Source organism: Grammomys surdaster, unplaced genomic scaffold (genome assembly GCF_004785775.1).
Source record: "Grammomys surdaster isolate TR1022 unplaced genomic scaffold, NIH_TR_1.0 919, whole genome shotgun sequence".
NCBI lineage: Eukaryota > Metazoa > Chordata > Mammalia > Rodentia > Muridae > Grammomys > Grammomys surdaster.
The window spans coordinates 537,463-608,437 of record NW_021605338.1 but is presented as its reverse complement, the minus strand read 5'-3'; the positions used below and the strand labels follow the sequence as shown (position 1 = coordinate 608,437).

Below are 70,975 nucleotides of genomic sequence, written 5' to 3'. Positions count from 1 at the left end.
CTACTCCAAGACTCTCCCTACCTCCTCTTCCATCCATATCTACACCCTTTCTGTCTCTCCTTAGAAAATTAACAGGCATCTAAGGAATAATAATGAAATACGATACTCAGACACAAATAAACCAGAACAGAACAAGCAAACAAACAGAAGAAAAAGAGCCAAAGAAAAAGTATGAAAAGCTGGTGCACACCTTTAATCCCAGCACTTGGGAAGCAGAGGCAGGCGGATTTCTGAGTTCAAGGCCAACCTGGTCTACAGAGTGAGTTCCAGGACAGCCAGGGCTATACAGAGAAACAATGTCTCGAAAATAACCAAAAAAATAAAAATAAATAATAAATAAAAAGCAAATACGTAAATAAATGTCCTGATACAACATTATATGATAAATAACCTCCAAAGATGCCATTCAAATCTTTTGTGTTGGCCATCTGCTACTGGCTGGCTTTAAGAGTGGTTTGTATACCCAGTAAGAGTCCACTGGAGAACATGTAATTTTTCATTTGCAAGTGGTTATCAATAGGAGATAGCTTCTGGGTTAAGGATGTGGGTTTATATCCACTTTTCCTCTCAGTGGGGACCTCATCTGGTACAGAACCATGCAGGCCCCATGCATGCTGCCAGAGTCTCTGTGAGTGCACACGTGTGTTGGTCCTGCTGTGTTTAGAGGGCCTTGTTCCCTTTGTGTCCTCCACCCCCTCTGCCTCTGATAGTCTTTCTGCCTCCAATACTGTATTGTTCTCTGAACCCTGCGGGGAGGGAGTTGATGAAGACATCCCATTTAGGAGTGAGTGTTGCAAGGTCTTTCTCATTGACCATCCATGGGCCTCTGTATTTCTTCCCATCTACTTCAGAAGGAAGTGTTTCTGATGATGGCTGAGCAAGGCACTGATCTGATTTCCTGGCAGGTGTTTTCTTTACCCTCTTAAATACTTACTCTTACCCTCAGTCTGAAGTATTCCCTATTGGGGTAACTTGTTGGACATGAATTCTTTTAGCCTGCTTATATCATGGAAAGTTGTTTCTCATGCAATTATGGCTGATAATTTTGCTGGGTATAATAATCTGTGTTGACACATGGGTTCTCTTTATTTCTTACTTTATAAAATTTGAGATTATAATATAATTACATTTCTCCCTTCTCTTTCCTCTCTTCAAACCCTCCCATTTGCCCCTCTTTGCTCTCACTCAAATTTATAACTTTTTTCATTAATTATTATTGCATGTTATTGCATTGTATATTTATACACATGTATGTTTCTAAATATAACTGACTCAGTCTATATAATGTTATTTGTTTGCATGTTTTCAGGGCTAAACATCTGATATTGAATAACTAGTTTATGTGCTCTTTCCTGGAGAAGACCACCTCTCCCACTTTCAGCTTTCCCCACTGCCTAGAACTGTTTGTGTAGGATGTAGGCCTTGTGGGCTTTTCCCTGGCTACTTTGGCATATCTATTAGTGTCCTCCTTGTTCAGCTCATGTTTGTCCAGTCATATTGGTGAGATTTTACGGGTATAGCTCCCAACATTACTGGGAGGCACAGCATCACAGCCAACTTCTTGATCTTTTGGCCCCTACAATCTCTTTCACAATGTCCCACAACTTTACCAGCACTGAGTAGTTACCTAGGTTTCCAGTACTGGGTATGTTTTCCCTCTTGTTGAATGAGGCTTAAGTCCAATTAAAGAGCTGTTGGTTACTGCCAAGGCATGTCTGCCCCTTTACCCTTAGGGTTATTGTGCCGTGCTGATAATTTATGTGGTCTGTAATCATCATGGATGGGTAGGATTGAGGTTGGCTCCCTCCTTTGGAAGTTTACATGGCACCTCTGGTGGCATTTGTGTTCCTTTAGAGCTTGAAGTACATTGCTCCAGGATCTTCTGGCTTTTGAAATTTCCATTGACAATTCAGCTATTATTTTGATGGGTTTCCTTTATAGGTGATTTGTAATTTTTCTCTTGCAATTTTCAATACTTTCTTGGTTCTATCAATTCTAATTTAACTACAATATGCACACTAAGCTTATTTTCTGGTCCTGTGTATTAGGTGGTTCCTGTGCTTCTTGTATTGATCTTATTGAAAACCTGGTCTATGTCACCAGAGATTCTTCTCCATCTATGCCTATAATTAAACAACATAGATTAAATAAATTAAATAATATAAAAGACCTTTAGTCTTTTCACATGTAACTAAAGTTCCCCACATTCCTTTGTGTTTTTAATTTCTTCATATTCTTTGCTTAAGTGGTCTAACTCTTCTACGGTATCCTCAAGTCTTGACATTCTGTCTTCTGTTTGCTCCATTATGCGGGTATGTCTTTACCCTGAGTTTTCTAACTGGGTTAGAACTGAAAAGGGAGACATAACAACAGAAACTGAGGAAATTCAAAAGATCATCAGATCCTACTACAAAAGCTTATACTCAACAAAACTGGAAAGTCTAGATGAAATGGACAATTTTCTAGACAGATACCAGGTACCAAAGTTAAATTAGGAGCAGATAAACCATCTAAACAGTCCCATAACCCCTAAAGAAATAGCAGCAGTCATTAAAAGTCCCCACCAAAAAAACCCCAGGACCAGATGGTTTTAGTGCAGAATTCTATCAGACCTTCAAGGAAGACCTAATATCAATTCTCTTCAAACTATTCCACAAAATAGAAACAGAAGGAACACTATCCAATTCGTTCTATGAAGCCACAATCACACTCATACCTAAACCTCATAAAGACCCAACAAAGAAAGAGAACTTCAGACCAATCTCCCTTATGAATATTGATGTAAAAATACTCAATAAAATTCTCACAAACCGAATCCAAGAACACATCAAAACAATCATCCATCATGATCAAGTAGGCTTTATCCCAGGAATGCAGGGATGGTTCAATATTTGCAAATCCAGCACCATAATCCACAATATAAACAAACTCGAAGAAAAAAAGTAATGCTATCTTAGTTAAGCTCTATGATATTTACTACTGTGCCTTTCAGCAATGTTCCACCATAGCCTTCAAGAGATGGAGAGTTCATTTAAACAACTAAGTTACAATTGCATAGAAAGATTAACATCTACTTATATACATGGAATAATTGGGCTACGGCATCAAGAATAGTTGATAATTTAGGGAGTAAGAGTGGGCTCCACCCTTGTGCTTATTATCTGGTCGTATACTTCTGAATTTTCTGTTTCTCCACAGATATTTCATGATGCTGAAACAGACAGAGCAATAATTAATGTGCTCAACTGTCCAGCTCTATATGATGACGTGAAAGTGAAATTTCTCTCTGTGGTGAGTAATCAAGAAGCGAATTGTTCTTGTTTAGTCCTTTCCTTTTAGATTGTTTAGACAGAGCTGTGTAGTCCAGGTTGGGCTCGAAGCTTATCATGTGACCCAGGCTGGCCTCGAACGTATGATTCTTCTGCCTCAGCCTCCCGAGTGCGGGGATTATAGGTTTGTGTCATGAAACATGACTCTTTCTAGTCTTGTCTTTTGAATGATTTTGGTTTGGGATTTCTTTTGCCACAATTCTCAATAAAGAAAATGACAGACATCAGTCCATGGTCAGGAAACCAGAGGAAAGCAAAAAGTCAAAACTGTAACTTTTTTCCTAAAAGAACATACATAGTATTTTTATTCATTTTTTGTAAATTCTACATAATAGACACATATTAATTTTTCAAATAAGATGAAAACAACTTGATTTTAAAAAAACCAAAAGTAGTATAGCATAGTAATTACATTTTTGTTTTGTATCTTTAAAACACTTGTAGCCACTGGGAGGTCAGGCATATGTCTTTCGCCCCAGCATTCGGGAAACAGAGCAGGTGAATCTCGGTGAGTTTGAGTCCAGCTGGTCTACATTGTGAGTTCCAAACTGCCTGGGCTATGTAGTGAGACTGTCTCCCCAAAACCTAAAATAACAAACAAACAAAACACCATATTGTTGCCAATAATTTATAGCATACTTAAAAAAGATTTTAAACTTACCTTTGAATTGATAAACAATATAATAGTCTCATTAATCTAATCTTGCCTTATGAAAAATAGGAATGTCACCCATTGTCATTACTCAGAACATCTTAAGCATGTAATTTATATATGTGTGTGTATATATACACATAATTATATACACATATATATATATACATAAGTATGTGATTTATACACATATACATATGCACATATAAGTATGTAATTTATGTGGTTATTAATTTTATGTCTGGACATTTACTGCATGTAGCAAACTTTAAAAAATGAAACTTAGTAGTTTCATTTTTTATAAAACTCTTTTTTTTTTTTTTTTTTGGTTTTTTTTTTCAAGGTTTGTTTGTGTAGTTCTGGCTGTCCTGGAACTCACTCACTCTGTAGACCAGGTTGGCCTCGAACTCAGAAATCCGCCTGCCTCTGCCTCCCAAGTGCTGGGATTAAAGGCGTGCACCACCACCGCCCAGCTTTATAAAACTCTTAATCTGAACTACAAACAACTATGTTAGTCAGCTTAAAATGTCTCTTGCCTTTTTTATCTCAGCATAACTTACTGAGGAAATTCTCTGACTGTTTCCCTCAGTGCTGCAGGCTGTGCATTCTCACCAGCCACATACGAGGAACTCCGGTTCTCTGCACCTTCCTTGGCAATGTTCTCTGTTATTTTAAATCAGTGACACTATATGTTGGAAGATTTCATTGACTCTGTGACCTAAGAGTCTTTTCATGTCCTTGTTGGACATCTCAGGACAAATAGCTGTTCAAATCCCTTGAGTTTTTATTGAGCTATCTTTTGTCATTGGATTATAAAAGTTCTTTATTCTGACCATCAGAAATGTCTGTTCTCAGTCACTTGAGTTTTTATGGGCTCTCCTTTGCCATTGAACAGTAGAAAAGCTTCATAGAAAAACCTTCATTAGAACGTGAATTGTGAATGTTTCTTCCTACTCTGTGGCTTAGCATTTCATTATGATTGGTGATGCACCTTTTCCCCCTTTATTTTTGAGATTATAATTACATCATGTTTCCCTTCCTTTCCCTCTGGCCAAACACTTCTATATAGCCCTCCCTGCTCTTACAAATTCACGGGCTCTTTCTTCATTAATTGCTGTTACATGCTGTACTAGCTGGTTTTGTGTGTCAACTTGACACAAGCTGGAGTTATCACAGAGAAAGGAGCCTCCCTTGAGGAAATGCCTCTATGAGATCCAGCTGTAAGGCATTTTCTCAATTAGTGATCAAGTGGGGAGGTCCCTTGTGGGTGGTGCCATCCCTGGGCTGGTAGTCTTGGGTTCTATAAGAAAGCAAGCTGAGCAAGCCAAGGGAAGCGAGCCAGTAAGAAACATCCCTCCATGGCCTCTGCATCAGCTCCTGCTTCCTGACCTGCTTGAGTTCCAGTCCTGACTTCCTTTGGTGATGAACAGCAACGTGGAAGTGTAAGCTGAATAAACCCTTTCCTCCTCAACATGCTTCTTGGTCATGATGTTTGTGCAGAAATAGAAACCCTGACTAAGACAAATTGGTACCAGCATAGTGGAATATTCCTGTGACAACCTGACCATGTTTTGGGGAGGACTGTGGAAAGACTTTGGAACTTTGGGCTGGAAGAGCCATTGGGTGTTAAGAGTTCTATACGACGTTCTGTAGGAGCTGGAAGATAATGTTGAGAACAGTGCAAACGATGAAGGCCTGGCTTGTGAAATTTCAGAGGGAAGATTAAAGACTCTTATCAGGGCCGCTGCTGTTTTGATTGTGAAGATTCTGTGGTTTTGGTTAGCTGGGGCTGAAGAATCAATTGTGATTAACAAGGTTCCAGAACTACTAAATCGAAACTTTTGCATTACTGGGACTATTGATGCTGGTAAGCTGGAGCTAAGAAATTAGTGTGATTAAGAAAAGATCAGCATCATTAAAGTGAAATCTTCTGGGAAGTGTTTTCTGAGAGCACAAAGAAACTGTGTTCCAAAGATAGCCACAGTTGTATCTCATGCTGTAGCTGGACTTGGTGATGTGTAAGAGTCACCCAGGTGGTGCGGGTTTTGAAAGCATGAAGGGGTCATGCAGAGCAGCTGAGGCTTGGCAATGTGAGAGGCCATGGAAGGCTATTGGTGAAGGTGCAGCCTCAGTTCCCGTTGATGGCCCAGGACTGAAGGAGTCACGCAAAGGATCTGAGGCCTGGCACCATGAAGAGAGCCTAGGAGAGGCTACTGGAGAAGCCTAGCTGCAGAGTAAGACTCCAGTGTATTGCAGATGCCAGTCCCATGGGATGATCACCAAGAACAGCAGCATCAGTGGAGTGGATCAACCTGAGCTTAGGGTCCTACAGAGGGCAGGGCTGGAGAAGTGATGAGCTTGGAGGAGCCCAGGAGATCGTGAGTAGATCCCAGACATTGGACAGTTAAGAGTTTGATTTTGATTTTGCTTATGGCTATGCCCTGATATTTTTCCCTGTTGAAGTAACAAAGTATTTTAGTAAAGTTCACAGTCAAGAGACTTCAAATTGTAAAAAATGTCAAAGGAGATTGGATATTTTAAAGAGATTGACATTTCAATATGTAAGAATTTGTAAAGAGTGTGGGACTTTAAAGTTCTTTAGATCTTGGAGATGAATAAGAAAGGAAAGGTTGAGATGTAATAGTGACGTGTTTGTGTCAAATTGAGAAGGGGTCAATTGTACTGGGTGGTTCTGTGTGTCAACTTGACACAAGCTGGAGTCATCACAGAGAAAGGAGTTTCCCTTGAGGAAATGTCTCCATAAGATTCAGCTGTAAGGCATTTTCTCAATTAGTGATCAAGGCGGGGAGGGCGCATTGTGGGCAGTGCCATCCCTGGGCTGATAGTCCTGAGTTTTATAAGAAAGCAAGCTAAGCAAGTCATGAGGAGCAAGCCAGTAAGCAGCACCCCTCCATGTCCTCTGCATCAGCTCCTGCTTCCTGCCCTGTGTGAGTTCCAGTCCTGACTTCCTTTGGTGATGAACAGCAATGTGGAAGTGTAAGCTGAATAAACCCTTTCCTCCCCAACTTGCTTCTTGGTCATGATTTTTTGTGCAGGAATAGAAACCCTAACACACACACACATATGTATACGTATGTACATATAAATTCCAAAATATAACCCTCTCGGTCTATATGATGTTAGTTGTATTCATGTTCTCAGGGCTGACCATTTGGTAGTAGATAGCCAATTAGTGCAGTCTTCCCTCCCCATCTCCACATCCCTCGCTTGCGTGTGGGTCCTTGTGTAGGGTCAAGGCTGCCTTTTCTTCCCCTCTCCCACACTGGCAGTCTCCTGTCCTTGCTCAGCTCATGTTGCTTAGGCAGTCATGTTGGTGACAATCTATGGGTGTAGCTCCTGACAGTGCTAGGAAAAGCAATCTCAGAGGAGACACCCCAGCCCTCCGGCTCTCAGTGACCTTTCACCCCCCTCTTCTGCTATATTCACTGAGCCTCAGACGGGGTAGTTGTTTTGTAGATGTATCTACTGGAACTGGGCTCTCCAGCTCTGCATTTTGATTGGTTGTGGTTTTCCGTAATGGTCTCTGTATGTTGCAAAGAGAGATTTCTCCCACGTGAGGAAGAGACTACACCTACTGTGGGTATAAGGATGAACATTTGGAATATAGGTAGGGGACTGTGCTGATTTAGTAATGTAGTGGGTTCGCCTCTAAGAGCCATGACTTCACTAGCACTGGTTAGTTGGCTCGGTTTCCAGTACCTGTCATGATTTCTCTACAGCTGACTGAGTCTTAAGTCCAATCAGAGAACTGTTGGTTACCAGCTAGCTATATATTCCAGGACTTCTTCCGTAGTGTTATCTTGCTACTCTCGTTGCTTTTATGGTTCGTTGGCTTCATAGGTGGGTAGAACCTATTTTTTTTTAATTACTACAGCTCTGTAATGTATCTAAAATGTTGATTGTTTTCCTCCTTTAGAAGCTTGGATGATGCTTTCTGATACCATGAATGCTAGTTCTTGGAAAGTTGGTATTCAGATCAGTCCCAGCTGGTGTCTTCAGCCAAAAGTGACTTACCTTCCACCTCTTGGATAGCAACAATGGGCAATAGCACTGGCCTCTAATGTTTCAGGAGTGTCTTGGACAACTTCACTGGTGTTATGGGTGTGGGTAGATGACTTTTGGCCCTTGGAGGGAACATTGTCTGCCAAAAATGAGAAGTTTTATTTAAACTATATATGTATTCTATACACAGAATTATGTGTACTATAGGTTTGACAGGTTGACAATTAGTAGTATGACTGCTTATGACTTTTTCAAACATACCTCCTAATTCTGTATTTATCTCCCTTCACTGCCCTGAATAGAACCCTCCTTCTTTCCGATTTCCCCTCTAGATCACTTGTACCCTGATAGTCTCTTCTTTGTTGCCTCCCAACCTCTCTACCCAGAAAACAATCCTTTTACTTCCCTGGCCTTTGGGTATATGCCCAGGAGCGGTATAGCTGGGTCCTCAGGTAAAACTATTTCCAATTTTCTGAGGAACCTCCAGACTGATTTCCAGAGAGGTTGTATCAGCTTGCAATCCCACCAACAATGGAAGAGTGTTCCTCCTTCTCCACATCCTCGACAGTATCTACTGTCACCTGAGTTTTTGATCTTAGCCATTCTGACGAGTGTGAGGTGGAATCTCAGGGTTGTTTTGATTTGCATTTCCCTGATGACTAAGGATGTTGAACATTTCTTTAAGTGATTCTCAACCATTCAAGATTCCTCAGTTGAGAATTCTGTTTAGCTCTGTAACCCATTTTTAAATAGGGTTATTTGGTTCCCTGGAGTCTAAGTTGTTGAATTCTTTTGTATATTTTGGCTGTTAGCCCTCTGTCAGATGTAGGGTTGGTAAAGATCTTTTCCCAATCTGTTGGTTGCCATTTTGTCCTATTGACAGTGTCTTTCACCTTACAGAAGAAGATTTTCAATTTTATGAGGTCCTATTTGTCAATTCTTAATCTTAGAGCATAAGCCACTGGTGTTCTGTTCAGGAAATTTTCCCCTGTGCCAATGTGTTTGAGGTTCTTTCCCACTTCTTCTATTAAATTCATCATATCTGGTTTTATGTGGAGGTCCTCAATCCACTTGGACTTGAGCTTTGTACAAGGAGATAAGAATGGATCAATTTGCATTCTTCTACACGCTGACCACCATTTGTTGAAAATGCAGTCTCTTTTCCACTGGATGGCTTTGGCTCCTTTGTCAAAGACCAAGTGACCATAGGTGTGTGGGTTCATTTCTGGGCCTTCAATTCTATTCCATTGACCTACCTGCCTGTCTCTGTACCAATATGATGCCGTTTTTATCACTATTGCTCTGCAGTATAGCTTGAGGTCAGGAATGGTGATTCTCCCAGAAGTTCTTTTATTGTTGAGAATGGTTTTTGCTATCCTGGGATTTTTGTTATTCCAGATAAATTTGAGAATTGCTCTTATCTCTGTGAAGAATTGAGTTGGAATTTTTATGGGGATTGCATTGAATCTGTAGATTACTTTTGGTAAAATGGCCATTTTTACTCTCTTAATCCTGCCCATCCACGAGGATGGGAGATCTTTCCATCTTCTGAGGTCTTCAAATTTCTTTCTTCAGAGACTCGAAGTTCTTGTCATACAGTTCTTTTACTTGCTTGGTTAGCGTCACACCAAGATATTTCATATTATTTGTGACTATTGTAAAAGGTGTTGTTTCCCTAATTTCTTCCTCAGCCCATTTATCTTTTGAGTAGAGGAAGGCTACTGATTTGTTTGAATTAGCTTTGTATCCAGCCACTTCACTGAAGTTGTTTATCAGGTTTAGGAGTTCTCTGGTGGATTTTTTTGGGGGGTCATTTATATATACTACCATATCATCTGCAAATAGTGATACTTTGTGACTTCTTCCTTTTTAATTTGTATCCCTTTGATCTTTTGTTGCCTAATTGCTCTGGCTAGAACTTCAAGTACTATATGGAATAGATAGCGAGAGACTGGACAGCATTGTCTTGTTCCTGATTTTAGTAGGATTGCTTCAAGTTTCTCTCTATTTAGTTTGATGTTGGCTTGCTATATATTGCTTTTATTATATTGAATTCCTGATCTCTCCAATACTTCTAGTTTGAAAAGGTGTTATATTTTGTCAAAGGCTTGTTCAGCATCTAATGAGATGATCATTTGTTTTTTTTTTCCTTCGAGTTTGTTTATATAGTGGATTACGTTGATGAATTTCTGTATACTGAACCATCCTTGCGTCCCTGGGATGAAGCCTACTTGATCATGGTGAATGATTGTTTTGATGTGTTCTTGGATTTTCTTTGTAAGAATTTTATTGAGTATTTTTGCATCAGTGGCAATGTTCATGAAGGAAATTGATCTAAAGTTCTCTTTCTTTGTTGGGTCTTTGTGTGGTTTAGGCTGGCATTTTTATTCTCTTAATGTCTGTAGGATATCTGCCTAAGATCATCTGGCTTTTAGAGTCCCTGTTGAGAAGTCTGGTATACAGTCATAGAATGTATTGGGTAGGGTTCCTTCTGTTTCTATTTTATGAACTAGTTTGAGAAGTATTGGTATTAGGTCTTCTTTGAAAGTCTGATAGAATTCTGCACTAAAACCATCTGGGAACTTTTGGTTGGAAGATTTTAATGACTGCTTCTATTTCCTTAAGGGTTATGCGACTGTTAGTTTATCTGATCCTGATTTAACTTTGGCACCTGGTATCTGTCTAGAAAATCATCCATTTCACCTAGATTTTCCAGTTTTGCTCAGTATATGCTTTTTTAGTAAGCTCTGATTGTTTTTTTAATTTCTTCAGTTTCTGTTATGTCTCCGTTTTCAGTTCTGATTTTGTTACTTTGGATACTGTCTCTGGGCCCTCTGGTTAGTCTGGCTAAGGGTTTATCTATCTTGTTGATTTTTCAAAGGACCAGCTCCTGGTTTTGTTGATTCTTTGTATAGTTCTCTTTGTTTCTACTTGGTTGATTTCAGCCATGAGTTTCATTATTTCCCGCCTTCTACTCCTCTTTTGTGTGTTTGGTTCTTTCTGTTCTAGAGCTTTCAGATGTGCTGTTAAGCTGCTAGTGTACGCTTTCTCCAGTTTCTTTATGGAAGCACTCAGAGCTAGATTTATTCTCAGCACTATTTTCATTGTGTCCCATAAGTTTGGGTATGTTGTGCCTTAATTTTCATTAAATTCTAAATATATAGTGTCCTTCCCCATCTTTCTTGGTTTTTCGAGACAGGGCTCCGTAATATTTCTAAAATCTGGAATGGTAACCTCTCCAGCATTGTTATCTCCCTTCAGGATGGTTCTGGATATCCAAGGTCTTTGTGACTCCATATGAATTTTATGATTTCTTTTTCTTTTTCTATTTCTGTAGAGAGTGAGATGGAGATTTTGATTGGGAGGCAGTTGAGAGCAAGAGCAGTAACCTATATTGTTTGGGAAGTCTGGGTCTCCCTGATCAATAATCTGAAATGAAACAGTTGGTACTGGGATCTTTTTTTAGTCAATTGCTCTGGGGTAGAACACTATCAGCATAACTTCATTTAAAGTATATCTGAACATGTATACATACACCTTACACATATGTATACATGTATGTAAATTTAGGCTAATAAAAATAAGGATACCTTATGGCCTTTTCAAACACTGTCATTTTAATGCATAAAAGTTACATTTTAATGTTGTTCAATTTACCTATTTTCTTTTACTTTACTGCACTATATTTGAGATTTATATTTTAATTGAAAATGCCAGCTAAATAGCGCATTTATAACACGTAAATACTTTTCCTTAACATTTTTAACACCAAGAGAAAGCAATATTCTCTTGAAGCCTTATGTCTTGAGTGTATCATTACAATCTATAAATATTTAATGGATGTGGTTGTTCAATATGTATTAACACGAATAAGAGATTTTAACTCATCAGACTCAGTTGTTCTGTGTATCAATTTTATGATGAAACTAATATTTTTCTTTAACCATGTCTTTTTTTTAGAATCTTCCTAAATACTATGATGACTGCCCCTTTTTCTTTTGGTTTCATACATCTTTTATTCGAAATTACAGGTAGGATACATTCTAATCCAACAGAAACAGCTTAATGTGCCATGTATTAGGACAAGGTTTATGCCAGCTGTCCTCTAAGTTCAACTTATAGGAACAAAAGACTGGTGAATCAGCACTCCAAAGCCTTAGTCATCTTAGTGTGGGTTTAAAATCTTTTTTGAGTTTGTTTGCATTTATTAATAATATGAAATATACATACAACACACTATATATGTATACATTTACAGTCTGCATTTCCTTTTGTATTTTTCCCACCATGGAACTCAGTCCCAGTAGAGCTCCCGCCACCACTCAGCTCACCTCACTTGGGATACTATGTAACCTGGTAATGGTTATTTTTTAAACACAGCTACCTGTTGGACCTCCGTGTTGCATTAATCACAAGCTCTGAGCCCTTAGACTATAAGTTAAAGGTAGTATACTCAGACCCAGAGTGTGATAGTAAATTCCTTGCATTAATCACAAGCTCTGAGCCCTTGGACTCTAAGTTAAAGGTAGTATACACTCAGATCCAGACTAATAGTAAATTCCTTCCAAGGGATTTTAATATGCATCTGCTCGGTATGTATATGCTCAATGCCTTGAGTTTGACAAGGCCTCGAGGAATAAGTGTTGGCTAACCGGCACCCACCCACCCACCAAATTCCATGTGTGACTCAGAGGTGTCCACAGCTCAGAAGCTGATCGACCCACCTAACATTTGGGTCAGGAGTTAGAAAGCATAGGGACTAGTGAAGAAATCATTCCTGTGATAGTTTTCCTCTTAAATGTGACTAGAAAAACATTAGATTGGATTGGAAATCTTTATTAAAAATAATTGGATTTGAATATTATTCCAAAGAATCTTCTTGTGGTACTGAGAAGGGGAAGCAGAGACAGACACACAGACAGGCCGACAGACAATAAGAATCCACTATGTCCTAACTTTCTCTTCAAGCTGACCAAGACCAGATAACAAGTCAAGCCTTGTTACCAGCAGTGAACCAGTAGCCCACAGACTCACAATGCACACATATTTAGATGCGTAAAAGTGACCCTGGATTTGGTGGAGGTTTTTACCATTTATTTCTGAATGTGCAAACCCCTTGATTCATGAGTATTTGAAAGGCAGCTGGTACTTTGTTGCTATTTCTCAAGAATGATTTTGCTAAAGGATAGTTTCGTTCTTTATGGTCAATGTTAATATAAAAGAAGCAAAGTCGGATCATTTTTAATGCTCACTTTTATGAGATTCTAAATGTTTGTAACATTTAACTTGCATATGAGTATGATGTTTATGTAGTCAGGAGGTGGCTGTTTAGCCAAAACACCAACTTTTCTACTTAGAGGAGGAGCAGTATTGTATTACTGGGTTTTATTATGTATCTCTGGAGTATTTCTCACTTATAGAAATATCACCAACAAGATAACAGCAACATGTCCTTGTTAAAGAATTTTGTATTTTGAAGAATTGCAAGGAGCCAACCAACACACAGGAGAGGGTCTGAGGCTCTAATCAGTAGTAAGGCCTTTTCTGACATGTCAAAATGGGTAATCTACTGCATGCCTTTCTATTAGCCCTAAAAGAAAGTATAATGGGTTTTTCCCCTTACCCCCTATTTTTAGGCTTTATCTACCAAGAAACGAATTGGATAATACCCATAAATCAAAAACATGGAAAATTTATGGTCCAAAGTTTGCAGTAGAGGTGTATTTTGATGAGACAAACTCCACCAAGGTTGTCTAGCTGTTGAATAAGTGCACTCCCCTTCGTGGATAGAATCATGTTCTTCCAGATCCATGCTACATAGTTATGTCTTCGAACCTGTTTTTGATGGTATGTCTGGATTTTATATATATGTGTGTGTATATGTATGTACATATGTTTCTGGGAAGTATATTAAATGTATACAGGAAAATTATGCCAACTGTCATTTTTTTCTTTTGAAGGCATATACAATACAGTCTTTCTCTTTTTGAGAGAGGGTTAGACCATATAGCCTTTACTGGCCTGGAATTCACTATGTAGACCAGACGTGAACTCACAAAAATCCACCTGCCTGAGTCCTGGGATTATAGCCATGCACCACCATACCTGGTTGTCTTTGTACTGTTTGGAACAGACAGTACATGGGAGTATCAGGCATCACTTAGAAGAACTCTCAAATAATATATTTTCTGTCAAAATAATAGAGCTCTATAAAAATCGTGTTCTCACAAAACATGTACTTACGGGTTTCTGAACAAGTATGTATTCTGTTTTATACTTGTGATTTGCTTCTACTTGAGTCACAGATTGTTCAGATACACCTGATTAGCTGCAATGCCAAAGTTTTTGCTTTGTTCTGATGTTTATTTCACCTGCATACTTGTGCCTGTATGTGCTTGTGTATGTGCCAGGGTGCATCCGTAGCCAGCAGAGGGTAACTGTAGGAGACTGTTGTCGCCTTCCATCAGATGGGCTCTGAGACTGAACTCAGATCCTCCGGTTGGTTCGGCAGCAATCCCCTTTTCCCACTGAGCCATCTCCCCAGCCAAACAAAACCCATGTTTTAAATGTTTTAAATCCTGAGAAGGAAAAAGCAAACAAAACCCCAAGGCCCTCCCTGCTAGCCCACTTTCCCCTTTCTCTAGCAATGCACAGGTAGCTTACGTGACAAACTCCCTTTATGACACACACAGGAAGGATGAAGACGAGAGTAAACATGAAAAGCGAAACCCTCGGTGATTCCCACTCGAGTGTAACACTAAGTGAAGCTGAAGGAAGCTGAGGGTCTACATGTATTACAGTTCATTGCTTCTGCTCTCCTAAACCGAGCAACTGAGGAAAGTTGCCTTTGAGCGCTGGTTAGCTTTGTGTCACACGGGATGCATTTTCTGTTTGGTATCAAGTGCTGCTTCATTCCAAGCCCCCGTGTGGACACAGGATCTCAAAGCCATGATGGTCCTTGAAAAAAAAATGCCATCTTTGGCTTCACTGAAACAAACTTGATTTGAATTTTCCTTCTTATTAGTAAGGATGTCAACAATTCCAGCCAAGGTGAATTCATCTGGAAACGAATGGTCGCAGCTAGTAAGACTCTTATCTGCTGTCACATCAGAGACACCGTGTAAGAACTGTCAACAGATGAGTCTGTCATTATGCAAAGACCATAGTGACTCTCCATAAAATAATGACAACTACCGGACAAAATAATCCTACAGGACCACATGTACACTGCCCTCATTGGCAGAAATAACACTATGCAGGGCGTGGCCGTGCAACGCCGGAAACACCCTGCATTCTGTGGAAATAGCACTAAAAACAATAGTCCGTGAACATGAGTGGGGTTTGGGGAAGATCACTGCGGTCAAGCATCTGCACAGTCGGTACAGGTAGTTACACTCAGAACTGCAGTCAAACATCTGTAGTCAGTTCACAGTAGTTACACTCGGCCACTGGGTCAGCAGCTCAGAAGTCTGGAAAGGGAAACTGTATTTTGTTTTGAATGGAAAAGAGTATAAAAAAGGGCTGTGGTCGCCTTGGATGTGACTCAAGCCAAGTTTCCCTGGGAATGGGAAAGCAGCAGTCTGAGAGAACTGGCAGGGGGGGTTGTTTGTTTGGGGGTTTTTTTGCCACCTCTTTCTTGCCATCCTAAATATCCCCACAAAGGTCCTCACCCTGTCCTCTCCCAGTCTGGTTCTTCTCCAAGGAAAAACACTTTCCACATTATTGTTACTATCTCCCATAATTCCAGTTATGGAAACATGCCTTGGGGCAGGACAGGCTGCACGCTACTGTAATTTGTAAGCAGCATGATCCACAGGCAGATTGAGTCCATGGTGGGTTAGCTTTGTAGCCTGTCACACTGGCAACAAGGACAGAAGAAAACTTCAATTTTCAAAAAGTGCTTTTAGCCCAGTGATGGTGGTACACCTTTAATCCATTTAATCCCAGCACTCAGAAGGCAGAGGCAGGCAGATCTCATATGAGTTCGAGGCCACCCTGGTCTACAGAGTGAGTTCTAGGTCAGCCAGGGCTACACCGATAGACCCTGTCTCAAAAAATAAACCAACAAGCAAAAGTGTTCTTTGGAAAGAGGTTAATGTTGAGGTTTCTCTCTCACCATTCCAGACTCACCAAAATCTCTGACAGTTAAAGGTTTCCATGTTATTCTGGTTTTGTTCCCATTAAGAAACTTGTTTAGACCTTTTGCTGTTCTGCTGTCCTAGACACCCAAGTGATTAATTCTTAGAACAAACTGAGAAACTCATCTCAATATAGCTGAATGATGCTACTTGTCCTAGGCAGAATTTACCAACCTGACATGGAATTATCCCAATTGCAAAGCATTTGGGGCAGAAGCGTGTGGGACATGGTGTTACACACATGCAATCAGCATTTGGGAGGTGGAGGAGAGATGGCCGCCTTCAGTTCAAGGCCACTCTGTGCTTCATAGTGAGACCCAGTCTCAAAACCCCATCAAGAAAAACAACCTTCCTAAACTTAATAGCAAGTACTTCAACTTAAAAAGTACTTCTTCTAAAAAGTAGAGACAGTGACTTCTTCTAATAGCAAGTACTTCTTCTAAAAAGTAGAGACAGTGAGGGGCTGGGCAGGGTGGGGGCTGGGCAGGGGGGGGGGGGGGCGGGGGGGGGGGGGGGCTCACTTAGTAAAGAGCCTGCTAAGCAAACCTGAGGACCTGAGTTCAGATCTTAGCACCTGTGCAAAGGCTGGGCACAGCACTCATCTGCAACCCCAGCACTGGGGGACCCAAGACAGGGAGATCTAAAGGGTTCGCTGGCTTGCCAGTCCACTCAGCCAGCTCCAGACCCAGTGAGAGCCCCTCTCCCCTCCCCCATCACCATTTCCCACCCCGTCTCAAAAAAGCCTAAGGCAGACTTCAATAGAAGCAGGCAGTTTGGTCAGGTTCCCAGCACCAGGCAAGATACTCCCTTGCTGAGGAGGCATTCCATCCAGTTAAAGTTGTTGATTACCACCAAAGTGTGTGTCCCACCAGTGCTCTGTGAGGGTTACTATGCCACACTGAAGTCATTCGGCTTGGAGGAAAGCCTACTAAACCGGCATAGCTAACTACATTCTAAGCATTTGTCTTTATACGCAGGCAAGTGCGGTCCTAACCTCTCACCAAAGACACGTCTCTCTGCAACAGACAGAGACCATTACAGACAGCCATAACCGATCACACTACAGAGCCGTGGAGCCCAGTCTCAACAGATACATCTCCAGCTCCTGCGGCTCAGATTTCACTGCAGAAGAGTGGGTGGGAACACTGTAAGAACCAAAGGATCACGGAGTTTGCTGTCAGATTGCATCTCCTTGAGATGTCACAGCAGCTACACCCATGAAGCCTCATAAACATGGCTGCCTAAACAAGGTCGGAATAAGACACCAACAGATAAGATAATCAAAATGAGAAAGCTCACCAGGCCTCATTCCTAGACAAAGAACTACAGGCAACTCAGTGCTGAGAGCAGGAGTCTTCTCCAGGGATAAGCACACCAATAGGTTATCCAATACCAAATGGTCAGCCCTGAAAACATACAAGTAACATTGTATAAACCAAGCAGGAGCAAGATACATATATGCTGTATATGTGTATGTGTGTGTGTGTATGTGTGCCTGCCTGTATATGTGTATGTATGTATTACAAAGAGAAAGGCCATGAATTTGAATGAGAGGGGAAGATGGGAGTATATGGTAGGAAGGAGTAAAGGGAAAGAGGAAAATAATGTAATTATACAATAATCTCAATTCTAAAAGTTATTTTAAAATATAAGGAGGGTAGAAGAAAACAGGCAACCTCTGGCTGCCACACAACTCACATGCGCACGCACAAACACACACACTCACAATAAATGAATTGGCCACCTTAGTCACCATTCTTTTACTATGTACAGACACTGTGACCATAGCAACTCTTAAAAGGGAAAGCATTTAATTGGTAGCTCGCTTACAGTTTCAGAGGGTTACTCCATTATCACAGCAGGGAGCACTCAGGTTGCTAAACTCTGGGCCTGAGCTTTACAATCTGGGCTACAGGCAGCAGGGAGAGGCTGGGCCTAGAATGGGTTTTAAGAACCTCAAGACCACCCACAGGGACACACTTCCTCCAATAGGCCACGCCTCCCAATCCTTCTAATCCTATCGAACAGTTCTATTCCCTAGTGACTAAACATCCAAATATGAGACTATGGCCCCATTCTCATCCAAACTGCCATACCAGTGAGGCAGAACACAATTGTAATGGGCTGTAGAGAACAGAAGTAATGCTTTTAAAGAGAAGGAAGGGAAGAGAAGAGAAGAAAAGAGAAGGAAAGAAGCCAGGCAGTGGTGGCACATGCGTTTAATCCCAGCATTTGGGAGGCAGAGGCAGGCGGATTTCTGAGTTCGAGGCCAGCCTGGTCTACAGACTGAGTTCCAGGACAGCCAGGGCTACACAGAGAAACCCTGTCTCGAAAAAACCCAAAAAAAAAAAAAAAAAAAAAAAGTAATGCTTTTCTGTCAACCTGCCTACAGTAAACTGATTTTACACCAGGAATCTAGCTGCCAGAAAGAACACTTGTTCCAATACAACCACCCCCTTGAAGTGTTATTATCCCTAACTCTTTAATATTGGTCCTTAATATAAATATAATGTATTTAAGTGAAAGTCATCATAGACTCACATTAGGTTTATTTAATAATGACAGAGCACTCATTTCTTTAAATAAAATATCTCAAAGTTCTAGTTTTGTCTCAAGTGCAATTGTACCCAAACATGAAACCACAAATCAAACCAACAACAGAATGATAATTTTTTTTTTAAATCTCCTTAGGCCTCTGTCTTGCTCTTCCCCTCGTTCCTGAGTATTTCTATGGAACAGACCATAATGGACAGACTGAGGAGACACACTGACAAGGCTCATGTGCATTAGACCCCAGGCACCTAAAAGAGAGAGCTTGCCTTTGGCCAGTCCTCTTCCTGCAGGAAGCCAATCCCCCATGTTTGCTTCAGTCCAGACCTGATCAGATGAAGCAACACTCAGTAGCCATTGGTCATACAAGAACAGAGAGCACTGGAGTAGAAAGACAGTTTTCTCATGAATGCTGACAGTTTTCTTCAGGAATGCTGACAGGCATCCCCCCCTTTTGGGAAATACTTTGCTTTCCTGACTGACCCTTGTACTCCTGGCACTGTAGCAAGGTCAACCTGCCTCCTTCAGCTTTATAAGCAGAATAGGAACAGCTTCTACTGCCATCCCCCTGGTCTTGGAGGAGTACAGACAATGTGCCTGATCTCTGTGGTGATAAGACCCCACAGCTGAAGAATTATCCATCCCATTGGCTGTGGGGGGGCGGAGGATGGGGGGAGTAAAAAGAAATGTGGGGGTTGAGTTTTTTGGTTGCTACATACATACTACCTAGTTTAATAAAAATATTTTTATTATGTCACAATGCTTTCCAAAGTTACATGTCATCTACAGTCATTGAAATTCATACACTGCCTGCTCCAAATATAGAAGCAAATCAAGGAGTTATGGACCCGAAAGTGAACTTCAGGAAGGGCGCCTAATTAAGGAGCTCCTTGGATTTCTCCATTAGTAGAACCCTGTGATCAAAGCTGGGAGCCCAGACTTCCTCTCTGCTTCCTGAAAGGGCTTCTGATTGGTGAAGACAGAGAGACAGTGGGTCAGAGTGGCCTCAAATCCAGTACCAGAAGAGCACCCTGGATGCCTGCTGAGACCAGGTAAGAACCTCTGTGGGTTTCCATGAGAGCATAGCAGGGCAGTCCCTGTCTTTCAGGTGTAGCACAGAGGGAGGAGGACGCTCTGGGTGAGAAGGGAGCTGGTGAGTCCTCTGCTGCCTCCCAGAGGTCTAACACTCTGGCCACACCTCCTAGTACCAGAGTGCAGAATGAGAAGCCCACCTAGAAAATGAACAGCACTGTGAGGGAATGAGGGTCATGAGAAAAATCCAGTATGTCCACATCCTGAAACTTCATCCGGGATGCAGAAGCCACACAACTACGCGTATGCGTTTATCTAAAAATATAGAGGGATGTTTTAGCTTTAATATACCACAAAAAGTTACAGACTCTAACCTCTTAGTGCACAGTACACAGGCTCAGCGGCTTTTAGCAGCAGCCCTCTCTCTAGGATGTGCTAAGCAATCATTTACAATCACCTACATAAAAATTGGTCACCATTTATAATTAAACACAGAACAAAGTTTTGTTTTCCTGTGGTGACAGGACCATCTAAATTGCATGTGTACCGCTGACTTCCACGGAAGTTGTCCTGAGAGGAACACGGTCTGCACAAGACCAGTGCGTGAGGCCACCAGCATCTCTGTACATAAGGCCACCAGCTCCCCTGCACACTCACCAAGGACAAGAACAATGACTTTCCTGTTTTGGTTCAATAATAGGCAGAAATTATACTGTGTAGAATGGAGGACCGTCCACAAAATCCAAGACTTTGAACAGAAGAAGGGACAACAAGGACAAAGTCTGAACGAATCACATAATTCCACATTGTTCTTATACTCCATGAACCCCTGAGTTAACCAGTCACTAAACACCTGCCGTGGATCCAGGTGCACCAGGACACTTCAGTATGCTTCCCACTGGTTCATCATCAACTTCCTGCTGTACTCATAGGCCAAAAACAGTGCCCCATTGGCAGGGAATGCGCGGATCATGGTGGGTTTCAGTCCAGAATACAGGGCTGTTATTCCTGGAAGGCAAAGGGTGATCAAAAGATTGTGACAGCATTCCGTGGGGACACACGTGCACAGAAGAGACTGTGCTCACAAAATCAGAGAACAGCACCGGAACCCACAAGATAAGATAAAGGAACTGGTTCTTACATCCCCGTCCAGAGATTGCAGAAACAAGGTTAAGCAGCAAAGCCCCAGCAGAGCTGGTTGATGCTCGGATAACCGATTTCTATGCCTGCAGGACTCCTGCAGTATAGACATGGCAGAGCTAAGGCCTAACACGGCCAGGGGGAGGTCACTGAGGAGCCAAGGGACCAGCAAGAGAACCCAAGGTGTGTTTCTAGTATTAGCCTGCTCAGCATCAGGAGGGAGACCTGTTAAAGGACTGAACTCAGGTGTGCTGGGCAAAACTGAAGAGGACACTCAGCAGCAGTGGTGATATGCAAGACTCCTGCACTCTATTTGGGACAAGAGTTTAGGCATGTCTCTGTGTCTCTCTGTCACTGTGTTCTCCCTCTCTTTAAACTCAACGAACAGGTTCATAATCCAAGGTATTTTTTTGTTGTCTTGTTTTTCAGATGATGACATTTTGACTATATACATGATCTACTTCTCCCTTTAAATTATTTCATTTTTAAGATTACAGTATATCTTTAGATTACAGTATAATTATAATAATACCAAGATTCCAGTATAATTATATCTTTAGATTACAATATAATTATATCATTTACCACCTCTTCTCTTTATTCTGTTCAGACCTTCCCATAATCCTAGTTTTAAGCTGTCTAAATGGTGGATGCCATAAAGACAGGTCTTCAGTTGCACAAAGGAGATGTCACATAAACATGACTTTAAAAGCCTGGATCCTCCTGCCTTACTCTAAAAACTGATAGCAGATCACGTTAAAAACTGCTCAGATCATTTCTCATCCCGTAAGTCTTATTGCTAAAGATGCTGTACTACATTCTTTCAAGCGAAATAAGAATGTAATACACTCGGTATGTTCTTTCAAAGCCTTAGCGATCCCGTTAGGGCTTTGCATATTTGGATTATGTAAATGAGGTGTGATGCTACCCGATTCAAAACATTCTTCCCTCTAGACAAAGTCTGTATTTTAAAAATCCCCCAAGGTATTTAGAACACAAAGAATCCTGACAGACACATGGTCCAGAAGTTAGAAAAAGAACTTTAGACATTTTTGAGGATAATGAAAATAAAAGCTAACGCAAAAGGTTTGGAGATAGAAGGCGTACACATGAACACAGAACTAGGAAAAAGACACAAGACAGGAAGGAAGGGGAGAGCAGGCCTCAGGGCAGACTGACCCTGGGTCACTGTGAACACTCTGCACCCGTCAGACTCACCTTCATTCTTTACGATACTCAGGAAGGTTCTGATGAGTCCTGTCTGCTTTCCAGTCATAGAAAGAACTTGAATTCTAGATTTGATACAATCCACCGGATACACAGCAAGCCACAGGCAAATCCCACCAAACCCACCACTTAGCATCAGCGGGACAGGACCTAGAGAGGGAGAGCATCCGGTGGTCCTCTGTTTTAGGTGGCCATTTCCAGAAGCACATGTGACACTTACAAGGAGTACAACTTCTTGAAAAATGTTCTGTCTCAGAAGCTGGAGTCTCCCCGGGCCTCATCAAGACCAGCTGATTGTGTCCCCACCCTAACCCTGTCCTCCAGTTGGGGTTGGCCCACCAACAGGTGTCACGTCACAGGAACGGAGAAACAAGCCACTGAAACACAGTCATGTCTTCCTCAAGTTTAACTCCCAATACCCCAAATCTTTCTCTACTGTGACCAAAACGAAAACAAAACCAACCTTTGTGCTGCCCCCTAAACACCACGATCTGCTACCAGGTTTTTAAAATGTACTGCACTGAACAGGTGCAGCTGGGGATGTTTCTTTCTGCAACACTGATGAGCACTGACCGATTTCCTTCATCGCCTGTCGGCCTTACCCTGCTAGCTAAGGTTTTCACGGTAGAAAAAGAACTTTGGGTGAAGATTTAACAGTAAGGTATACAGTTTAACAGCAGAAATGTGTTTAGGCTGTCCAGACAGTATACCAAACACTAGTCTCACAAGTGGTACATGCCTCTTTGTACTGTTGTTTTGGGAGTTTTTTTTTTAATTTAGTTTTGAATCTCCTTTTTTTCTCAGGTAAGGCTGGTTGAGTCTCCCCAGGGAGTTCTGACAGTTTCTGAAGCTATGATGTTTGCTTGTTTTGCTTTCTCCTTGGAGAGAGGTTGCGACATAGTGGAGAAATGGCCAGGAATGCTGTTGAACATCATGCATACACAGGACATCCCACCATCACAGCTTGAGAAATCCTGTCAATTAAACGCCTAAACATAATAACGCTGAGCTCCATCAGGAAGTATTTATTTAATGGATGGTGAATTTTAAAAGAAGTCTGGGAAGCAAACTTATTTGTGATTTGATGTCAGAGACAGGATGTGGTAGACATTCTTACTGAGATGTAATTGCAATGACTTTATTTAAAGATTAGGCAATCTTTAAAAACAAGTTTCTAAACCTGTGAGATTATTGATAGCCAATTTCTCCATTGGGAAAAAAAAATCTCTTTATTTTTTCCTCTAAAATGGACCCAGAGTGGTTACTACCACCCAGAAGGAGAAGGGACAGCAATAACTGTATTAATGTCAGGAAAGAGGTTTGGGACACAAAGGCTTCAGAGCTCATCTTCAAAAGTCTCCCTCAGGAGATGGTGGGCGCCAACACCTGCTGCTAGTTTACTCTGGGGCATCCAGAAACTCCCCAGAAAGGTTCACACTGAACATATAACCTATGGAAGCCAGCAAACCCAGGAGGCAGAGTCTACTAAACCCAGTGTCATCAACGTGAATACATTTACCGAGTTCATCCTTTGATCTCCCTGATGCGAAAAATGATCTGCTCAGTTCATAGCCACCGAAGAAGAAGAAGTAGCCAGGTACTTCTCGAAGTAAAGTGCTTGAGAGTCCATGGTAGAAGCCTAAGGGGCCGTCCTTCCTGAAGATTTCCTTCACAACCGACCAAACTGTACTGAGGGAGACAAAGCAGGAGGCACGGTCAGAGCAGGCGGGAGAATGTGTGTGCATGCAATGAAGCATGCAGTGAGACTGTTGTACCAAGGATGACTTATGCGACCAACTTTGCTGTAACTGTGTGGGTGCTTTCCTGTGACCTGCCTTCTCTTCAAAGGACACCTGTTAGACTTCTTGGTACTTCTGTTCAACAAACCAGCTGCTCCCTTACTCAGGCCTGCTAACTGGGTATACATTTCTCTAAGTCACACTGACTAAGATGTAAAAGGATTACTACCTGTTTTTCTGACAGTAAGTAATAAGGAATCAGAATAGAGTCATCCAAATCAGGCAGGAGGTAAACAATACTTGTCTTCCTAATGCCCGGAGGCCCAGCTCCTCAAGCTTTCTGGTGTACTAGTTACTTGTAACAAAGTATCTGACAAGATGCAAACTTAAGGGAGAAGGGGCTTGATTTTTGGCTCACAGTTCAGAGGGGTACAGTCCACGATGGAACAAAGTAGTGGCAGCAGGAACCTGGGGCAGCTGGTCACATGGCATCTGCAGTCAGAAAGCCAGGACCAATGACCGCTGGTGCTTAGCAGACTTTGTCCTTGTATGCAGTCTAGGACACAGGGGTGGTAAGGGTACCACCTACTCTTTAGGTGGATCTTCCTACCTCAGGTGACTGAATAAAGATAATCTCTCACAGATGTGCCCTAACCTCCTAGGTGACTCTAGATTCTGTCAAGTTGACATTCAACAGTGACCATAATACATACATACACACACACACATATATACACATATATACATATATACATACACACACACATACACACACACACACACACATGTATGTATTTTACTTTGGCACAGAGAGTGTCGCTTGAAGGCAAGACAAGAAACTCTCAGGGTCGAGCTACAGCCTTTGGGATCCCAGGAACACCCAGAACTGAGTCTCCCCAGCAGGGGTGAGGGTGAGCGGGGACTGCAGAGGAAGTCCCTTTTGCAGATGAGCCCTGCCCCTGGAGCAGCATCAGTGCCAGACAGCCTGAGCCCACATCGCCACAGAGTGCCGTGAGTCATGACAGTCACGCCTTAAGCACCCAGGAAGACAAAGCGGGGAATATGGCTCCTTGGTGCCTCCATTTCTGCACTATTAAGTAACTGCCTAAGACGCCCTCCAGGGTAGGCAGTGAGTCCAAACACAAGAAACAGTCTTTTCAGAAATGTATCCCCTGCCACCATATTTTAGAACAGAGAAAGCTGTTTCTACACTTGCCACTTACTTCTAACATTAAAAGATAAAAACACAGTACACGCAGATGAAGTACTTAACACCTGTGAATGAACAGTGCTTACTTCTGGCTGGCCGCTATCTTTCCCGAGGTCTCCATTTCATACATGGTCTGGAGCCGGCACTTCACAAGCTCTGTGGGGCAGAGGACCAGCGCGGCAAAGGCAGAGGCAAAGGAGCCAGCAGCTGCGTTTTGGAGGTCACTGAAAAGACAGAGAAGGCTTATCACCATCAGCATCCCGTCCCTTCAGCACACCAGAGCGAGCACAGGGAGATGAGAAGGGAATCTACTTGTGCTGTCCCATCTCAGGATCCCAAGACCCTGAGGCAGACAGCAGTATTCCGGCTCCATATAAGGAATGGCACCTAGAGGCAACATGTCCCCAAAGCCACACATATACAAAGTGGCATTCTAGGCATCAAACCTAGGTCCGCCTGACTGCCACATCCGTGCTTAAGTCCTATCCCCAACTCATATGCTGAAGACTGGTGTGTGATAGTATTTAAAGCAAGGTTCCGTTTTTTTTTTGGGGGGGGGGGGTTCATGATAGGGTTTCTTGGTCTAGCCTTGGCTGTCCTGGAACTCACTTTGTAAATCAGGCTATCCTCCAACTCACATAGACCCAACTGCTTCTGTCTCCTGGGTGCTGGGATTAAAGGCATATGCCGATGCCACCCAACAAACCTGGGTTCTTAAGAGACAGTCAGGAATAGCTGAGTTCCTGAGGATGGGACCTTCATCATGAGATCGATGGCCCAGAATCTTGCTCTCTCTCTGCCAAGTGAGTACACAGTGACAAGTCATGACTGAACCAGGAATTGGGCCTGCTGGCTTTGACTTTGCAGCCTCCAGAATTTTTGTTTGTTTAAGCTACCCAATGGATGGTGTTTTGTTTAGTAGCCCGAGTTAAGGCACATAAAGAAAAAATGGGGAGGGGCCATAGGAGAGAGAAGGAATGTACCTACAGTCCACCACCCCAAATATATTCTACTAATACCTTCATTTATTTGTGACAATGTTCCTTTTGGCCTAAACCCAACCTGGAATAACCATACATGTCATATAACTACCACAGATAAAAAAGAGTCTAGATTTTTTTTTGTGATCACAAAAAGATTTCCCAATTCAGTTATGACCTCTGATAGGATTTGACATGGTTTGCAAATGCTACCCAACAGTTTGTGTAATGGAAGCTTGGTCCCTTGTGTCTTCTGGTTGAGGTGATGGGACCTTTAAGAGGTGGGGCCTACCCATGGAAACACCCAAACTTGACAGCCGTTGCCAGTGTTCTTGGCTACTCTCCACAACCTGACGGTTGCTGAAGACAACACTTACTATGTCATCAAACACAGAGATGTCAAGCTGGTTCCCCACCAGAAGCTCCTGACTAGCATTCATGGTACTAAAAAGTACTTTGCACACTCCTAGAGGAGAATCTCAATCATCAATAACTCACAGTTACAAACCCTGTAACCTACCACAGCGACCTGACTGCAAGATAGACACAATATCTGCAGTAGGGCACAAATGTCGAGGAAATAGACAGCTGTCAGGAAATCCTGCTGCTAAGGTGGAAGTCTGCCATCACCAGACAACCCTGAGCTCAGTGCAAAAAGGCAGACTCCCTTTGTGAGAGGGCTTTCTCTTCCCTGGGGGATCCCAGCCCCACATTGCCTACCTGAGGCATGTCACATAGTCCTACACCTGAGATTCCTAGAATGCCTTCCCATGCTATTGAGGCATCTCAGTATCTTAGCTTTCAACCTTTGCCCTGGATAGTCTCACCTCCTTCCCCAAAACTAGATAACTCTTGGTTCACCACAAATAAAGTATTCGCAAGCTGATTCATCGAATAACCTCTGAGAGAGCTGTTCCATTCAATGTTGTCTAAAGGAGCTGTATCCAGAGGAAACCGCCTCTCTCTCCCCAAACGACCGAGGTCACCCCGTCACCGGGATCATGCTGACCCACACGTTCTGGAATTCCCATCCTTTCCCGCCTGGTGTGCACTGGAGTCCAGACACAACAAGGGAAAACGTGGACTACAGATAAATTGGTTCTATTCCTTCCTTCCTCATTCTGTGCACAGCGGCTCCTGGACACCACAAGGGAAGAAACAGAAAAAACAGAACCACGACCAACCACCTTCCAATCAGATTTAAGGCGTACTTGAAGTAGACAACGTGCATTAAGTGAGAGACTTTGGACCACTTCATCCTAAGTGGGATGTCTCCATCCAACCCCTCCCCTCAAGGGATCTGTGTGGAAGGATGTGGAAAGACTGGAAGAGCCAGAGGGGATGGATGACTCCAGAGAAACTGTGTCTTGCAGACACAGAACTGATGGGTTTATAAACTCACAGACTGTGGCAGCATGCATGAGACTTGCACAGGCTCAAGCCAGATAAGGTCCCAGCACCGAGAAAGGGGTGGTGGGCACAGGCTCCCTCCCTACTGCCGCCATCTGACACCTGGCAGCAAGGGAAAACTTACTTTTCTCCAGTGGCGTGTCCCTGGGTATATTCACTGTCCTTCCCTGATGTGCTTGGACACCATAAAGTGAACTACGTGGCGTTTCTGTAGACTTTTCATTTTGCTGTGTTTGGGCATTTTGTTTTGTTTGCTTCATTGGTCTTTAGCTTGTTTATTTTGACTTTCATTTTTGTGGGGTTTTTTTAAATGTGTTTTATTTGTTGTTTTGTTTTAGAGGGGAGAGGAAGCGAAAAAGAACATAAAATTAGGTGGGTTGAGAGGTAAGGAGGATCTGAGAAGAATTGGGAGGATGGAAAAACATGATCAAAATATCCTGTATGAGAAAATTTTCAATTAAAAAGAGGTGGGGCCTAGGGTGCCGCCATCCTTAGAGGGGACTAATAGAGTTCTCAGGAGACTGCAGTTAATTCCCACGAGAGCAGAGCTCCCTGGAATATCTGGTGATCTCTCCTCACACATTCCCACCACGATTCCATTTGCAATGCGGTCACACAGCCAGAAGACACCCTTGGAGAACCAAGCAGATGGCAGCCCCGACCGAGCTCCTGCACCCCCAGACTACGGTGAGCTAAACAAGCTTTTCTTGCTTCCAACGTTGGCCTTGATGTTCCGGAAGTCTCACCTCTGTGAGTTAAGACAGCAGCTGTTTTCTACATGCTGAGCTGGTCTCTCTAACACTCCAGGCCTCAGGAGAGCAGGCTCACCTTGGTGCTGTCAGAAACAGGGCTGCTGTTTGCTGGGTGGGCTTCCTTTTGACCATTGAGAATTAAGCCTACCGCCATGAACCAAGAAGAGCCAAGCAGGTATACCGACGGACGTCCTAATACAGAGGCTTCTGTGACGTGAAGGGTGCATCTTGTGCTGCTTAGTTTTCTCCTTCACGGCATTCCTTAGCTCATTTATTAAAAGCTAAGGCTTCAAATGGTCTTTTGGCCAGCCTACAGACCATATTTGACCTTCCTCAGGGACTCTCTATCAACCTGCTGACAGGCAACTCTCAATTAGGGTCATTACCGAGAATGTGCCAAGTTTGCTAGAAAAAAAGGTATCAGTCAATAAACATGGAAGTCAGTTCAACCTCAGGGGTTGGGATCGTTCCAGAATCTGAATGAACAGAGAACATCTTACGAGTGTGCAGGGAGAGGCCAAATCAGCGCTTCCATGGACTTTGGCTTTCTCATAAATACTTTCATCTTCCAGTACACAAAATAAGGCCCACAGGCCTTCGGCTGTGCATGTAGGATACATTTGTACAACTGGAATTGAAAGTGCACGCAGTGTGGGATGGGGTTTCGTAAGAACCTACTGTAGATGTTTCTGTCTCTCTGGATATTTTTTGCTATGTTGGTCTGTTTGTTTTGATTTCCACTTTTATGGTTTTGCGTGTATGTGTGCTTCTTGCTGTCTTGGTTTGTCTGTCTGGTTTAAAGAGGGAAAAAAAGAATGTAAAGTTGGTAGGGAGGTGGGAAGGATCTGGGAGGATGGGGAGGAGAAAATATGATCAAAATATATGAATTTTGTTTCCAAAAAAAAAAAAGGAAAGGGAAGGAGGGAGGGAGGGTGGGAGGGTAGGAGGGAAGGAGGAAGGGAGGGAGGGCAAGAATGGACCGTTTGTCATCCAGTGAACAAGAATCGTGAACTACATGCCTCTGCTGTGTAAGACCTCATTCAATCAGGTCAAAGTACATGCCACGTTGGGTTCAAATTGGGACACACAAGTGTTTGTGATGTGGTTGCAGAAATCCACAGCAAATGCTTGCTAACACCGTTTCTCTCTGCTGCTCTTGATAAATGTTCCCTCTAGATCTGACCAGTATCCTTGTTAGTGTAACAGAGGATGGGGCAGAAAGGGAACAGTGGACTCAGATGACCCTGTCCTTGACTTCCTTACTGAAGAACTTGTAATGGCTAAAAAGCTGCACACTGTGGGTATCACATGACATCAATATACTCAAAGATCCATACGAGAAAGACAGTAAGGCACTTTCCAGTCCTTTCCCAGTGACTACCTCTTGCTTCTGGAGGGGATGGAGAAACACAACTCTAGTTGTCCTACTGTGCACCATCAGGAAAGCACCAAGTGTATATAGTAACGCACACCTGTCACCCCCATGTGGGAGACTGAGGCAGGATGATGGTGAACTTCAGGCCAGGCCAGGCTACACTGTGGGACTGTGTCTCAAATAAAACACGAAGACAAAGCAATGTGCTCGAGCCAGTCTCTGTTCATAGGCAGAGAAACGGGGAAAGTGAGGAAGGGCACATGGGCCGGATGCCCAAGAGAACCTTACCGAGGTACTAACTGCCTCTCTGGCTCCTCTCATACTTCCCTAAAGAAGCTGAGGGAGATGAACCCAGATGACCTGAACTATAATGTCTCTGCTTCGGCTAGACAAAGCCAGTTGCCTACTGCTTTGCTTCTGTCTCATCTCCCCCGAGGAATGCTAATCTCTTAGCTCTCTGCCTCCTTTGACTCTGCTTCCTGCTCTCTCTTAGCTGGAGGGCTAGAGGATTACAGTCCAGCCCTCCTCTGTCATACTCTGACTCCTTGGGCTATCTTATCCAGTCCTCGGCTTTTAACACAAGTTCTACCCACTGTGATCAAACTCATGCCTATAAAACGGCACATCTGCATCTTGGAGATACCTCCAGAGCACACATCCATGCACAGGCAATCTACTTCAGTTGTGCGCAACCTGTGACTGCAATAAAGGTTCCAATTCCTACTGAGAAAGCAAACAAGCCTGCTCTATGCAAGTGTGTGTGTGTGTGTGTGTGTGTGTGTGTGTGTGTGTGTGTGTACAGCTGTGAATGTATATGGATTTCTTAGAGGCTATACATCTGTTATTTGAAAAAGGATCTCTCACTGGGACCCAGGCCCTAGATCTCTTTCTATCTCTGCCTTCCCTGCACTGGGACTATAAGCATACATCAATTCCAGATTTTTATGTGGGTAGTAGGGTTCTAACTCAGACACCTTGTGTGGTGGTTTAAATATGCCTGGCCCAGGGAGTAGTGCTATTAGGAAGTATATATAGCCTTGTTAAGAGCTGGCGTGGCCTTGTTGGAGGAAGTGTGTCACTGCGGGGGTGGGCTTTGAGACCATCCTCCTAGCCATATGGAAGACAGTCTTCTCCTGGTTCCCTTTGGAACAAGATGTAGAACTCTAGCTCCTTCTCCAATCCCATGCCTGCCTGGATGCTGCCATACTTCCAACCATGATAACGGACTGAACCGCTGGACCTGTAAACCAGTCCCAGTTAAATGTTGTCCTTATAAGAGTTGTCTTGGTCATGGTGTCTGTTCACAGCAATGGCAACCCCCGACTAAGACACCTTGCAAGTACATTAGTAATTAAAGTTTCCCCAGCCCCTCCCCCAATTTAATTTTAAATGAGTCCAAATAAATCAGCATTTGAAGGAAGGATGGCTGAGCACCCCAGCGGCTTATGAATGCGGTTTGGTCTCTGAATGATAAGTACTGAGGGGAAGATGAGGCACAAATGGAAGCTGGCTTACAGGGGAGGGTCAGCCAAAGGAAGCTGGGTCCACCTGTAGCTTCTAAACTCCAAGTGTCTTGTCTAACGTCGCCCAGGTAACCTCTTTCAATGTTCTCTGTGGACAAAAGGTAACCTAAAGCTCAAGTCCCTTCCTTGTCCTACAGTTTTAGCCCAGCACTTCTGTTCACGTGAAAAGCATCTTCCCAGAGGGACCACAGAACACGATCCATTTGGCCTTCTCTGGTTTGCGCCAGGACAGTAAAGGACATCAGAATTGTTTTTGAGAAGGAGACTTTTCTTCTGTAAACGTCATTCAAGTCAAGCGCTCGCTTCCTTTAAGAACGAGTACCAGTGGCCCGACTCACCTCAGTTTTGCCTGCCGGTCCAATCCGACCACTTTGCGGACCACCTGCTGGCAGAAGCCGTAACACATGAAGAGCACCGAGTTCTCTGCTATGTTGGCAATCAGTGCGGGGCTGGTACCCTTGTAGAAGCCACGGAAGCCCACCTGGGAGTAGGTCTTCAGGCAGCAGTCAGTGAGGCCCCGGTAGAGGTCTGGAAACGTCTGCATCTTCACCTTCATCGTGTCGAAGGGCTGCCCGGTCAGTACACATGCTGTGCCCCCTAGAGGTAGGACAGGAGTCTTTAGAATGGTCTGCAGCCATGGACAGGGAGGAGAGAGGCTTGCCGTCCATGGTTAACCAGAACTTTAGCTCCTAATGACTGCCTTTCCTCCAAATCCTCTAGCCAAGCTCAGTAAACAAGTTCTAGCAGGTACCTATGCTGGCCAGCATTGGAGTCCCATCCAAAAGAAATGCATGCTTACCAAGAGAGGTGTTTTGTTTCTACATGCCAAGCCCTGTACAGAGCATACATTTAGGAATCAGCCACAGCGGAGCTGGGTAGGAGTGGAGAGAGATGGTCTGGAACCGGGTTTGACCACACCGTCACAGACAGGAGATATACCTCTGAGCCTCTGTTCTTCATCTGTGCCATCTCAGTGTTCACACAAGGTTAGCACAAACCGGGCTTGATGCAAACCTGAGTGGTTACTAAAACAGCCACTAGCGACATGAGCGAGAAGCCATGTAGAAGGGGCAGTGGTATGATGGTAGAGACAAGTATTTCCTCTTGTCTAGTGTCTAGTAGTTTGGTGGCTACTAGAAAACCATCAGAGTCAAGTGGCGGATAAGGAAAATAAGAGCCTGCTGATTAATCTCTTAATTAGCAAACATGGGACCAAAACATGTTTGGCAAAACATGTGACCCTGAAAAAAAAATGTACTTTAATTTTAACTCTATCAATTAATGATTTGTACTTACTTAGGAAAGACTACAATTACCTTTGCATAGTATAAATGCACTGCAGTCTGCCGTGTACTTTTTTTCCCCACAGCATAAGAATAGCAAATGTCCTAAGTCTAAATTGCATTAGATTGCTTCAGAGAGAATTCTGAACATAAGGATTACAGCAAACTGTGATTGCCCCACAGTATCTGTAGACCCTGGACTAGGACCAAAGTTTTTGGGACATACTGCTGGTTAATATTTACCTCCCTCCTGTGGCCTGGAAGGCCCCATGCTTCAGACATCCCTGCTTAGCTCAGGAAACATCATGGTTATGTAGTGAGGCCACGAAAGACCATCAAAATGGAAAGCTTACACAAAATATTTAATAATGCGATTTCTCAGCTCTGATATTACATGCAGTTATTCCACCTGTGTGGTGGGAAGCAGAGACGGCAGGTATTTACTTACTGTTAGCCAAGTGATACTTCCAAAGACTCTGACCTGGCCTATTAAACAATCAAAATGACACTGGGATATAATTCACTAAGCTGTTACAGCAGAGTGAGTGGCACATGCCTGTAATACCAGCACCCAGGAGGTGGAAACAGGGGAATTGAACGTTTCAGGCTAGCCGGGGCTACTTAGTGAAAACAAATTAAGATGATTTTCCTATAATCAGAACTGTTCTCTCCTACATACTGCTAGGCTGGTTACATGGTCCGAAATATAACAACACAATTTAATTATTCCAAAAGGCCACGTGACTTGTAGGACTTTTAGAGTGCACAGTTTTGATACAGTGAATGAAGCCTGTAGCTGAACACACATGAGACATGTGAGCTGAGGTGTGCACGCAGCTGGACCACACAGAGATACAGCAGTTGCTATATTTGCTGCACATGCATAATGGTTCTGCATCCGTTCTAGAAGGTAAGAGGCTAATGAATGTTATGAATATAGTAAAGCAGCTTCATCGCCTTGTGAGAGTGGAGCTGAATCTCAGGAGTGTGCATCACAGGACTCTGTTCTGGTGCCTAGCCCAACCTCAGCCAGCAAGAACAGGGCCTGCTGCCTAGCCCAGCCTCAGCCAGTAAGGACAGGGCCAAGTCAACTCACAGGCTTGTATGTCAGTAACGCAAGAACAGTGGAGGTTTGTCCACTTGCAGAGAAGCTGTATTTCTGATCATTGTCTTCTCCTTGAAGGAGAGATGAAAGGGCTCTGTCTCCTTTAGGGGATACCACAGGCAGCTCCCCTCACTTACTCTTCGGGAGAAGATGCCAAGACCAGATTGAGACCAGATCGTTCCGTTTAACTAATAGTCACTGAGGGAGATAATCCTGACTGTCGGCTTGGCTGCCTCAAGAAGCATCTAAAAGACTAATAAAGCAGACCTCTGGGTATGACTGACTTTCCAGAGAGCACCAAGGGAGAAAGACCCACCCTGAAGCACCACAGGCTGAGGTCCAGGTAAAACAGACACGTTAGGCGGAAAGAGAAAGGAGAAGAGCAGAGCAGAGCTGGGTCTCTGGGCGTGCGCTCGCGCGCGCGCGCGCGCGCTCTCTCTCTCTCTCTCTCTCTTTTCTCCTCTTTCCTCCTTCTCTCTCTCTGTATGTATGCATCCATGTATGTATATATGTGTACATGTGTATGGATATATATGTGCATAAATCTGTATGTATGTACGTTTGTTTGCATATATGTATGTATGTTTCTATGTGTACACGTATACAGGCATATGTGTGTGATTTTTGTCTGTATGTTTGTATGTGTACATGTGTATAGATATACGTGCGTGCTTTCTGGATGCTACCTCCTCCCACCATGACCAAGTGAAACCTCAAACTGTGAGCCAAAGAGAAGTCCTCCCTCCCTCTGGCGGATTTCTTTAGATGTTTTATCAGTCCAACAAGGAATCTGTCCGGCAGGGTCAGGCACAGTTTTCAATATATAAACAGTAAATCACGCAGTGTTGAGGTTAGTTATCAGGGAAGGAAGAGCTTACAGCAGGACAAGCAGGTGATCCCCAAACCCCCAAGTCAGCAGAACAACATACATACATACATACATACATACATACATACTACATACATATATACATACATGACATTCTGCTCTACTCTTGTCATTTTAACACTAAGAAGATAAAATTTCAAGGCTATAAATTTCCTCCTTTCCCAACCAGTGTGCCAGCTAATGAGACCTACTGCAAGAACTGCCAGGGGCTGTGTTTTCCCTGATGTGAGGGAGATACTAAACCAACTCAAAGCATCACCCAGGGCTCCTTTCCTGGATAGCTATATCCTGTTAGTGTCACTCAAATATCCGAAGGTGCACAGTCAGGAGGAGGCAAGCTTTTTAAAGATTCTTATAATAACGCCCTGTTCTTAGGCTGACGTAAGAGCACAGGACACTGGCATCTGAGAATCTCTCGAGGCTACACACCTTCTTACTGCAGAAGCAAGATTCAAACTTCCAAGATTCCGCTTCCATGATCCACACTGCCTCGCTTTAGTAACTAACCAATGCCCTAACCCTAATTTCTCTTCATCCTAGCTACCCAGGGCTCCTTTCCTGGACCGTCTCCCACAGCAAGGGCAGGTCAGACCAAAGACAACTTCTGAGCACTTTCACAGGAATGAGCTGGTTGGGAAACTTGGCTCGCAGGAGCAGCTTTGCTCACAGTCAAAAGGAGACAGAAAGAATATATTTATATTTTTATATTTATATTTACATTTACCTCCCATCATGAGCCTTGACCACAGCCGACTCTGTGCTCACAGATACATCTCTTGCACCACGGAGAAAGAGCGGTGGTCAGGGAACACTAGGGGTGCTCTATCTGCACAAGCAGGGAAAATCCCAAACCCTAGGAATGTGCCAGCCCAGAGAGTCAGAGTAGCAAAGAGTCCAAACTACCTCGTACGTCAGAGAAGGCTGCTGCCCTACTAAGCACACTATAACAAAAAGACAAAACATGGAACCAAGAACTGGGAGATGTTCTACATACATAGCAAACATCGCTACAGTGCCGTAGTTCTGTAAGGCTCCCTATCAACCAAACTTCGGGACCCTTAAAAGTGAGATTACTTCTTCCTACTGAATTCGGGGTACCTAACAATAGAATTCTGAGTCATGTCACTAATGAGCACTTCTTTTGACCAGCCCCCCCGAACAAAGCCCCTACCCCTGCCAAGAAACTTTCGCTGAGAAATCACAAAATTCAGTGTCTCTGGGCACAGCCTTTTGTTTCCAAGCCTAAGGACAGACCCTAAACCGCAGGCAGCAGCACCACTTTAATGTCAATATATAGACAGCTTATCATCATTTAAAAAAGAAAAAGCCCACCAGTACGTCTTCTACGAGGCTCCCGACAATACCGTTACAATGTACATAAAAACAAAGGATACCCTGTTAGTGCCGCTCAAATATCCGAAGGCGCACAGTCAGGAGGAGGCAAGCTTCTTAAAGAATCTTATACTATAGCCTTGTTCTTAGACTGAGGTAAGAGCACAGGATGTTGGCATCTGAGTGCTGCCTCCTCGCCAGACCTAGTTGGATGTGCTTTGTCATCTACAGTCAGCAGCCTCCGAAGTACAGCATGAGGAACATGGGGAGGGAATGGGGTCCCCGGGATCGCCTTCTCCTCCCTTCTACAGAGTAGGAGAGACCGACCTGAAGACCCACAGTGGTTAGTAACACTGGGGTACAACCTTGTGTTGGGCCTGCCCATCAGACTGGCACACTCCTTGTCTGTAATCTGGAGAGGTCCCGTATCTCAGGGATCCTTATCAGCCTTCCTCTAGAGCCAGCTTCAGCTGACCTTTGGTTCATGGAGGGGGGTGGAAAAGTTGGGGGAGGAACAAGACAGGAAATTGTTGTCTGTACAAGGATTTTTTTTTTTTATAAGCGGACAAAGGACAGAGTGAGGAATGGTAGTCAGTCCCCTGACCCCACTTGATCTGTTGATCCTAGAGGTCACAGTGGATAAAAGAACATCACTCAGCATGGTACTATGCCCTCCTCCATTTACACAAATTAATATGGGGTTGGGAGGTATTAGGGCAGATCAAAGTCCACTTGGGAAACACACCTTCCAGTTGCCTCTGCCTCTGAGATGACACAGAACTCTGGAAATAAAATGGCAGCTCTTTTTGCTCCAGGCTAAACCCCCCATGCCTGAATGTTAAAGGTGGTCTTTCCACAGTGGCCTCAAGTCACCAGCCCTGGCTTCAGTCCACCCTTCGGCTCAGGCTCTGAGGGCCAGCCTCCGTACCAGGAGACACCTTGGAATATCAGCCTCATTGCTAAAGGGGGCCTTCCTTTCTTTCTTCTCACCAATAAGAACAGCAACAGGGAAGCTGGAGAACTGGCTCAGCAGTCAGGAGTGCCTACTGCACTTCTAGAGGAGCCAGCTTTGATTCTCAGCACCCACATGGGTGGCCCGCAATGACTCCAGCTCCAGAGGATCTGATACCCCTTTTCCAGCCACCTCAGGCACCTGCTCACAGGTGGCAGATTCGCACACAAACACATACATGTGACTAAAAACAAAAATAAATCCTAAAAGAAAAAAAAAACTCAAAAAAACAAACAAACCAGTAGCTGGCATTTTGTACTACACAAGATCTGAAGACTGTCCTTCTTGGGGTACTGCTGCCACCTTTGTATCCTAACGTGACAGGCGGTAGCCAAGTGACTTCATTTTGGAACTGAGATGTTTTCTAGCAATCCTAGAAATTTCCATCCTTCACACTGTCTGGTAAAGCTTTAATATAATTAAACACGACTGGATTATACTTGCTGACGTGCTATGAACAAAATCACATTTCTGTTAAATTGATTCATCCTGAGGTTAAAGCATATTACCTGTAGGGTAACAAAGACTGTGTTTCTAAGCCACTCTGAGGAACTACTTCAGGGATACAGGAGGAAGAATCTCCCCTCCCCCATTACCTGCAGCCCCTGCTGTGAGGTCAATCGCAGCTTGGATGGCCGGATTGGACTTCATGGCGTTAATGGTTTGCGTGAAAGGCAAGTCTCTGGAGGGAAGGATGTGTACCACATATCCCTGGGAAGAGGCAAAAATTCAGTTAGCCCAGCCTCTGCAGTCCCCCATTCTAGAAGCCCGCTATGTTACTGAACCGTAACTTCCAGGAGTGGGAACATGGGGTACTAAGGAGTCTTGATGTAGCAACATTAACAACAAATACCAAATAAGGACAGAGTGAGGGATGGTAGTCCCCTGACCCCACTTGATCTGTTGATCCAAGAAGTCACAGTGGATAAAAGAACATCACACGGCATGGTGCTATAGCCTCCCCCATTTACACAAATTAATATGGAGGCTGGGTATTAATCTCAAATGGCCCAGACCACAGCAGACTAGAGTTTCAGAGGCCTGTGACGAAAGTCCAGTCTACCAAGCTCAGTCTTAAATTCCAACAGCAGCCTGTGCTCCTCAGCGCCAGAGCCTAGGAGCTCCATTGAGTCACATGGCTCCTAAGCCGGAGGTCTTCATGTAGACAAGGTGGGTTATAGAATTACCACATACAGGCGGTCATAAGTGCCACGAGGTCCACAATAGGGCCCTGGCCCTGTTCTTGTCACCTCCACTCCATCAAATCTCAGCAGTAAATGTGTATGTAGATTTACCTAAGGCCTTGCTACAGTTCAGATTCCGACTCAACAGGCCTCAAGTAGGACTAGAGGGGGTCTCCTAGCCTAAGCTCCCAAGAAGACTGATCATGTGAGCCACTTTGGTACAACATGTGGACTTCTGGGTTTCAATTTTGCTTGATCAGAATCCCAGGGTTATAGCCCAAAGAGTCAAACTGCTAAAGGCTAGGGTTTGGGGAAACAAAGTCTTTGTCTACCTTTAGACAAAAATCAAAACAAAACAAACAAAAAAAACCCTTTCTGAGAATGACCTTAATATTAACTAGAAAGGACGATGACTCAACATACAAGATCCAAGTTACCAATCATCCAAAAGTATTCTGTATGTTCTCAAAATACAGAATTCATTTACATATAACAGAGGACAATTTTACTCATCACAGTGAGGAGGCTAGCTAGTGTGTTAGGCCAGGGTTCTTTCAAATACCAAAACCAAAAAAAGTCAAGAAAATAACGGCAGAAAAAAAAATGTCAATGACTATATTCCAAGAACCTGTCCTTCTTTTAAAACTAGCGACCTGGTAGTTACAGAAACACCTGTGCAAAAACATTTTTGCAGGGAAAGTAAGAGTCAAACCACACGGGGAGCTTCCCAAGTGGTCTCAGACAAACTTAAATGTGTTCATTTGTTTCCACATGAACGATTTTTTTTTTTTTTACTAACTTCGGAGGCATAGAAAAGCGTATCTAATTATGAAGTCACTATAAATTCAACCCCTTCGGATAAGCCAAATGTAAACATTTCAAATCCTAGAAAGATAATATGTGCAGAATTAATCTTTAATCCCACCCCAACCCCCAAGAGCCAAAGGAACAGCAAGTTTGCTGTGAATTTGAGTCTCTTAGAAATGTTAGAAAGGCTAAACCCATGAAGCCTCATCAACTTGGGAAAGACCTACATGAGGATGGTAGCAATATACACTCTAACATACATGAGGAAATCTCGCGGGAGTGGGGAGGAGGGTGTCTCAGCCTTCAACAAAGAACTACATACAAGTAAGGAATGCTGGGGGTGGGGGCATCGTCTTCCCCAGGGAACAGTCCCCCAATTGGTTATCTGCCCTATATAGACAAGTAGCATTGTATGTCCTGAGAAAAAGAGGCCGTGAGTTTGAAAGGATGTTACACGGAAAGGGCTAGAAGTAGAAAAGGGAAGGGAGGAAATGATGTTACTTATGATTTTTAAAACAGATTTTTTATATATAAAAAATGCTTTCCCGTGCTGGGGATTAAACCCGACTTTCTGCATACCAGGAAAGTACTTAGCCTCCTTCTCAGGAGTATCTGTCAAATTACAGAAGATAGAAATGCTACTAACAGATGAACCCAGAAAGTATGCAGAACGACCTGAGTATCACCTGTGGCTTGGAGAGAATGCGGGACCTGCGCAAACCAGACCGGTCCGCACGGATTTAAACTAACTTAGGAGCTGGCTGTACCATTTGGAGTAGAAACCCCGAATCCTTTCAGCGTCTCACCCTCTTTCTGCAAACCACCCAGGACTCCCAGAAACAACGCCAACATTAACTACTTCTGGGTCCCAGGGAGAAAGAACTCCCCCGGCGGTGAAACCAGGTGAGGCTGCGTTTCTCCAGGGAAGATCTGTCTGGGGCTGCAGCTGGGTGGCACAAGGCCGCTTGCCACCACCATCGATCGAACCCCTTGGACCGAGCTCCCGGGCACCGCGGACTGCCAACTACTGCTGCAGCTGCGGAGCGCCTCACCCGACCTGACCCGGATTCCGCTCCGGACAGCGCGCGCGCACTGGCCACCGCGCCCGCCCGACCCTCCGCGCCTCCGGGGACCTCGCTGCCAGCCCGGGGCGCGCGCCCGGTGCCGCAGCACGTGTGCGGCAGGGCGGGGACTGTCAGCCGCGTTCCCCAGCCCGGCCGCCCGCTCCCGCCTGCTCCGGCAGCCTCACCGCTGCGCCTGGCTGTGTCCCGCTCGCCCTCCGCCGCTCGCGCTACGCTGGCGGCCGCCGGCCCCGGACAATTTTTAAGGTCGCCTTGCGGGTCCAGCCCTCGGGCCCTCCCTCCTGAGACCCCTCCACCAGCCCTCCCTCCAGAGGCCACGCCCTCCTGAGGGCCCTCCCTCCAGAAGCCCCTCCCCTACCGGCCCTCCCCACACACAAGGTCCCCTCCGCCCCTCCCTCCCGAAAGCCGGCAAGGAAACGGAAATCTGCTCTCCACGCTGACTGCCAGGGTGGCAGCCTCCAGGAGGACTCACCTTGAGGTCTCCCGGCCTTATCTAGCCCCGGAGGCTGTGGCTTTAACAGTAAATGAGACGTACTAGAATGGTAGCGGTGAAATATAAATTCCCTTATGGGCAGCTTTTAAATCATCTATTTGTTTACAGACAGGGTCTCACATAGCCCAGGCTTAACTTGTTGTGTGGCTGAGGATGGTCGTGAACTTCCCGATCTTCCTACCTCCACCGTCCAAGTGCAGGGCTTACAGGTGTGTTCCACCAGGCTTGGGTCTGTGAGACAGCTGGGGTCAAACGCAGGGCTTCTTCCAATGCGAGGCAAGCACTCTGCCAACAGAGCTACATCCCCAGCCCCTCAGGTTTTACTTGCTTGTCTGATTGCCTATTTTGTATTGCTTTAGGTTTCATTCTTTCACCCGCAAGGAAATCCATTCCCAGGAACATTATGGAAAAGACACTCATGTGAACTGCCGCTACACGTTTTGTAGTTCCCAGCAATATATTCCTGACGCTTTACTTAGAAGCTCAAAGTGGCACTAGAGGGCGCAGAGGTAAAGCACCCTTGCTGCTTATCAACTTGACTCAGCCTAGAATCACATGACAGGAGAAACCTCAGTAGAGGGATTGCCAAAATCCAGTTGGTCTGAAGATAGGTCTGTGGTGGCAATGTCTTGATCAGTAGTTAATGTTGGAGAACCCAGCCCACTGTGGGTGGTGGCATCATTCCTTTGGGAGTCAGTCCTGGATTGGGGGGGAAAAAAGCATCAGGCCAGGGATCAACCAAGAAAGTGAGTCATTAATCTGTATTCCTGAATGGCTTCTGCCTTGACTTCCTGCCTTCTGTCCATTTGAAAGTGAATGCCAAATAAACCTTTTCTTCCCTGGAGTTGCTGTTATGCAACAGTGTTTCATTGTAGCAACAGAATGAAACTAGAATTCTGCTCTTCCAGAGGGCTGGAATTCAGTTCTCAACCCACATCTGGTAGCTCTCAAATCCAGCGCTGGTGTATCCAGCTCCCCCTTCTGGCTTCTGTAGGCATGGGCAGGTACATGCAAGGGTACACACACACACACACAGACTACACACAAATAAAAATAATAAATCTTTTAGAAGTACCATAAAATCAAAAGGAGCTGAGAATACTTAAGGAAACTGGTTCACAGGAGTAATAAAACTATCTTTAATGCTAGCCCAATTCAGTGGAAGATTCTTAGGGTCATCCAACACCTAGCTACCAGCTTCCCAATCGGCTTCAGCCTCCCTGTGTATAAAAACATGCATGCTGATACCCGTGAGGCTGCAAGGGAAATATCGTCCCTAGATCTACTAGAGTTACAGGTGGTGAGCTGTCTTACTGCTGTGCTGGGTCCTCGCAGAGAATAGGGAGTGTTCTTAACTGCTGACCCACCTCCCTGTCCTCTTGAAAACAGCATGTCACAGGCAAAGGACACTGCTCTCATTGAACAACAAAGTGTACTTCAGGGCTGACTTCCAAATGAGCAAACAGTCACACACCGGCCTCTCTGCTCGAGGTAGTGGTGACTACCCTTGGGATTATGCAAGATATCAGTGTGGCTGGCCTATAATGGCAGCAGGTTTGACGCAGGTGAGAGGACAGACAGACTGACCACAGGAATCAAACCTTTGTCGGTGTACCAGAATTTCACAATGGGCAGGTTAATGACATCATGGGGCAGGCGGGGTTGGGGGGAGCTAATGCAGTGTGGAAACTGGAGTTGCAAGCACATCACAAGCACAGAACATCTTGGATTCAAAAGTGCACTCGGTGGACGAGGAGAAAGAAAATAATGCTCTAATTACATAATGTCAATACCCACTACGTATTCTTGACTACTGAGAAAACTTTCGTTGAAAACTCCCTCGGGTCTTGTTTGGTGTCAGTACAACCAATATTTGACACTGAGAAAAGCAAGCATAGATTTTGATTTCTGTAAGACTGTAAAAGAAAAGGGGGAATTTGCATTGGTGAAGTAGTTGTTAGAACAATGTTTGAAAGGGGACAATTTCTTTTACATACGTCTTTTCTTTGGAAATTTTTTATGGCACTTGCAAAAATGGAGGAAGGAAAGTCAGATCCCATGTGTATTTTATGAGCCTTAAATGTATATTTTTAAAGGATAAAATATAATGGCAAAATAATTATGGATGCATCAACAATAGGAAACAGTATGCCATAACTGGGAAAACCCTCTCCTCTCATATATCTTAGAACAAATTTGACTACAGGTAACGATCAATTTGTATATGAAAAGGTATCTAGAAATAGAAAAGGTCCAGGTCAGCCATGTCTGGGTCAGATTTTCCAGATTGCCTTTTCCCTAGTGATTCTAAGACAGCTGGTATTCCGCCGTGTATTGCAGCCTTACATGCATTATCCAGGTAAGAAGGGACCATTTTCACACACTGCCTTTTCATCAGAGGGAAACATATCTCTCCTTCCCGTGAGTTCACAGTCAGACTTCATAATGTGTTCCATTGGCCCAGGACTGGGATTCATATCCTCTCTCAACAACAACAATAATGATAATAGCAAATGGTGGACAGAATAGAATTGCTCATAACTCATGTAGAACAGGACCCAGCAAACTGCTGAAAAGGAATGGCTAACAAACACTGAAGACTTTTCAGGACATGCCGTCTCTACTGTGTGCATGCAGCTTTGCCAGCATAGAGCTGAGCACACTGGGGAGAAGTTAGCACAGCTGTGTTCTGACAAGACAACCTTTGTGCGTGTGGAAACTTCATCCCATATGCATTAGATTGCCTCTCTCTCTCTCTCTCTCTCTCTCTGTGTGTGTGCGTGTGTGTGTGTCTACCTGTCTGTCTGTCTGTCTGTCTGTGTCTGTGTGTGTCTGTGTGTCCATGTGTTGATCAAAAGCAACATGGTTGCATTTACAAGCCAGAGTCCGTGTCTAAGTTTGTGTCAAGTCGACAAAAGCTATGATGACATGTAATTTTTACTTCCCACACTATGTTATTTTTGAGTTCATCAACTATTTAAAGCCAGATTTTTTTAAAGCATTTAGAACAGCCGATAGAATAGATTTGGCTAGCAGGCTTGTCTGTCAAGCAGGTTTAGAATATGAGTCCCTTAGGACTGGAGGAGGGCCCAACTTTCTCTAAGATAAAAGCTTCTTAAAAAGAGAAGAGAAAGCAAGGCTCCCAAAAGTTTTCCAGCAGCAATCTTCTATATTCAAAAAGATTTTACATGACCGCAGGTATTTAGGGAGATAAAACATATATACAAATCTAACATTTACTTATAAGAAGCCATAAGTTTTGTTTTAAAATAAGTCTTCGGTATGCATATAATTTTAACATTTATAAAAGATGAGCACATGTTTGCACACTAATGAGATGCATGTGTGTATTTATTTTTACATAAGGAATTAAATCTAAGTCAAATATTTGATACTGAAGAACACAGAGCATTGTTGATATATTTGGCTCTTCTTGGGGAGCTTCTTCAGCTGCTCCCACCTCTTGTCCAGGGCGTTTCCTTTGCTCCTCTGCTCTGTCTGGTACTTCTCGGATGCTGCACTCAGGTACCAGTGTGCAGCTTTGCCTTCTGCTCTAGATGCACAAGCAGCTTTTTGAGAAAGGACGCCAGCATCTCATCCAGCTGGTTCTGGACTCTGGTCATCTAGAAGAGGACACCTCCTAATTCCAAGAAGCCCTAACAATCGACAGCCCGATCCCCCATGTTTACCAAAGTCATTAAAAAGGCCTCTGGCAGTGGGAGTCACACCTACCGGGGCTTTCTAATACTATTCCACATGGTGATGATGTTGCAGAGGCTGCAGTTGCACTGACTCATTGTCTGTAGATACTTTCTGAAAGTTGGTGTGTCTCCTCTGAGTGTGACAGCAACATGGTCCTGAGTCCTGCCTGAGTCACAGAGCCATTTGACAAGTCCTGTAGAGATCTGTATGTTAGTCTGTGCCACTGCTCCATTCTTGTTTCTGTTCTTCCAAAGCTGGGCATGATCGCCACCACATTTGCATGATAAGCATCTCATGTCATCCTGCATGGTTTTGTCATTTCCAAAGGACAGGTTTTGAGTGGCAGCTATAATGCCACAGTCTTGGTCTCTAACCTTAGCCGTCTCTACATAGGAGCAGGCCAAGTTGGATTTTGCTTTCTCCTGTGAACATAAAGGACTTACTTTAGTGTTAAGAAAGTCCCCCAAGACAGACAAGGAATTTAAATCACGGTAAGCAAGTATTGGCAACTCTAGACTGGTCAGAGAAATGGACAAGGGAAAAGGCATGGATCCGGGAACCATCAGGGCACCTGGGTAGACTCCCTGGAGCTTGGTTAGAGCATGTTTCTCCAGTGTGGTTTGGCTGGAGGCCACAGGAGGAAGCTCAGGATCCTGACTTAGATCATTAAGCAGTAGCCACCTATTGAAATCTCGTGACCTTGTGACTCCAACAAGGGCCAGTTCTTACTGTACCTATTCCAGGTCTTGCAGAGGCCCAGGAGCTGTGATGTATCCCTTGCCATGACAGGCATTCATCAATTCTGTCAAAATGAGTCATGGCAATCGGTTTTATAGATTATACCAGGACTTACAGAGCTCTCTCTGTCTCTGTTTGAGTCTCTTCTCCACCCCGACTCCCTCTCATCTTGCTTTGCATCTGGGTATACCTTTAGCAGGTATATCCATCTGAGACCCATAGGCTACATGCATCCCAGGAGAGCTATGAATGTGACCCCTCAAAATTATCAATGACAACATCATGTCACAGTATCCAAACACTGTCTCCTTGCTTTAAAAACAAAAGTATTTAATTACTACTCACTGAGCCCCATCCGTACCTATGACCACGCTTTTACTTAAATTTAACACCAAGACTACTTTGAATATGCTAATAAGTGCTGTTTGAGACACAGAATTAGCAACGATCTTTGTCACAGTAAACTATTTGCCAGATAAGCCTGGTGTGGTAGCACACATCCCAAGTACAGGGAATGATGAGGCAGGAGGGTCTGCCCTTCTTATCAAGACTTTGCCAAAAACAAAACAAAACACCTCATATATCTTTTACACTACCAAATTAGTTATCCAAAATAAATGTTGCAAGCAAGTGTATACATTCTCAAAAGAGGAATATCCATACAGCCACAATTAGATTAAATTTTTACTTACAATAGGGCCTATTGAGTTAGAAAGGGTTGTGAGACTATCATAGGAACCTATTGTCTCTTTTGGTTTCCCCTACCCGTTGATTATCGTCACAGATCAGGACATTAGACCCACCCATTCAGTCAGGAAATTGCAACTCAACCCAAGCTGCCAAGGTCAGTAGCCATCAGCTCGGGCTTTTGTTTCTATGTTTGCCTTACTATTCAGGAGGTTTGACACGACCGAGGTCCACCATCACTCTGCTGTCCCAAACCTACAGTGCTTAAATCTTTTCCTTTCCTTGTATTTTGATTACAGTAGTGGAGACACAAAGATTATCTATGTCTTCTGTGGGAAATCCCCTTCTGTGAAGTAGAGAAGACAAGCAAAGCCAGAGAGCTTGTATGCCCAGGCAGGTTGTATATACTAGTTATTTAGTGTATGGTTTAAAATAGTATTTTCTATTTAATAGCAAAACCTGTAGGAGACTGTTAAGTGTGTTTCCCAGTTCTCTAGAGGAACAGAGCTAGTCTATGGGATGTATAAGAACGACTTACAGGCTGTGGTCTGGCCAGCAATGGCTGCTTCCTGATGGAAAGGCCAAGGATCTGGTGATTAGTTGTCCAATCCACAAGGCTGGATGTCTCAGCAGTTTCAATCTGGAGTCCCAGGGAAGTCCCAGAGAGCTGCCGGTCTTCAGTCTTTGTTAGAAATTCTGAAGAAGTGGGTTCTGTGTCTGGGTGGGTGCAGAAGCCTAGATATCACATTCAATGCACTCAGTCTTTGCAAATGCCAGAAGAGGACCTTGAATCCCAGGAGCTGCAGTTACAAAAGGTTGTGAGTTTGGGGAATCAAACCTGTGTCCTCTGGAAGAGCACCAAGTGCTCTCAACCACTGAGCCATCTCTCCAGCCCCCTGACAGCCTCTGTTAAAACATTATACATCTCCTTGTTATCTATTCTACTTTACTTTCTGTAGCACTGAGCATGCTATGTATATTCATTTCCTCATTTGTTTGTTGTTGCCATGACTATGTCACTGCTACCTGCAGTTGTAAACTAACGAGTGCAAGGATTTAATACTTTTAACTGACGTTTCTCTACTTTTTGGTAGCTCTTAACAATGTGTAACTGCTTAATTTCCATATAGTAAGATGAATTTTAAAATCCAGACTCTATTGCATTAGTCACACCTAGTCACAACTGGAGCTGAGTAGCAGCTTGTAGCTTGTGGTTTGTGGCTTGTGGGCAGGACACACACAGAACAATTTCATCATCTCCATAAAGTCTACGAAATGTAATGGATCCAGGGCAGTAGCTGCTACACAGTGGGATTGAGAAAACATCTGTAGAAGGATGTTTCCCATTGACTCTAATCACAAGTAGCAGTGGCACCAAGAGACACACTCCATTGTGAAAAAGCAACCCTATTTCCCTTGGTAATTTGCATCAATCAATCACCTCTCCTAACTCTGTTTTTCCTTTCTGAGACTGTTGGCTTAAAGCAGTGGTTCTAAACCTGTGGGTCATGATGGGGGACACATTTAAGATATCCTGCATATCAGATATTTACATTATGATTCATAACTAGCAAAATTAGTTATGAAACAGCAATGAAATAATTTTATAGTTGGAGATGGTCACAACATGAGGGATGGTATTAAAGGGTCTCATCATTAGCAAGGTTGAAAACTCACTGGCTTAAGGGCATCAGAAGCCCCAAGTGGCTAGAGAGATGTCTGAGCTTCCAGTTCAATAGAATGTTTGTTGAAACATTTAATATTCCCAAAGATGTCATTTTAATAGGTCCTAAGATGTTTAGAGGATTCAAATTCATAAACAATATGTATTTATCAGGCCTTACTATAGGATTACAATATTTATAGTTTTATCTTCATATGTATTTTAATTGAGCATGCCAAAAAATAGTTTTTTTTTTTTTTTTTTAAAATATTTATTTATTTATTATATATGAATACACTGTTGCTGTCTTCAGACACACCAGAAGAGGGCATCAGATCTCATTACAGATGTTTGTGAGCCACCATGTGGTTGCTGGGATTTGAACTCAGGACCTCTGGAAGTGCAGTCAGTGCTCTTAAGGACTGAGCCATCTCTCCAGCCCCAAAAAATAGTTTTAGCACATAATAAAAATGAATTGTAAAAGGTAACCAAAGTGGACACAGTTTGCTTAAAAAAATCTTCTGGGCACAAAAAATATGGAAACAACAAAAATATTGAAGACAATTATCATAGACCCATGACACAATTACATGAAATTAAGTGTACCCAGTTGAGAAAAAATTAAAAGACAGAAAGTTTATTTCTTTAGGATGAGAGGAATGATTAGTAACACAAAGGGTTAAAAGGTGACATTTGCCATATAGACTTATGGTGGTTCTATCTCTTCTCTGTCCATCCGTCTGTCTGTCTGTCTGTCCCTTTCTCTCTAAATGGTTGAGTGGGGAGTGATTTGTTCTTTAAAAAAAAAGAATATTATTTATTTATTTAATTATTTATTTATTTATTGTCCCAGACTGTTTTCTAACAAGTAACTTGAGCATCACGATTTGTACCAAGTCAGGTCTGGCCACCCTTCCCCAATGAGCCTATTAAAAGAACCAAATAAAAACAGAAAGAAAAAAAGATGTATTTAATGTGCTCACATTCCGAAGGGAGGACAGAAATTCAGAAAATGTCTCCAGTCCACCTTTAGGGTCCTGAAATAAATCAAAGTTTAAATAGAAGGACATGCACATCTCAACAGTCCTCCTCGGGGTGTGGGCACACTCACCATTATGTGAGTTTTCCCTTCCCCCTATAAGGTGATTTAATATGTTAGGACTGTTTGAAATCCCTTTCAGGGAGACAAGTTACTCTTCTGGCTGGTGCGCCTTCTGTCTCCCACCATGAGATTCCTAAGGAAATCCCATTCTTAGGTTCCGTTATTTCAACAGTCTGAGAGTCAGGTTGAGAGACACAAATATCACAAATATCGTTATATCTGCCAGACCCGAGTTACATGGGAGGATCAGACTTTATGAGGATGGTCCGGACTCAATGGTTCCATACAGATACTCGGTTTCCATTCAGAGATTCATCCAGTGAAACCGGATCTGTCTCAGATTCCCATGTTGTGGTACCATAATTATCCATGTTTAAAACAAACAAACAAAAAAACCACAACTCTCTTCTTAGGATAAGAGAATTTTTGATATTTTCTTCTGGAGTCATTTAAGTGACCATGGCTCAGATACACAGATCTTGATTAACCCAAATTCCACATTCAAACATGGAAGCAGTTTCATTAGATTTTTATAGTTTTACAGAACAAGGTAAATTATAAATCAAGACAAGGTTAAAATACATTGGTGGGTATATCAGAGAAGTACAGCAAGATGGCGAAGCTTTTCTATAGGTCTATAGGCCTAGGATTCAAAAGGTTCGTTCCAACACAGAGGTGGCAAGGAATGGTTGTCAGGGTCAGGGCAGTGCTAGAACCAGCCCAAAATAAGGTTAATTTCTGGACCTGCAGCATTCCAGTCTCTTCAGAGTACTACGGTTCTAATCAGCGGATCAGTCTCTGCAGCCACAATTTCTTTCCAGGAGTTCTCGCCCACAGTCCTCATAAAAGAAGGCTCCAGAAACAATCATGACCGCTTAGTATTTTCCCTCAGGTGCCCCCGTCAATCTTGACAGCAAGTCCCTCTTTAATTTGCACTATCGCTTGACTCAAATAAAATGATCTTGCTTACTTTGCACACCCGTGGGATTGCTTACTTTCAATTCATCGGAGAAGAGGTGAAGAAACGTGGAAACACCTAGCTCAGACCTTGATCAGGAGTAACTGTATAAAAAAAAGACAAGCTCTGCAGACTCGCCCCGTCCCTCAGGGAAGGGCAGGACAGGAGGTTCTGTCAGTTCTCTATTGCTCCGATCGGTTCAGTTGTTCATCTTGTTCACTTTCTCCGATCTGCATCTGTATGGAACCTCGATCTCGACTCCATCCAAAGAGGAAACAGCAGGATCAAGCCACCCAAAGATCCCGGAACAGAATTATTGGCTTCCGTTTCCTGCCGGAATCCAAAAGGAGAGGAACAGTGCAGGCGGAAAACATCTTGGGGGACATTTTTGACGGACGAACTAGTTCTGTTGTGCTCGTCTTTGAGTTTGTGTTTCCGGTTGTGCTCTTGCTTGAGTTTGTTTTTACACGATGCTCCACAGAATTCCGGCATTTATACGCCCTCCCCCTTTCTCGGGCCTCCCTTTGTCCTATGGAAACCGGGACGTCTTGGTGGCTGTGCTGCCCGCGGCCCAGTCCGGAGTTGTCAGGTAAGGCAATTGAGAGTTGCTGGCCCCGCCGGTCTTCCAGGACTCCCTTTCCTTCTCCTTGACATGCAGCGGTATTTTTTCCGGCCGCCTGGGATTGGTACTGTAATCGTAGGCTCTTAGAAGAGGTTGTTTTACGTATGGGCAAAAAGAAATCGTAGAAAGACAAGGCAGCTTGTCGGATGACATGAGTGTGGCAAACAGCTATAATAGCCTGTCGTGTCTCTTGTCCTGTGGTCTTTCTGCTGCATGCCCACCCCTCATCTTGCTTGGTGTTACTGCTCTTTGTACAGACTCCAAAAGAGAGATCGTTTCTTTCATTTTCTATGCTTCCCAAGAATTTTGGATAGCCTCGTTAATGTGTCCCTCCTTTATTCCTTACTGCATTATTTAAAGTGCGTGTATATCAGTTACTGTTGTTGAGCTCCGAATAAAACAGTCCTGCCATTCTGGACAGTAGTATATTTCCATCGAGGAGGTAATTCAAGTATAGTAAAGATAGCATAGGTAAGCAGAGGGTTCATCCTCTCAACAGATAACTATGGGAGAGCAAATAGAGACATCCCGAAGTTGTAAGAGGCTCATGGTATTCTTTCTGGGCACTCCTGTTCTCAACACCTACTACAGTGCTGAAGCAAGGTAGCAGTGGAGATGGAAAGGATCACCTACGTGAAGGAGTGTGCACAAAATAGAGTAAATAGGATGTGACATAGGATAAAGCAATAGAGTGGTCAAAGGAGCAACTGTTTCTGCTGATTGCCCTAAAGAATTGACAGGAGAAAGATGTTTGAGAAAGATTCTAAAATATCTCAGCATCTTTAAAATGCAAAATGAACTATTATTGTAGGAGCCTACACTGTGAAGGGTGAAAAATGTGAAGTAATTCTCTAAGGGAAGCCATGTGGCGGTTTTGGTTTGATGTTGGGGATTCGGAATCAGGAGTTCTTGCTTGCTAGACAAATGATCAGCTACTCACATGAGCTTAGGAGAAGCTCATGAGATATTCTCAAAGAAAAGAAGCTCAGATGAGTGTTTAGGAAAATCGTTTTATTATTTTATGTTAGGGAGCATGCATGGTTTTCCTGTTACACGAGTTATTTTTTTTGTAGTGTCGCAGCACTCTTGAAAGGAAACGTTGTGGTAGAGGCGATATGTGTGACTTGTTCTTCTGGTTTTCATGTGTCAAGGTGCCTTCAACATTAACTTTCAGAAATAAAATAGTAGTAACTGTTAGAGGATTTTTCCTAATTTGAATTGTCCATATTGCTATTATGAGAGTTCTGTGTATTGATCACGGTACTTCCTTTGTAACTTATTTTTCACTCTGATTCTCAAGTGACTAATGACGTATCCTTGGGCATTTTCATAAGCAAATTATATAGTTTTAGAGTTGGGGAATTTTTTTTTTTGCATTAAAGTATTCCAAGCCTGGGGCTACCATTTGCTAATTTTGATAATTTTATACATATTAATAATAACTTATTATTACTATATTATAATAAATTATTTTGCTATAATCATATTATGATTATATTATAAAATATAATAATTATATTAATAATAAATTAATTCAGAAGGCAAACGGCAGCTGAACTACCTTGTGTTTTAGTTTAAGTGCAAATTCCCAAGCGCCATTCCAAATGTGAAAACTGGGGATCTCATTAATCTACTTACTGTATACCGTAGCAGCTCAGAAGTCCTAAATCCTTGGGAGCAGCAGCTTCCTTTTTTGTAAAATGAGAATGTATTTTGTAAGATTGTAAGGATTTTATAAGATTGTAACATAGCTACTCAAAAGAAGTCTTGTAACTAGTGATGCCAGCATCAGCATCACTTGGGAACTTGTTTATAATGTGAAATTTTTAGTTCCTCCTTGAAAGTACTAAGTCAGAATTATGTGGTGGGACCAAAGAATCTACATTTTAGCAAGTAGGATAGATAATTTCTGCGTGTTTTTAAGACTGAGAAACAGCATCCTAGCCATTAGCATCCTAAAGGTAGAAACTGCTGGACCCTACTATGACTGCTCAACATATCACATGATAAACCAACTGAGCCATGAAACAGGGTGATGGAAGCAACTATAGTTGAAAATCCAGGTAATGAAGAAGATGAAGTGTAAAAGTATTTTTTATTCACTGATGCAATGGTCATCTGACTTACTGTCTCCATCTGCTAACCTAAGCCTAGTCCTGGAAGCTTCTAGCTTCCGTACAATCTTATCTAGGCCTAGAATGTTTTCATTCTCTGAGACTTACTGCTGAATAAGCTCACCCTTTCTTGTTCTTTCTGAGCTCTGGCTAGCTGATTCAGCTCAGCTCTTCTGGCACAAACTCATCTCCAAGCTCACTGATTCAATCTGGCTTCTCTCTTGGTCTCTGACTAAAATGCGCTGCTTGGCCTTAGACTAACTCTAGCAATCTTTTCTGATCTTCTGGCTCTTTCTCATTCTCTGGTTCATTCTGTCTCCCCTGTGTCTATGCTGTTCCCTCTTCTTGTTTCCTCTTCAGCTTGTCTCTCTATAACTCCTGGTAAAACCGCCTCCTCTCTCTCCCACTCTGCACTGCTCTCTTAAGTAGCTTCTCTTTCCTCTCTCTTCTCATGAGAGTTGGACATATCATTTTCAAACATGGCTGCTTCCTTCTACAGACTAACTTTACCTTCATTGTTTAAGATTAAAGGTAAGTGGTAAGGGCGTGTCTGTTTCCAGCCAGAGGGATTAAAGATGTGTGCTAAGGGCTGAGCCACACCACAACTAGAAACTTTTTTTTTCATTAAATAACACAGTTTCTGAGTTCACAATGTGATCAAATATCCTGCAACAATGGAGGAGTCTGGTTCAAAGTTTATTTTGCCAAAAAACTGCTTTAGGTATGGTTTATATCAGAGATGGTGGAAGTCTGGAATAGATATCATAAAAACTGACAGTGAGATTCTGTGAAGGACCTTTGGGGGATGTAGCTCAGTGGTAAAGCACTTGACCGTCATGCATGAGTTCTTATCTCAGTCCCTGGTAGTGGGAGCAATGCAAGGTGTTGATTTTAGCTGTCTTGGTGTCTCTTAGCAAAAGCGGTTGCTAAGTGCCTGTTACACGATTACAGACAAGTGGGCAGTTCTTAAGGCCAGATTTGTGACCAGATGTTGCACCTGCTCCTTATCCTGTTCACACAGTCAAGGGTCGGGAGATGCTTTTCAGCTGTGCAACCTCAGGACAGAGATCACCGTTTACTCAGGCTGCTTTGTCACTGCTTGTGCATCAATCCTGACGTGCAATACGATAAGCAAACTAGAGAGAGAGATTGTTCTTAAACCATTTCATGGAAGAAAACCTATTTCAGCTGATTGTTCTGGAAGACACTTGTCTAATGAGGCTAAATAGAGAATCAGACTTGAATTTGCTTTCAGTGTTCTGCCTTACCATAGACTTTGTATTTACTAATGTATTGTCAGTGCCTCATATAGTGCCCAGCACAGAGTAGAAAAATGTCCACACCATGTTTATACATATTCTTTAACTTTAAAAGTGCAATGTGGCCGGGCGGTGGTGGTGCACGCCTTTAATCCCAGCACTTGGGAGGCAGAGGCAGGTGGATTTCTGAGTTCGAGAGTTCGAGGCTAGCCTGGTCTATAGAGTGGGTTCCAGGACAGCCAGGACTACACAGAGAAACCCTGTCTCGAAAAACCAAAAAAAAAAAAAGTGCAATGTGTATTCCTTGTCTGAGAATTTCACAGACGTATAGAATGTATTTCTATCCTATCTGCTGAGCGCCTACCACGCCAGCACATGCATGAGTTCTGAAAGTTCAACAGCAAATACCAAGCAAAGACACTTATCTCCTAAAAAGTAGGTGTTCTGATTATTTAAAAGTAGGATAGATGTATGGAACTCTGAGTTTCATACGTAGCACCCACAAAATAAAGAAGGAAATCTTTTGCGTAGATACAACAGTTTGTGTTCTTTTTATAAGCATGTCCAAGAGAGCAGAATGACAACTCAAAATTCTCTTCTCTGCCTGCTTTGTTTAGCTTATTGTTAAGGACAGTTCTCAGAGGCTGTGGATTTGGACTAGACACCTGCACCAGGCCCAAGAGAGACCAAAGGCGCACTTTGTTTGTTGGCTAACTCATAGCACCAAGCTCTGGTTGGTTCAGGAGAACTGTAGTCCCTTAAATAAGTAGCTGTAGTCACCTGGTGACTGGCTAAGCAGTAGACAATTAATTTATTTTTCTCTGGCACACTTCCATTTTTCTGTAAATGGTGTCTTATCACCTTGCTGGTTAAAGTTCTCCACCTGCTCTGGTTCTGGGGCCTGCCCAGTTTCTACATTGGTTTAGTTTGGCTCTGCTGCTCAAGCTACACTACATTTAATTGGTCTAAGGAACTTTCACTACAAATAGTAGTTGACTAAATGTCATGATGTCAGTAAGAAGTTTTATAATACCTAAACATTTTTGTAAGTCATTTTTTCATGAATAGAAATGCGATTATTTTCACATTGCTTCGTTATGACATCTTGAAGAGGCATTCATTACGTTAAGAAGAACTTGGCAGTCAGTCTGATATAAATTGGAGAATAGCAAACTGTCATTTATTAACCGTGTTATTTAATGCTTCCCAATCTTCTATATCATGGCACATATAGAAAAATGGTGTTTGTCCTGACCCCAGGACGAGTGGAGGGAGTCAGCCAGCTTGAGGAGTGCCAGCAGTTCTAGGCCTCACTTGGCCACCCCAAGGGCTAGGTGATAGGATCTCAGCTGTACATGCTTATGGCATGCCAGTGTGGCTCAGGCCTTAAGGAACTGTGAGCTAGGTGACCCCATGTAGTGGTCTGAGTGACAATGTCCCCTGTAGGCTCAGATGTTTGAATACTTAGTCCCCAGTTGGTGGTACTGTTTAGCTAATTTTAAGACCTATGGCCTTGCTGGAGGAAGTATGTTACTGGGGACAGCTTTGAGGTTTCAGAACTCACACCTAGTCCCAGGTTGCTCTACACTTCCTGCTTGCAGCCTAGATGTAACCTCTAAGCTGTTCCTGCCTCTGTGACTGGTATTTGCTGCCATGTGTCCCACTGTGACAGACTCTTATCTATCCCTTAAGAACCTTAAGCCTAGTAACCCTTCCTTCTGTAACAAAAGTCGTTTTATCACAGTAGGAGAAAAGCAACTAATACCTGTGGTCCCCAGTTGGTGGTGACATTTAGTCAGGTTCAGGTAGTGCAGCCTTGCTGGAGCAAGTGCATCATTAGAGGTAAGCCCTCACCTCCTCCCAGTTTACTCTCCATGTCATTGGGAATGTGGGGTTCGTCCTGCCTGCTTGCTGCCGTGCGTCCCTGTCACGTTGGACCTAATCTCTGTGGAATCATAAGGCAAAAGTAAAGTTGCTTTTGGCCACAGAAATATATCTAATTTAGAAGTTGGTACCAAAGGAGGGTTCTTGCTGGGAAGAACCTAACCATGTGTTTTTAAAGAATGGAAGACTTTGGAAGTTTAGACTAGAAAACAGAGGTTAACTGCTGCAAGGCAAGTTTAAAGCGTCATTCTGGTTGGAGCCTGGAAGACAGTAATGCTGAATGCAATGTGGACTGTATAGGCCTAGCCCCAGAGCTCAGAGGAGGATGATATCGGCAGCAGGGCCAGAGGTCGTTCCTGTGGTGTTTTGGCAAAGACTCTGGCTACCTTCTGCCCTTGTTCTAAGAACTTACGTGAAGCTAAATTTTAAGTAATGGATTGATTTCTTTGGTGGAGGAAATTTCAAGACTGTATAATCTTGAGTCTATGATATGGTTATTATTGATAACGCACATGCCAGCCCACAGTGTAAAAGAATAACTTGAACAAAAATAGGAAATGTACAGTTTGCCTCAAGGGCCCTAGGAAGCTTCAGGATACAACAAAGGCACAGACTCTGCTGTTCTGGAGATCCCCGCCCAACACTGGGAAGGGTGTCTAAGGATATGTGCCCTAAGCTAGCTAAGCTCTCAACTTGGAAAAGAGCCTAAAGAGTTTTCTCTGCCTTCAAAGCCACAACAGAAGCTGTTACTAATACAGTTCAGGTAGGCTAGGTAGGGTCTGTCCCAAGCTGGTGACTGAGTTTGACATTGTTGTCTACTTGGAGCCTCTGTAGCCAGGCATCCTGGGTAGGGCAGTCCCTGCACCAAGGCCCCAAGAAGCCGTTATGTGATGCTATGAGAGTGATGCCTGAGTTGTGTTGGAAACCCCAAGGTTTGGGAAGTGCCAAACCTGAGAGCTAGCTGCTAAAGAAAGCTGTAAACAGTGGAGCCAGCAAGGGAGTGGAAGGGAGAAGCTGTCTACGTGTCTGGGTATCAGACATGGAGCTACAGGATGTGCTGTCTGCCCTGCTGGATTCCAGTCTCGCTTCGATCCACTGTGTCTCCACTATGGCCCACTCCTCCCTTTTGGAATAGGAATATGTCACTATATGTAGGAAGGATGTCATTTGCTTTCTCTCTTTAACCTTTCATTGATTCTTTGTCAGTTTCACATTATGCACCGTGGACCCACTCATCTCCACGGCCCTTCCTACCCAACCTCCACCACTAAAAACACACAAACGGACTGCAAACACAGAAACAAACAACCAAAGCATAGGAAAGATTTCACTGTGGACACTGCAGTGTGTCACAGCGTGGCCCACAGTCTATCCTTGTGTCCACATATCTTCAGTCATTGTCTGGTTCAAGATCTCTGGCTTCTGTGACACCATCAATTTTGGATCATTGTGGGAACTCAGAGTTATCCTGTTGTTGCCCTGTGTGGGCAATGTGTCCTGCTTTGAAACAGCAGGACCGGCCCTTTCACATGCCCCAACCATTTGCATATACAGATTCTGATGTAGGCCAGTTCAGAGCCCTGGATATGGGCCTGGGTGGTAGCCAAGTTGGTCAACCACCAGCTCTCCCTTATTTGTACACCAGGCCGAGCTTTCCAGCACTGTTGTAGGGAGTCCATCCGATGCCGCCATCAGCAGGAGGCAGGGTCTCCTGCTCTCATGCTCTTGGGACCAGCTCATCTGCATCTGTGCCTCCAGAGCCAGCTCCACTGTGCTGCCCAGTCAAGGTTCTGGGCCCACACTCCCAAGTGTCCCACCCTCTGACGGGCTGGGACAGCTCTCCCCCTCACACACACAGGGCTGGCTCACTGCCATGCCATCAGAGCCAGTTCCAGTGTGCTGCCCAGATGAAGTGCAGGGCCGCTCTCCTGAGTGCTACAGCCAGTGAGAGGGCAGGGCTAGCTCTCGCCCTCACACCTGACTCTGTGGTCAGCTCTCCCAGCTACTGCAGGTGCCACAGGGAAGGGCTACACACACACAGCCCACACCCACACCACCTCATGCCAGACGAGCAGCAGGACCAGCTCTCCAGCACCCTTGCTCTTGAGCCTGCCTGGCTCACCTGCACCTCCCCGCCGCCATGAGAGCCAGCTCTTCCATGCTGCCGTGCAGGGCAGTGGACAGAGTCAGCTCACCAGCTCTCATGCCCTCCTGACTGTCTCAGGTGGTGAGCGGTGAGGAGGCATCACCCCCGCACCAACGCCATGTCATGCAGACAAGTGGTGGAGCCAGCTCCTCCATGTTCTCTACCTCGGTGCTGGCTTACCCACTCTCCCTGGGCCAGGGCTAGCCCTGTTGTGCTGCTCAGGCAAGGCGCAGAGCCTGCTTCCCTGAGCAGTGCAACCAGCAAGAGCCAGAACCAGCTTACTCCCTGTCATGACCCTGGGGTCAGCTCTCCCAACTGCCTCAGGTGACCACGGACAAGGGGGCAAAGGGTATCCCCCGGGCCACCTCATGGAACATGAGTGGCTGGGCCAGCTCTCCCTTGCTCTGTCCTTGGGGCTGGCTTACCTGCTCCCTTCAACCAGGGCCAGCACTATTTGTGCTGCCCAGGCACAGTGCAGTGCCCGCTCTCCTGAGTGCTGCAGGTGACAAGGGACAGGGCTAGCCTTCCTGATGTCATAACCCTGTGGGAAGCTTTCCTGACTGCTAGGGGACAGGAGGCACATCACCTCTGTATCTGTGCCACCCCATGACAGATGAGTAGAAGGGTCAGCTCTCCACATTCACACCCTTGGGCCTGCCTACCCACACCCCGATAACAGGAACCGCTCCATTGTACTGCTCAGGTGAGGTACAGAGCCTGTTCTTCCAAGTGCTCTCACCTGTGAGAGATTGGGGCCAGCTCTCTAGAGCACAGAATCTGGTGAGGAGCAGGGCCAGTTCTGCACAGCTCCTGGACAGCCACATGGTCCTGGCTGTCCCGACCAGGGAGTCCCCACGTTCTCTATGGTAACATGAGCCATGGACATGGACGCCTACCCCTGCCACTGCATAGACACGGACTCAGACGTGGCTCTTAGTGGCAGATTGGGCTGGAATCTCACCATGGCCCCAGGTGGTGGGGCTGGCCACTCAGAACTCCTCCCACCCTCAGTCTCCAGTCCCATCTCTCTTCAGAGTGCTCTCTTCTCCGATTCTCTTTCTCTCCCATCTGTCCACCACATGCTCACACTTTGTGGTGACTCTCACTGCAGGCTGGTCACATGGCTGGTAGGTCCTTGGGCGACATCCTTCATCTGTGCTGTGTGGGGTGGTGGCAAGGTATCTATGGCCTGCCTGTGCCATGGGCTGGAGGGCAGGTCTGTGGGTGGCATGGCAGTCCACAGGTTTCTGTCTTACTCCTGCCTGGATTGTATTGGATTAGATATGATTTGATTGCATTGAATTTTTATGAATCCTAGGCATAAGAGAACTTTGATCACCAAAGATTCTCAAAGAGACTCAGTCTTCACCAAAGATTCTCAAAGAGACTGGACTTTTAAACAGTGTAGAAACCAGGAAAGACTAAAGGAACTTTAAAAACTGGACTAAATATCTTTTTTGCATTATGAAATGGCCATGAGCCTGTAGGGGCCAGGGAGTGGGATCTAGTGGTTTAGAAGGAGAATCTCCCTCTGAGGCCCAAATATTTGAAGGCAGTTGGCTGCAGTGTTTGGGGAGCAGTATGTCACTGGGGCGGGATTTGAGAGAGAAAAGGCCTGTGCCACCTCAGTTTGTTGTCTCTGCCTTGTCTTGCATTTGAGGATGCTATCACTCAGCCTCTGCACCTGCTGGCATGCCTGCCTCTTTTTGAGACACTGCTTTGTCTGATGGCTGTTTTCCCTCAGGAATCATAAGTCCAAATCACTTCCTTCTTCCATGAATTGCTTTTAGTCATGGTATTTTATCTTAGCCCCAGGAAAGTCACTGCACCCGAATGGTTACGCCTGTGGATTTCAGTTTCCTTCTCCGTAAGAGGAGGATAATGCTGACCTTTGGTGTTGATGTGGGTGTGACAAATTGTACACAAATCTTGTCCAGGCGAGGTTCAGAGTATGTGCTAACACAGGATGACTGGCTTCCATTGTGGTTGCTAATAACAGTGGGAAGCAGACGGGAATGGAGAGGAACTTACATGAAGTTGTTTTAAGTGTAGAAGCAGGTTTTTCTGTTACTACTTTATTATCTTTGAATTATATTTTTCTTCTCTTCCTTAATATGTCATTTCAGGACAGAAAATAATATCCAAAGACATTTTTGCACTAGCAGATCGATCTGTAGCAAGAAAGATGACCAGTCTGTTCCAGCCAATGAAATTTCCCAGAAGGCCGCAGAGAGCCAAGGCAGGGGGAAGGAGACTTTGAAGAAAGACCTGCTGGACATCATTAAGGACATGAAAGTGGAACTGAACACAGTGAATGTAAAAACAACAAAGCCGCGTGGCAGAAAACTTCGTGCAAGTCTGGAGACTACTGTCGACAGGCTTCAGAAAGCTCCAGAAGGTCCTCCAAAGAAGAGGTAAATTGAATTCCAATTTGAATGTTCTTTGAGACTAATCTATGGTGTTCCAATAAGCCTTTCTTATAGTAAACAGTCTATGAAATTATAGTGCTTAAGAGACACTGAGAAAATGAAGCAGCAGAAGTGGAGGGTCTCTAAAGTCACTTTAAGTATGTGTATATGTGTGTGCATACATATTGTATTTATATATTTAAGGGATAGACAGTATTCGTAGTCAAGCATGGTGGCATAGTCTTCTAATCTTAGCACTTGGGAATCTGAAACAGAGTATTGTGAATTTGAGGCCAGTCTGGGTTACATAGGAGATCTTATCTCAGAAAAACAATAACAAAACAATCAAAAATACACACACATATATAAGTACCTACCATGGACTACATTTTGGCACACATATTTGTAATCCCAAACTCAGGTTGAACTCTGCAGACTGCAGCATTATGAATGCCAGGCTGGCTTGGCCTACATAGGGAACTGTCTCAGAAACAGCAACAGGTGAGAGAGAGGCTTTAAAAACTTTGGATGTGTTTGACTTGTTATTGTAAATGTGCAGTTGAAATCATTTAAATGACTGAAATGAGAGAAACCGTTTGAAAGGTTCAGTAAGGTCATTTTAGTGTGATCTTCTTATTTAGTCTTTGAGAATTTTATATGTGCGTACAATGTATTTGTCTCCCAGTCCTCTCTGTAGCTCCTCCTACATCCATCTGTGTCTCCCCACCCCTCCTAAACTCATTCCCTATTTTATAGTAACCCACGGAGCCCAGTTTATACAGCCCGTATACTCTGGGATGTGAGGCACTCCACCTGAGCATGGACACTCTTAAGGCAAGTGACTGTCCCTCCAGCAGCCAGCAGCTGTCAGTAGCTTCTCACAGAGGCTTTGAGCCCTCTGTGCTAGGATGCTGGCTACCTTGATTGTGTGCAGGTGCAGATGCGTCTTTAACATCTGGAAACCTTCTGAAGCCTCCAAGAGGAGGCTGAGGGCAAGACTGGAGAATGGGGTGCACTTGTTCTGAGTCTGAAGAAAAGCTTCTTGTAATATTTACCCCCTGGCACTTGACTTTTTATTTTGAGAGTATCTGACTCTTTCATAGTTAACCATGTATTCACTTTTTAGCCCAGACACAGCAAGCACTGTCTCAGCTTCTGAGTAATCTCCACTGAGATACAGGCCTGCACCTTGACCACCTCTTTCCTCCCTCCTCTCTCCCATCTCTCTCTTATAATCCAGCGTCTGCACACTTGAGTTAGTTGTAGTATTTGCCTCAAGATGCACTGTAACATGACCGAATTCCCCTCCCTCCCTCCCTCCCTCCCTCCTTCCCTCCCTCCCTCCCTCCCTCCCTGTATATCCAGAGCTCACCAATATGGCTACAATGGCTGCATTACAGATTACCCTAAAACACACTCTCATAAAATAACTGTTTTCATACTCAGAGTATGGGCCAGCAGAGACCACTTTCAGCGGCATGATGTCTGAGGCCACGGAAGTCTCTGAGGCTCACTCGCTGCCCTCAGACTCACTCAGAGGTTGACATTGGCTCTCAGCTCAGACCTTAGCTGGTGCTAGAAGCAGAAATATCTACATGAGCTAGGTTACATGTTAGGTACATGTTAGGTTGCTCTGACATGTCTACAGACTGGAGGCTGGGGTCCAGGGACAGGTGTCTCAAAAGAATGCAAGCAGAGAGAAGATGGGTTTTTGTTTGTTTGTTTGTTTGTTTTTTTTAATGACCTAGCATAGGAGTTAGGTTGACTGGTGCCATCAGTTCACATTGATATATATGTGTTTGCTTTCTTTTTAAAATCACAGAAACTGCTTTTAATAAAAAGAAAAGGACCTTTCCGTGAGGGTCTCCAACTCATCTCTAACGCTCTCAGCAGATGCTTTCCCAGTACTAAGTGAGCGTGCTCTGCCACACCCAGGGTTTTCGTGTGTTCTGGGGATGGAACTTAGGTTCTCAGAGGTGTGGCAAGGGCTTACTTCACTGACTGAAGCATCTCCATAGCTCTCAGTTCTTTGTCCTGAGACAGGCTCTCCCTGTGTGGCCTGGGCCAGCCCTGAACTTATGGTCCTCTTGCCTTAGCTTCTAAGTACAGAAATTATAGTGTGAAACACCGTGCCTGGCTGCCCTGGGTATGTATCAGCAGTTATGTATGAACTTAGAGTTTACTGTTTCACAGTTTCTGTATTACCAGTGTCTAAAGCATGATGTTTTTATATATGAAATGTGTATAATGGATACATGTAATCCTAGCAGTTCTGTGGCTGAGGTACGAGATTGTAAGTTACAGGCCAGCCTCCTGAGACCCTGTTCAAAACAAACAAACAACAAAACTACCAAGAAAACAGTGTTGACTATTTGAAACCTCTTGCTTTTGTCGGAAACTGAATGATTTTTGAATGGGTTTTGTCCCCACGTTGGTTCTCTTTCCACTGCACTAGTGATGTGCTAACCAATTCTGCTTTTCCTTCATTTTGTTTTCTTTTTTAGAAATGAGTTCCTGAGTCCTGAGTTGGTGGCAGCGGCAGCGGCCGTTGCAGATTCTCTACCTTTCGACAAGCAGACAACCAAGTCCGAGCTGCTCAAGCAGCTGCAGCAACACGAGGAGGAGTTGAGGGCTCAGAAGGAGGGAGAGAAGCGCAGGGTTAGGTCAGTGGGTCAGAAGTGCTGCAGTGTTGCTTGGGGTGGGTTCCACTTAATGGTACACATTCGTTCTACTTATAAAACTCCCTCATGGGCCAACAAGATGGCACAGAAGGAAAAGGTGCTTACTGCCAAGGCTGATGACCGTATACCTCCAAGCCCTGAGGACTGAAGGAGAGAGCTCACTCCACGAGCTGTCTGCTGACCTCCACATACATGCGGGGTCATGCTGGTGCCCACACACATGCGCACCCCACATAACAATGAAATCTAACACATGTACCCATGACGGCAAGTACTTTTAAGTGCTCCGCCATCTATGCAGCTCCCGTTGAGTGAAGTGAATGCCTTAGCTCTTCTTTTAAGAAATTACAGAGATTTTTTACCCCTGAGAGAGAAATGACAAAATCAGTACTGTTATTTAAAAAGAAAATTAAAACAAGTAATTGAGTAGGATGGTTTCTCTGAGAAAATTAGTTTTCCTCAATTAGCTGGGTTTGCTCACAGTGTGATGTCTCCTTTTTTCTTAGGTTTGAGCCCAGCATTTCATCATAGTCTTTTCCTTTAAGAAACTCTTTTCGATGTTTGTGTCTAAGTGTATGTATCTGCACCGTGTGTGTGCAGGAACCTGCAGTCAGAAGAGGGTGGTGTTGGGCTGGAGAGATGGCTCAGTGGTTAAGAGCACTGACTGCACTTCCAGAGGTCCTGAGTTCAAATCCCAGCAACCACATGGTGGCTCACAACCATCTGTAATGAGATCTGATACCCTCTTCTGGTGTGTCTGAAGACAGCTACAATGTATTCATATATAATAAATAGATAAATCTTTAAAAAAAAAAAAGAAGAAGAGGGTGATGTACCCTCTGGAACTAGCGTTGTAGGAGGTTTGAGCTGCCATGTAGGTGCTGGGAACCGAAGAACCCAGGTCTCCTTTGAAAGCGGCAAGTATTCCTAACTGCTGAGCCATTTCTCTAGTCTCCTGTATGTGACCTTTTATCGCTTTGTTAATTTCTGCCATTTCCCTGCTTGCTGCCTCGAGGTCATGGAGAGTGGCAGTGCTTCTCTCCAGAGGATGGTCTGCACCTCCTCTTCACAGGGAGCACAGAGAGCATCAAAGAGTAGACTCAGACCTAGACTGTCACCTGGCTCATTCTATATGACAGCAAATAGAGCTCACTTTCAATTTTAATGTAACCAGCAATGTAGGTTGTAGGTACAAGTATTCTTGTTTGTATTTTCCTGCCAGTTTCTGTGGATATTAATAATTTTTATAACTGACATTTTTATTTTTCAAATAAAGATTTAAGAGTATATTTAAAAAATTGAAGAGATACATCTTAACGCCTGTGTCATGTGAGTGTAAGCATTGACTTCACTTACTCATAGACCTTTATGCCCTCATCGGAGCGTAAAGGGGAAGTAGGGATTACATGCATGTCTCCTGTTAGGAAAGAGCTGCGGCTCTGGGGCAGCCGACGTTCCTCATCTCCCAACCTTGTTCTTTCAGCTTCACTCACATAATATCAAATATGAAAATTGTCAAATCTGATTCGCTGAGACTGAAAACACTACCAAAGCACCAGATTCAGTTTGACGAAGGAATGGACAGTTCTCTTGACTGGGAGAAACCTACCGATTTTAGAATAAGGTACTGAGGCTTTGTAATGTGCTGGGTTTTGTTTATATAGTTTTTTTAAAATTCTAATTGTAATCTTAATTTATTCTGCATATTATTATATAGATTGATGATCACTATGGATACCTAGTTAGGGTTTCTATTGCTGTGATAAAATACCATGACCAAAAGCAACTTGGGGAGGTAAGGATTTATTTCATCTTACAATTCCAGGTTACAGAATAACTAAGAGAAGTCAGGGCAGGAACTCAAAGCAGGAACCTAGAGGCAAAAACTGAAGCAGAGACCATGGAGGAACACTGTTTACTGGCTTGGTCACCCTGTGTTGCTCGGTTTGCTGTTATTTAACTTAGGACCACTTGCCCAGGGGTGGTACAGCCACAGTGAACTGGGCCCTCCCACATCAACTAAGAAAATGTACCAAGCATTGCCCACCAGCCAGTCTGCTTAGGGCATTTTCTCAATCAAGGTTCCTCTTCCAAAATGACTCTAGCTTGGATCGAGTTGACATAAAACTACCCATCACAGGTATCTTCTCTGAAATTCCACCTGAAACTCATCACTTAATAAGTTTTCTTATGTGTATGGATGCATATTAGTACATGTGGGTTCCCTGTGGGTACTACTGCAGGCAGTGATCTGCAAAGGGGTGAAATGAAAACCTGGTGCAGACTAAGCCTGGATCAGACTTCAGGGACTGATGTCAGGTAGTTCACTGTTACATATGGAAAACAGTACAATTTGGGAAAAGGTTTCCAGGCAACAATCAGTCTAATTCCAGGTGTACAATAAAGCTTAGGGTGTGACCACATAGACACTCGGTTACAGAGTACATGTGACCACAAGGGTGGGTTCTGTAGCTACAAGTCCTAGAATCTAATGTGATCTCTGACCGACCGTAGAGGTCAGCAGGCCATAAAGTACATGATTTCGTCTCCTCCACTGAGGAGACATGCCTGTGTGATTAATATTCCTGGGTCTCTTGGCGCTTCTCTGAGTGTAAGGACCTCTGTGTCCACAACAAATGCAGTTTGCAGTGCTGGTGTAAAGGTATGCCCAGGCTGAACTGGAACTTACTGTGCCGTTTCCTGGAAAGGAGTCTCCTGGGTTTAACAGTGCTGCATCTATCAGAACCATGAATCAGACTGAGTTTTGACTCACTTTACCCACACTGAATAATGATCCTTTCACTGAGAATAAGTTGTGCTCTCCGGATTCTGAACAAATGAGGTTTTAAGAAGCATTATCTTTCATTCTGGATGTCTCTAACACGAAACATCTGTGTGCTCTTTGCATGTATAGTTACAGTTCTGGGTGTCTCTAACACAGAACATCTGTGTGCTCTTTGCATGTATAGTTACAGTTCCTTTTCTTCATGCCTTAAGATAAATAATTAGGGAAAAAGTCCAGGCATGGTGACTTGTACCTCTAATTCAACACAGAGGACGCTGAGGCAGGAGGAGCACCATGAATTGCAGGCCACTCTGAATTTTACAGTGAGTTCAAATTCAGCAGAGGCTGTTGTGAGACTGTCCCCAAAATAAGACCAACCCAGTAGTACATACTTGTAACCCCAGAACTTGGGAGGTGCAATTGGCTCTTGAGCTGAGACAACTAAATAGTAGTTGTTTGCATTTGCTAGTAAGACAACTTATCCAAAGAGTGTATTTGGGCTTAGAGTCCATCATGACAGAGCAGAGGCATAGCAGCTGGAGCAGGAAGCTGAGGGATCACAACTTGAATGGCAAAGCCCCAAACAGCGAGAAGGAACTGAAAGTGGGGCCAAGCCATTGATTCTCGGAGCCAGCCCCCAGTGATGCATGCCCTCTAGGAAGGCTACACCACTTTCCTAAACAGCGGCACCAGCTGGGCATCAAGTGTTAAAATAAAATACAGCAGCCCATGGGGGTCATTCCCATTCAGGCCGCCACAGGTGCTCTGGCTCAGAAAATACAGAAGTAAAAAAGCAGCACAAGAGAAACTTTAAAAAGTAAGAGAGGGACAGAGAGGCCTCTCTATACGGTGTGTTAGAGGGAGACAGGTTCTCCCTAATGGGACTGAACAGGTGTTAAACTGCAGGCTGATTGCTTTATAATAAAGTACAACCTTTTATCTGTGTCTTCTTCTAGCATTATAATTCATAATGAAACTTTGCACTGTTCTCTGTCCTCAAGAACAAATGTTTACTAGCTTCTGTTTTTGCCTATTTTTATAACCTTCTACAATACTGAGTTTTCTAAAACTTTCAATTGAGTATTTTGAAATTTTAACTTAGCTGGTTTGTTGTGTTATGAAGCAAAAATTCAAGAGCATATGTTCTTTTTCTACTGAAATCTCCTGAAACCACGCCAGTGTAGCTTAAAATGTCTGATGTAGTCAGTGTGGTTTTCTTTAATTGATTATTTCTTACACGTTTTTCCCTTAGAAGTTTTTGTTAACATTTTACAAATATATTGTACTAAGATGTGTTTTAAAATGTTTTTATCTTAGGAAAAATTTGTTCAAGGGGAAAAGACTTTTGATTTTTGATGTTAAGCAGTTTGCTGATGAAGCACCTGAACCAGGTTTGTAAGAAGAGAACAACCCTTCTCCAAGTGGAGAAGTATTCTTTCTTTCAGAAAAGGTCCTGGTGTCTTGGTTGTGTAACAGTTGGGTATTTGCATTTTTATATTTCTTCCTCTCATTGTCCTAGATGTTGCTTATGAATAAAACTGCTGATTTGGGTCATGCTTCCCCCTTAAAATACTGCATTCTGTGGGACCCTGAGGGATCAGTACTGCCAGATGAACAATCCAGAACTATGGACTGACTGCTGCTCTTGTTCAGAAAGGGTTCTTCACCCGCCATTTGCAGTATAACTGACTGCTCTTGGATCAAGGTCACTACCCTGTGGTTCCTGTTTTTGAGCACCTTACTACCCAGGGTAGGAGAGAGATAGCGTGCGTGTATTTATGAAGTTGAATACTCTCTTTTCCTTTTGGTTCATTGGCTGCTTGTCAGTCTTTTTAAAAGGCTGACTCTTCATTGATTCTTTATATTGTTTTTTGTTTCTGAAATATTAATATCAGCTTTGATTTTGATTATCTCTTCCCGTCTACTCTTTGGTGGTGTTACAGCCTTTCCAGTGCCTCTGGGTGCATCATTAAGTTACTAATTTGAGAACACTAAACTTTTTAATGTAGGTATTTCGTTCTATATTTCTCTGGACTGGCTTCAGTATGTACTGTGTCTTGTATGTGTGTTTTCATTCTCATTCAGTTCTGGAATTTTTTTATTTCCTTCTTGATGTCTTCCGTGACCTGATTATCAGTGAGTCCCATGTTGTTTAGTCTCCATCTGTTCTCGTGCTTTCTGCAGTTATACAGCTTTACCCCATTGTGGTCGGATAGAACAAAGGGTGTCGTTTGAATGTTTCTGTATTTTTTGAGATTTGTTTTGTGTCCTAATACATATTAGGATAAAACCAGGATGTGTTTTGAAGAAATTGCTGCTGAGATTGATGTATATTCTTTAGTTTGTGGGCAGAATGCTTTGTAGATATCTTGTAGGCTCATTTGACTTATGATGTTGAACTCCAAAGTTTCTCTGTTTAGTTTTTTTCTGGATGATCACTCTGTTGGTGAGAGTAAAGTATTGAAATCGCACACCATCTCTGTGTCGGGATCAGTCTGTGGTTTTGATCTAACTAACAGTCTTTTTTTTTTTTTTTTTTTTTGATTTTTCGAGACAGGGTTTCTGTGTATATATATCCCTGGCTGTCCTGGAACTCACTCTGTAGACCAGGCTGGCCTTGAACTCAGAAATCCGCCTGCCTCTGCCTCCCAAGTGCTGGGTTTAAAGGCGTGGGCCACCACCGCCCGGCCATAAAACCATTCTTAAAATGAAAATTCTTTTTCTTCTCCAAAAAAGGTGGTATAATAACCTGGCATGATGTTAATAAAAACTAAGATTTGCTATTATTATTGTTATTATTGCCTGTACCTTTTGTTTTCACTGCAATTTTAGCTCTTGGTAGCCTTTCATTATAAACAAATTCTGAATATCAAGGTCTGAAAATATGTATCAATATAGAGTTGTTGACCATAACATTTTAAAATTAGTTACATTTTTCTCCACTCTGTGTTTATGTCTGTCTGTGGGAGCGTGGGTTTGAGTGTGGAGGTCAGGGGAACCTTTAGGAGTTTGCTCTTCTACTGTGTAGCACGCAAGGAGTCACACTTGTGTACTCAGGCTTGGTAACACTGAGCCTTACTTAACCCACTGAGCTAGCAATTACATTTTTAAGAAACATTTACATTTTCCTTCACTGATTTGTTTTCTTTTAACCCCATAGAAGCATCGCCTTCCCTCTGGGAGATAGAGTTTGCTAAGCAGTTAGCCACAGTAAATGAACAGCCCTTTGCAAATGGGTTTGAGGAGATGATACAGTGGACCAAGGAGGGGAAGCTGTGGGAGTTCCCAGTCAACAATGAAGCAGGTAAGCGTGACCTCCGAAGCTCAGAGCAATCCCCGCCGGAGACTGTGGGAAGGTGTTCCGTCTTAGAGGGGAGATAGGTGCATAGGAGGATCTCAGAACACTGTGGTATCCGAGAAGAGATCTAGCAAGTTATCGTAAGTCGTTTTAAAGATGGCGAGAATTTGATTCAACTCTAGTTATTTGATAACAATAAAGGAGTAAAATTATGGTCAAAATGTATCATCGGGCTTGGGGATGTAGTTCAGTCAGTAGAATGTCTGTCTAGTACTCATGAAGCCCTGAAGCCCTAGGCTGGACCCCAGGACCTCATAGACGGGCATGGCAGCACGGGTTTATTCCCTCAGTGGAGATGGCAAATCAGAAGTCTGTAGTTGTGCTCAGCTGCAGGGCTCACATACAGAAGCTTGAGGACAACCTTGGATGTCTGTCGTCACCTTTCACCATGTTTGAGACAGGTTCTGTCTGGTTTGCTGCTGTGTCAGGCTAGCTGACCCAGGGGATTCCAGCAGTCCTCCTGTCTTGACTCCCATCTCATTAGGGGCTGCACTGGGATTATAGAGGTTTTCTCTGTTGCATCTTCAATCTGAGGATCACCTCAGGCCATCAGACTTGTGCAGCAAGCCATCTCCCCAGTCGTGGACCTCAGTTTTATATCCACTGTACAGTACATGGCTCGGGCTGTATGTGGGTCATCTATATAGAGAGTAGTTGTTGAGCCAGGTGTGGCGGTGCACACCTGGATCCTGGCATTTGAGATTTGGAGGCAGGAGCATCAGAAGATGGTGAGCAGTCAGGGTTCTGTGAGCGCCTGTCTGGAAAACAGACAGAATAAAATGAGAGGTCTGCTGAAGTTAGGATGTAGCTGTGACCTTGTTTTCTTTTGCTTTTTGTGTTTATCATTCTGTTTTCTTCCCTTGGGTTGCTTAAACGTCTTCTTATGATTCTGTCTTATTTTACTTTTAAGTATCCATCATATAACTTTCTTAGTACCCTCCTCAGATGTTGACAGTGTTGGTGAGTGACAGTTGCTTCTGTCACAGAAGACCTGCAGTCTCCACGTCACGGCTCACTTCCGTTCACTCTCCGCAGCACCCTGGGAGGCGTTCCCTTCATCCTCACATTGTGTCTGGAAACTGATGCTCACAGTTACGTTTGTTTGTTAAACTGTTGGCCAAACTAGGTCTCACTTCACAGTTTGTGCTTCTAACTGTGCTGGGATGCATCGGTAATGTTAATTTTATGATGTAGGCTTTATGTTCACAATCATGTTACTTTTTTTATTTTATTTCCCAGGTTTTGATGATGATGACTCAGAATTCCATGAGCATATATTTTTGGATAAGTACCTGGAGGATTTTCCCAAGCAAGGACCAATTCGCCTGTTCATGGAGCTGGTGACCTGTGGCCTTTCGAAAAACCCATATCTGAGTGTTAAACAGAAGGTCGAGCATATAGAGTGGTTTAAAAATTATTTTAATGAAAAAAGAGATATCCTCAAAGAAAATAACATAACGTTCACTTAACATCATGAAGAAAAAATTTTATTTAAACTGTTGAAGATATATATTATACCTAAATAAAAGTTTTATCAAAACTCTCCTGTGTTGATCATTGTACCCGATGTGACTAACATAACTGTGAAATTACTTTTAACCTGAAGTACACACTTACATATCTGAGAATTAGCGATACATCTAAGACGGTTCTAATGGTTTTCACTAGGTGACGATGTTTCTTTGAGGTGTTTAATTGTTAGTGGTAAAGCTGACTTCCATCAAAATCCTCGTGTAACTAGTTCATTGTAACTATAACAAAGTGCCTGACTCGGGCTAATGGTATAAAGGGGAAAAGCTTATTTAATACAGCGTAATACAGACTTTGGTAAGGCTTCATCCCAAATGCAAAAGCATGCACGGGAGGAAGAGCTCACACCTGTAAACAGTGGACGTGAAGCCTCACAGTCCCTTGTGAGGGCAACATTCCAGTGACTGCTGTCCTCCTGCATGCCCCACTTGTTCCACTGTACTGGGGTTTTGTATTTATCATCTGGCAGTTTTATACATGTATATAATGTATCTTGATCATATACACACACACACACACCCAGCTCTGCCTCCCACTGCTTCTGGACCCTTCCCCCTTCACGTCCTTCTCCTCACTGAGTCCAAATAGTGCTGGCTGCAAGGGAATGCAAGACCCACTTGTTAAGGATCCGTGCCTCCCACATTAAGGACCAGGCCTGTAACACAGTAGAATGCAAGAAGCAGACAGCTGAGTCTTCAGCCCCAGCTGACCAGCACCCATTACCCCAGCAGGGCCAAGGTATCATTTTTTAGTGGTTCTGCTATCTTGTTAATCATAATGGATTCTTTAGCCCCAAGTAGCCAGAACCACAGATTCCTAACTCAGATGGCCTGATAGTATCTTTGGTTCCCCTGAAACATCACATCCAAGTCTCCATCCTCTGCACTGTTGTCAACCCTCTCATTCCCCCAAGCTCCCACAGGCAGCTCATTGGGTTCTCAACACTCAATGACTTTTGCAACCCAAAGTTCCAAAACCCTTCCATAATCCTCCCCAAAACAACATGGTCAGGTCTGTCACAGCAATACCCCACTCCTGACACCAACTTGTCTTAAGGTTATCATTGCTGTG

General features: G+C 43.7%; 3 protein-coding genes and 1 long non-coding RNA gene across 7 annotated transcripts in view; 2 read left to right on the top strand and 2 right to left on the bottom strand.

The window, feature by feature from the left end:
* Nucleotides 1–13,761, top strand: part of LOC114634230 (phosphatidylinositol 3,4,5-trisphosphate 3-phosphatase TPTE2-like) — a 59,696-nt gene extending 45,935 nt beyond the window's left edge. The window contains exons 15-17 of the mRNA XM_028782870.1: nt 3,199–3,291; nt 11,965–12,035; nt 13,641–13,761. Of these exons, the coding sequence (XP_028638703.1) occupies nt 3,199–3,291; nt 11,965–12,035; nt 13,641–13,761 (285 nt within the window). The remainder of the gene's footprint in view (nt 1–3,198; nt 3,292–11,964; nt 12,036–13,640) is intronic.
* Nucleotides 13,762–19,392: 5,631 nt separating this feature from the next.
* Nucleotides 19,393–40,019, bottom strand: Slc25a15 (solute carrier family 25 member 15). 3 transcript variants are annotated; one of them, XM_028782895.1, is made up of 7 exons: nt 39,942–40,019; nt 37,298–37,412; nt 31,419–31,677; nt 25,127–25,264; nt 23,611–23,780; nt 22,083–22,241; nt 19,393–20,732 (listed from the first exon to the last, which is right to left on the bottom strand). In XM_028782895.1, exons 2-7 carry the CDS (start codon nt 37,350–37,352, stop codon nt 20,608–20,610), a joined length of 906 nt encoding a protein of 301 aa, XP_028638728.1. In that variant the 5' UTR covers nt 37,353–37,412; nt 39,942–40,019; the 3' UTR covers nt 19,393–20,607. The 3 variants fall into 3 exon arrangements, with proteins under 3 accessions (XP_028638728.1, XP_028638730.1, XP_028638729.1); XM_028782897.1 differs by lacking the exon at nt 39,942–40,019 and adding an exon at nt 39,549–39,662; XM_028782896.1 differs by lacking the exon at nt 39,942–40,019 and adding an exon at nt 39,499–39,627.
* A 3,581-nt stretch (nt 40,020–43,600) lies between these two features.
* On the bottom strand, nt 43,601–49,381 carry LOC114634249. 2 transcript variants are annotated; one of them, XR_003713296.1, is made up of 3 exons: nt 49,155–49,381; nt 45,933–46,194; nt 43,601–44,391 (listed from the first exon to the last, which is right to left on the bottom strand). It is a non-coding gene; the product is annotated as an uncharacterized LOC114634249 (long non-coding RNA). The 2 variants fall into 2 exon arrangements; XR_003713295.1 differs by lacking the exon at nt 49,155–49,381 and adding an exon at nt 48,041–48,200.
* An 87-nt stretch (nt 49,382–49,468) lies between these two features.
* On the top strand, nt 49,469–69,917 carry Mrps31 (mitochondrial ribosomal protein S31). Its single transcript, XM_028782901.1, has 7 exons — nt 49,469–49,706; nt 59,269–59,556; nt 62,055–62,213; nt 63,715–63,855; nt 66,334–66,407; nt 68,177–68,320; nt 69,614–69,917. The coding sequence occupies exons 1-7, from the start codon at nt 49,588–49,590 to the stop codon at nt 69,841–69,843; spliced, it is 1,155 nt and encodes a 384-aa protein (XP_028638734.1). The 5' UTR covers nt 49,469–49,587; the 3' UTR covers nt 69,844–69,917.
* The last annotated feature ends 1,058 nt before the right edge of the window (nt 69,918–70,975 follow it).

Coding starts and splice junctions, on each gene's coding strand:
- Mrps31 (XM_028782901.1), top strand. CDS start 49,588: ATGCTCCACAGAATTCCGGCATTTATACGCCCTCCCCCTTTCTCGGGC. Junction 63,856..66,333: donor CCTACCGATTTTAGAATAAG/GTACTGAGGCTT, acceptor TTTTTATCTTAG/GAAAAATTTGTTCAAGGGGA. Junction 66,408..68,176: donor TGATGAAGCACCTGAACCAG/GTTTGTAAGAAG, acceptor TTAACCCCATAG/AAGCATCGCCTTCCCTCTGG.
- Slc25a15 (XM_028782895.1), bottom strand. CDS start 37,352: ATGAAGTCCAATCCGGCCATCCAAGCTGCGATTGACCTCACAGCAGGG. Junction 23,781..25,126: donor AAGATAGCGGCCAGCCAGAA/GTAAGCACTGTT, acceptor TGTCTCCCTCAG/TACAGTTTGGTCGGTTGTGA. Junction 20,733..22,082: donor GAGTATCGTAAAGAATGAAG/GTGAGTCTGACG, acceptor TTTGCCTTCCAG/GAATAACAGCCCTGTATTCT.